The 72,089-nt window shown below is 38.2% G+C and overlaps 2 protein-coding genes and 1 long non-coding RNA gene across 4 annotated transcripts; 2 read left to right on the top strand and 1 right to left on the bottom strand.

Moving 5' to 3' along the window:
* The first annotated feature begins 42,181 nt into the window (after positions 1-42,181).
* Positions 42,182-44,053, top strand: LOC110907561. Its single transcript, XM_022152525.1, has 3 exons — positions 42,182-42,578; positions 42,673-43,890; positions 43,968-44,053. The coding sequence occupies exons 1-3, from the start codon at positions 42,182-42,184 to the stop codon at positions 44,051-44,053; spliced, it is 1,701 nt and encodes a 566-aa protein (XP_022008217.1).
* A 458-nt stretch (positions 44,054-44,511) lies between these two features.
* LOC110907560 (ATP-dependent DNA helicase PIF1-like) lies at positions 44,512-47,751 on the top strand. Its single transcript, XM_022152524.1, has 5 exons — positions 44,512-44,914; positions 44,958-45,626; positions 47,024-47,082; positions 47,573-47,605; positions 47,668-47,751. Exons 1-5 carry the CDS (start codon positions 44,512-44,514, stop codon positions 47,749-47,751), a joined length of 1,248 nt encoding a protein of 415 aa, XP_022008216.1.
* Positions 47,752-55,332: 7,581 nt separating this feature from the next.
* Positions 55,333-66,240, bottom strand: LOC110904243. Of its 2 annotated transcripts, none has more exons than XR_002572440.2 (5): positions 65,947-66,240; positions 65,830-65,866; positions 65,611-65,683; positions 55,710-55,757; positions 55,333-55,613 (listed from the first exon to the last, which is right to left on the bottom strand). It is a non-coding gene; the product is annotated as an uncharacterized LOC110904243 (long non-coding RNA). The 2 variants fall into 2 exon arrangements; XR_002572441.2 differs by having other exon boundaries at positions 55,710-55,743.
* Between the last annotated feature and the right edge of the window lie 5,849 nt (positions 66,241-72,089).

Below are 72,089 nucleotides of genomic sequence, written 5' to 3'. Positions count from 1 at the left end.
TACATAAAGTTTGGTTGCATTATCTTTAAGTGATTTTTGACCAAAACAGTTTGGCGCCCACCGTGGGGCAATTGGTGCTTCATTCATAAGAAAACTTTTCTGTTGGTGATCATTCCAGAAGTGTAGCATGGCTTCATCGTTGAAGAATACTTCCACAGCGATGTCTGCAGTCAATTCATCTAATGGCATTCCACCTTTGCCTCCACCACCAGCTGGATCTCAGAAAAATGCTGAGAAGAGACCAACTCCTATCTCCTCTAAACCATCATCTTCTGCTCTAACTTCTTCTGTTCCCAGTACTAGTGATATATTTACTTTGATTTTGCAGATGAGGGATCGTATGCAGCAGCAGGATGAAACTAATGACAGGATCCTCAGAGAAATCGGAGATCTCAAAAGGCAAAAGAAAACGGCAGAGGCTCATTCCCCACTGATGCCCAAATCTTTGAATTTTGATACTCCAATGATTACTTCTCAGCCATCAGAGGTCCCAGGCATTCAACATATGGGTGGATCAAGAGGAGTGCATTTCGGCCCAGCAGCAATGACTCAGGCACCAGGATCATATTTCCAACCGGCAGGATCCTACACTCAGCATATGGGATCCCTCATGAGCTTAGGATCCTCCTTTGTTACAGGATCATCCCAGGTTCAAGGATCCTCCTTTGTTCCAGGATCATCCCAGGTTCAAGGATCCTCCTTCGTTCCAGGACCATCCCAGGTTCAAGGATCCCTTCAGATACCAGGATCCTTGAAGAATTTGCAAACAGGAAGTCTAGATGTCCATCAAGGAGATTTTATTCCAATGCAAACTGTTAGGGCTGGATTTTATTGTAGGTGATCCTTACACATGATCCTAACCAGTGATCCTTGTTTCTTTGGCAGACAGTGATCCTCAGCAGAACTTCAGGATCAGGATCATGGGACATTATGGTGATCCTCATACTAACGGCTATTTCCACTCAATACAATATTGTTTTGCAGGAACATCTAGCAGGATATGCTCTAGACATCATGATCCAGGAACGCGTCTTCACAAATATGGCAAGAGCTTAATCAAAGAAAGACGTTGCACAGGATATGGAAACTAGGCTTGATTTATGGGCAACAATTTAGGCTAGATTGTCTTTATTTCTAAAGGGGTAATGAGCTGATAATTAGTCATTTTACCTAAAATAGGTCACCTACACATGTATAAATACCACTCTTCTCCATTCGGAAGAAGACACACGACATACGACACAACTCTCAAACACTTAGACACTCAGTGATCCTTGTACTCAGCTCATTATCATCCAAAGTTGTAATCATATTTTTGTTATATTGAAGTTGGTGATCGGTAGTTGCCATCACCCGAGGTTTTTTATGCCGGAGATCATTCATTGATCAAGGGCTTTTTCCTCGTATAAATCATCGTGTCTTTGCATCTTTATCACAGAAGTGATCCTTTACTTTCATAGTTAACCAAGCATCATACCCCGTTTTCATAAAGTTTGGTTACATTATCCTTGTGTGATTTTTGACCAAAACAGTTTGGCGCCCACCGTGGGGCAATTGGTGCTTCATTCATAAGAAAATCTTTTGTTCGAAATCATTTCAAAGAGTTACATGGCTTCATCATTGAAGAACACGTCCACGGCGATGTCTGCGGTCACTTCATCACAGATCACCTTGCCTCCTCCACCGGCAGGATCTCAGAAAAATACTGAGAAGAGATCAACTCCCACTTTCTCTAAACCTCTATCTTCTTCTGCTATGAATTCTTCTATTCCCAGTACTAGTGATGTATTTGCTTTGATTTTGCAGATGAAGGATCGTATGCAGCGGCAAGATGAAACTAACGAAAGGATCCTCAGGGAAATTGGAGATCTCAAAAGACAAAAGAAAGCGGCAGAAGATCATTCTCCACTGATGCCCAAATCCTTGAGCTTTGACACTCCAATAATCACTTCCCAGCCATCAGGAATCCCGGACGTGCAAATCATAGGGGAGTCAAGAGGATCACATCTCAACTCGGCAGCAATGACTCAGACATCAGACTCACATTTTCAGCCTGTAGGATCCTATCCTCAATACATGGGATCCTTCATGAATCCGGGAGCCTATCCGGGGGCACAGCAGTTTCGAGGATCCTACTTTGTTCCAGGATCATTCCAGAGCCAAGGATCCTCCTTTGTTCCAGGATCATCCCAGGTTCACGGATCCTCCTTCGTACCAGGATCATCCCAGATACCAGGATCCTTACAGATGCCAGGATCCCTAAAAAGTTTGCAAACAGGAAGTCTAGATGTCCATCAAGGGGACTTCATTCCAATGCAGACCATTGCTTCCACTGGCCCCTCCGTTGTTCCAGAATCCCAGCAATATGGATTCCCTAACTTGAACCCAATGGGAGGTAACACTTTAAATAATTATCCTACTACTAACCCTGGATTCATGCAGGATACAGGTACCAATCATGCTATGGCCAGGGAATTACAGAAACTAAAGGACATGATCTCAAGTGTTCCAGGGGTAGTCAAGCCTATCCCAGAGATTGCAGATGGAAGCCACAAGGTATCTCGTTTTGCACCACCAATTTGTGATGCAGAGGTACCCAAAAGGTTCCATATCCCTACCATGAAGCTGTATGATGGCACAACGGATCCAGAGGAGCATATAGCACAATACAGGGAGAGGATGGAGATCAATCCTATCCCAGAAAAATTGAAGGAAGCATGCCTATGTAAAGGATTTGGATCCACTCTTACTGGATCAGCTCTTAAGTGGCTGCTAAGTCTTCCCCCTTACTCTATTACTTCATTTGCCAATTTAGTTAATTTATTCAATAACCAATTCTCTTGTAGTAGAAAATTTGAAAAATTAACTAGTGATTTGTACAGGATAACTCAAAATAATAATGAATCATTAAGGGATTATATAACTAAATTTAGTAAAGAATCCTTGGACATTCCCAACTTGGACATGGCTACAGCTGTTGAAGCCTTCAAAATGGGACTGCTTAAGGATTCATTATTCTATGATGATCTTGTTATGACACCATGCAGGAATTTAGATGAAGTAAGAACTCGAGCACTCAGGTTTATCCGGCTAGAGGATGACAAGAGGATCCAGGAAAGACAAGTAGGATCCTCAAAACAAGATAAGCAAGGATCCTCCTTCAAAAGCAACAAGTTCAAATCTTACCATAGAAACGAGAACAAGAATGTGCATGCTGTTGACCAAGAAGAGGATGATGAAGAATATCCTCCAATCTCAGAATATTGTTTTTCCGTTGATAATCATGAACTAATCCTTGCAATGCAGAATCTAGGTGAAAAGGCTAGGTGGCCCAGGAAGAATGATAAACCATCCGGGACTAAAGACAAGTCCAAATGGTGTGCATACCATGAGGATTTCGGGCATCTAACTGAAGATTGCATAGCCTTAAGAAAAGAAATTGGATACCTGCTAAGCAAGGGGCATCTAAAAGAATTGTTGGGGAGAAAAAAGCAAAGGACCCAGGATCCTGAAAGGATCCCTGAAAAGGCTCCAGCACCTCCGGCAAACGCACAAGTGATTAACTTCATATCCGGAGGATCAGACATTTGTGGTACATCCTTTTCAGCGGCCAAAAGACATGCAAAAGAATCAAAAATGGATAATGGAGAAAGGCCTATTAGAACCTCAAGTGTCTCAGAAGGGAAGATGATAACATTTGATGAGGATGATCGCATTAACATTCAGGATCCTCACCATGATAGCTTAGTTATCACTCTCTTTATCTCTAATCATTTTGTCCGCAGGATCCTTATTGACGGAGGGAGCTCAGTGAACATTATCCAGCTTGATGTCTTGAAGAAGATGGGAATCCCAGAATCAGACATCATACCAAGATCCTCCGTGCTTGTTGGATTCAGTGGGGAAACGAAGAAAACTCTGGGGGACATCAAACTCCCAATCTACGTGGAAGGATTACATAATTACCAAAAATTTTGTGTTATTGACTGTTTATCTTGTTGCAACGTTATCCTTGGCAGGCCTTGGATACATGATATGAAAGCAGTCCCATCTACCTACCATCAATGTGTGAAGCTCCCTAGCCCATGGGGGATAATCAAGATCGACAGTGATCAGCAAGAGGCTAAGGATTGTTATACCTCATCTATGAAGCCAACCTCGAAGCCAAGGGAGCAATAGCAATTACAGTATCCTCCAAGGAATGTCTTGGAGGCAAGGGAACAAGATGTAGATGAAATCCTCTTGGATCCTAGTGATCCTGAATCAAAAATCTATATCGGATCAGGGATCCCTGGCAAGATGAAAGAAGACATGATATCCTTCCTCAAAAGAAGAAAATCTACCTTTGCATGGAAACATGAAGATATGACAGGTATATCTAAGGATATTATTACTCACAAACTTGGCATTAACAGGTCTATCAAGCCAATCCATCAAAAAAGGAGGAAGTTTGCACCAGAAAGGAATGCCATTATCCAAGAAGAAGTAGAGAGACTACTTCGAGCAGGTATGATCAGAGAGGTAAAGTATCCAAAATGGTTAGCCAATGTGGTTGTTGTCCAAAAGAAAAACGGAAAGTGGAGGGTATGTGTCGATTTCACTGATTTGAATAAGGCATGTCCCAAGGATCCTTTCCCGTTACCCCACATTGACTCTATGGTGGATGCAACAGCGGGGCATGAACTGTTAACCTTTATGGATGCATCATCTGGATTTCAACAAATCCAAATGGAACCATCTGACCAAGAGGATACAGCCTTTATGACCCCAACCGGTTTATATTGTTATATTGCCATGCCTTTTGGACTAAGAAATGCAGGTGCAACATATCAAAGGCTGGTAAATATGATGTTCAAGGATCAAATTGGAAAAACTATGGAGGTGTACATAGATGATATGGTGGTCAAGTCAAAGAAAGCTGAGGATCACCTAAAGGACTTAGAAGAAGCATTCGATATCCTTGATCATTACAACATGAAACTTAATCCTTCAAAATGCCATTTTGGTGTTAAGGCAGGAAAGTTCTTAGGATACATGGTAACCCAGAGGGGCATTGAAGCAAGCCCGGAACAAATCAAAGCATTAATAAGTATCAAATCTCCTGCCAATGCCAAGGATGTTCAAAGACTGACAGGCAGGATAGCAGCTTTGAACAGGTTCATATCGAAATCCTCAGAAAAGTGCAAAGAATTCTACGATATCCTAAGGAAGAATAAGAAGTTCGAATGGACTGAGAAGCATGAGAATGCTTTACAAGCCCTAAAAGAGTATATGTCCTCAGCACCAGCATTAGCAAAACCGGAAAAAGGAGATGTGTTATCCTTATATCTGGCGGTATCCTCAACCGCTGTAAGTGCTGTCCTTGTTAAGGATCACGAAGGTACACAATATCCTATCTACTATGTAAGTAAAAGTCTACTTGATGCCGAATCCAGAATGTCCTCAGGAAACCGGACATGTCAGGAAGAATGGCTAAGTGGGCAGTAAAGCTTAGTGCCCATGATATAAGATACGAACCAAGAACAGCCATTAAATCTCAAGCACTAGCTGACTTTGTGGCTGATTTCAGTAGTGATCTACAAAAGGAAGCAGAATTGGAGGTCCAGCAGCTGGATGAGACCAAGGATCCTTGGATCCTGCACACTGACGGATCCTCAAATATCAAAGGCACAGGGCTAGGGATCCTACTAAAATCGCCACAGGGGGACATAATACCCCACTCCATAGCCTGTGAGTTCCAAGCAACTAACAATGAGGTTGAGTATGAAGCCCTAATTGCTGGCTTACAAATCGCTAAGGATATGGGGGTAAAGTATCTTAACGTATATGTAGATTCATTATTGATCACTAATCACTTTAACGGATCCTATGCTGTTAAAGGTGAAAAACTAACCAAATATTTAGAGATAGTCAAAGAATTGGCACTCTCTTTTGTTTCTTTTAGCTTGACACAGGTACCAAGGGAGGAGAACACAGGGGCTGATGCATTGGCCAACCTAGGATCATCCTTGAAGATTCCAGAAGATATAAGTATCCCTATCATCCATATCCTGGCTCCTGCTATTGAAAATCAGGTGGCCATGGAAATAGTAGAGGATACTGCAATGATCCCTAGTGAAGAAGCCCAATCTTATTCAGGATCATGGATCTCACCAATCTTGAGATACTTGCAACATGGGGAGATTCCGACGGGAGAAAATCCTAGAGCTTTCAGGATTAAGGTATCTCAATTTACAACTTTGAATAATGTATTATATAAGCGATCTCTTGCAGGACCATATTTGAGATGTATCGAGGATCCTGAAATTGAGGAAGTGTTGAAAGATTTCCATGAAGGAGATTGCGGAAACCACACTGGGGGCAGGGCATTATTCTCAAGGATCCTTAGAACAGGATACTACTGGCCAACCATGAAGAGGGACGCTATACAGTATGCTAAGAAGTGTGATCCTTGCCAAAGACATAGCAACATCCTCCATCAGCCAGCTGAATTTTTACACCCAATACCATCCTCTTGGCCATTCATGAGATGGGGCATGGATATAGTTGGCAAGCTCCCTAAAGCACCTGGTGGAAAAGTATTTATGCTTGCCATGACTGACTATTTTTCCAAGTGGATAGAAGCTGAAGCCTTCGCTCAAGTCAGAGAAAAGGAAGTCATATCCTTCATTAAAAGAAACATTATAACTAGATTTGGCATTCCCTCTGAAATTGTATGTGATAATGGCTCCCAATTCATTGGAAGCAGAACCACTAACTTTTGTGACAGTTGGGGAATCAAGATGATCACATCAACACCAGTTCACCCACAAGCCAATGGTCAAGCAGAATCATCCAACAAGATCATCATCAACAATCTGAAGAAGAAGCTAGGATCCAAGAAAGGGAAATGGGCAGAAGAGTTACCTTATGTGCTATGGGCTGATAGGACAACTCCCAAGAATGCCACCGGTCAAACACCCTTCTCTTTAGTATTTGGGGCAGAAGCAGTGATCCCAACAGAGATGGTGATCCCAACTGCTAGAACAATTGCTCGTGATCCTGAAGAAAATACTGCAATCCTAGCTCAGGATTTGGATACTATTGAGGAAATCAGGGATCTAGCTAGAATAAGGATGGCAAGCTACCAACAAAGAATGGCTAGTGCCTACAACAAAAATGTCAGGATAAGGAAGTTCCAAGTCGGAGATATGGTGTTGAGAAAAGCATTTCAAAATACTATCAATCCTGCTGACGGGAAGCTAGCACCAAAGTGGGAAGGTCCCTACTTGATTGAAGCTGAAGCAGGAAAGGGGGCATACAGGTTGCTAACCATGGAAGGAAACTTGTTACCAAGAGCCTGGAATGCTGTTCACTTAAAGAAATATTTCATGTGAACATGATCCTTCCTGCATGTGATCCTTACAATGAAGTATCCTTGAAGGATCCTGGAGATATCGGTGATCCTTACTCTGGTAATATGCTTATCCTAAAACTATTGCATTTTCTTACTTTTTGCCTAAGGATAAGGATCATGTATCCTTCATCCTCTACTCACAAACCATTTGAGTTATGATAGTTCAGGTATCTTCAGCAAATCGTCAAAGATCTCCAAAAGCACCACAGATCCTTGGGTACAACCCCAGTTATCCTTGGGATTATCCCCAGTTTCCGCCAGCAGCGCACGATGATCCTGGTATAGTTCACGTCTTTGGGACCAGTACCCACTTTCGGGGCTGACAACCTCATCGTACTGGCTATATTTAGGATCCTACGTATAATGGTGGACGCACCATACATCCGTTCCTAAGGTTTCTAACGTTTTCACGTTAGCTAAGGTTTTGACATTTTCATGTCACTAAGTTTGGATAGTTGCCAGAAAGGGCCATACTCCAGTTTACATACGATCCTTTGGGCTTGTCCCCAGTTATCCTTCGGGCTTGTCCCCAGTTATCCTTTGGGCTTGTCCCCAGTGATCCTATGGGATCATTCTCAGTTATCCTTTGGGCATGACCCCAGTTACTAATTTACTTCTTACATTGGCTTAGTCCCAAGTTGTGCTTCGTTTTTCAGGTTTGTCAAAGGTAAAACACATAAGGATCCTTAATTCTTATTATCCATCAAAGTCTTATCTATGATTGTCTTGATTGAAGGATAGGATCCTAACGTGGATCCTCAGGTATGATCCTTGACTATTTTTGATTATACTCTTTATCCTAACCAACCCTTATACTTTGACAACCGAACCTATGATCTTTGAACTAAAACACTTTGAGAATTTTCAATATGAGGATATTTGATCCAGGATCATATCCTAAGTTTATTAAACACTTTGTCAACGCCTGTTATTTTAACAAATATAGCAATTGAGAAATAAGAGGGTTATTGAAGGATAACAACACAAGATAAGCCAGAAAAGTTAAGTTATATTATTAAACAAAAGGATCATTAACCCTTTCAAAAAGTTGTCAAAATTGCCAACCCACATTTCTACCAGCAAAACGTGGCCCGTCCACATGGGTTGGCAAAGGGTGTCCATTGTCTATGCGGTCTTAGCATTTTGCAGGAAATTAAAAGCGGCAGGATCACAAAGGCTTCATCCCCCAAACAGAGGATCCCTCCACCTTTTGTAATCCTACCTATTGTTCAAAGGATCCAGGATCCTTAACCCTAAGAAACTATTGTTCAGAGATTACAGACTATAATTGTCTCAAACCATCAACAACCACGAAAAACACTACCAAACCTAAAAAATTGGGCTCCGGCCTAGTCAACAATATCCATCATCGCCCAATCACGCAGCCTACACCTTCGCTGCTTCATCACCACCAGCATCTCTACCTTGATCCTTCTCAGCATCACCACCTTCCAGCATGGGGATCTCCTCAGCCTCATCCTCGTCCTCCAGGTCTGCCAGCCTTGCCTTCCAACCTTCAACATCCCACGAGCTTTTGTCAAAGGTAGGATCCTGAGCCTCCTCGGCCATCTGAAGTTGTATCTTATACATAGCAATTGCCGCGGAGACCTTAGCATCTTGGGTGATCTCCTGCTTCTCGTTATCCATATCAATCAACCTCTGAGCAGCCTCAGCCTTCATGACCCGGAGTTCCTTCTCAAGATCTCCTATCTTGAGATCCTTAAGCACGCCCATTTGTTGAAGGTCAGCAATCTGGCTCTCTTGGTCCTCAACATGGCCAAGATAGGTCTCAATCTCGGCAAGTTTCTGCAACAGGAGAAGAAAAAGATAAGCATAGGATCAGATGATCCTCAAGAAAAGCAGGATATGCTAGGCGGATAACCTACAGGGGCAGTGATCCTTACCTCATTCACATAGTCAAGGAATTGCTGACGAAGGAGGGGAAATCCTTGTAGATCTTCAGTAGTCTTCCTCTTCTTCCCCTTGCCCCGGATAGACGCTTTGGGAGCTGATGCTGAAGGACTGGCAGCAGGAGCCTTCTTCTTTGAAGACGTAACATTGGCAAGATCACTTAACCCAAATTTAGAAGCTGATTTGACAGACCTGGCAGACTTTCCGGCACCTACACAATCAAAAAACAAGATAAGTTGCTTTATTAATCAAACAATCCTACATATAATTTATTTTCTGTAAGGATACTTACTTGACATAGTGGCAGATGCAGAGGATACTTCTTGAGAATCTTGGACGATGACCTGGAAACTTCTGACTTCAGGATTAAGCTTTTTAAAAGCTAGAACTCTCTCTTTTGCAGCAGGGCTTAATTTCAGATGAGCAATGGATATAGCTGCACAAGAAATAAAAAGAGATATTAGTGATCCTCATCATATGGGACAAGGCTGACAATGATCCTTAGAGGATCCTCTATCCTACCATGAGTGGCCCATTCTTTGGGCAGATCCTTCCCATCCGGGATGGAATCCCTTCTAACAAAGAAAAAACGACGCTTCCAGTTAGGATCATTCTTGGTGACCTTGAAGACAGGGTGATCCTCCCCGGCTTTCCGTTTCAGCAGATACCGGTAAGAGCCAAAAGTGGTAAGATCGTAAAACTCGGCCAACTCCGTCATCCCCAGATCAATCCCTCTCTGCTCAATGATCCTTTCGAAGGTATACAGAACCCTCCAGATCATCGGCATAGCTTGGATATAAGAGATGCCGGTTAAAGAAAAGAAGGATTGGGTGAAGGATGGAAAAGGATATGAATACCCTATGGTGAATGGAGTAGCAGGAAAAGCCACCCAAGTATCCGAAACAGAATCACTCAGAGCGGTAGGTGTGAAGGACTTGAAAACCGCATTCGCCGGAAAACAATGACGAATTCTGTCTGTGTGAACATCAGTAAAACAACACCTCTCCGTAGGAGAATCCTTGATAATCCCCTGGCTTTTTAAAGGACTATCCTTCTTAGAATCCTTGTGTGGAGAATTCCGGAGCAACATGTTTACGACAAGACGGAAACAGAGTAGAAGCAAAAAAACAGAGCAAAGGGAAGGAAGAAGGGAAATAGAGAAGAAGAGAATACCTGATCAAGTCTTCGGTTGTGATTATAAAGGGAAGATACCTCGAATTTAAATACCGAATGATCCTAACCCTATCTCCTATTTATAATGATGATTTGCAGGGATTGTCACATCTGTGACGTAATTATCACAACGGCTAGTCCATGTGTAACGGCTAGTTATCCGGAATCGCCCGTTAGAGATAAGATCAAAACAAAATATAACTCGTCTATTTACAATTAACTCCTTATATTTTGGGGGCAATTGTTAGGGCTGGATTTTATTGTAGGTGATCCTTACACATGATCCTAACCAGTGATCCTTGTTTCTTTGGCAGACAGTGATCCTCAGCAGAACTTCAGGATCAGGATCATGGGACATTATGGTGATCCTCATACTAACGGCTATTTCCACTCAATACAATATTGTTTTGCAGGAACATCTAGCAGGATATGCTCTAGACATCATGATCCAGGAACGCGTCTTCACAAATATGGCAAGAGCTTAATCAAAGAAAGACGTTGCACAGGATATGGAAACTAGGCTTGATTTATGGGCAGCAATTTAGGCTAGATTGTCTTTATTTCTAAAGGGGTAATGAGCTGATAATTAGTCATTTTACCTAAAATAGGTCACCTACACATGTATAAATACCACTCTTCTCCATTCGGAAGAAGACACACGACATACGACACAACTCTCAAACACTTAGACACTCAGTGATCCTTGTACTCAGCTCATTATCATCCAAAGTTGTAATCATATTTTTGTTATATTGAAGTTGGTGATCGGTAGTTGCCATCACCCGAGGTTTTTTATGCCGGAGATCATTCATTGATCAAGGGCTTTTTCCTCGTATAAATCATCGTGTCTTTGCATCTTTATCACAGAAGTGATCCTTTACTTTCATAGTTAACCAAGCATCATACCCCGTTTTCATAAAGTTTGGTTACATTATCCTTGTGTGATTTTTGACCAAAACACAAACCATTGCTTCCACTGGTCCCTCCATCATCCCAGAATCCCAGCAACATGGATTCACATCCAATGTTCCTAACTTGAACCCGATGGGAGGTAACACTTTTAATAATTCTTATACCACTAACCATGGATTCATGCAGGATATAGGTATCAATCATGCTATGGCCAGAGAACTACAAAAACTGAAGGATATGATATCAAGTGTCCCAGGGGTAGTCAAACCTATCCCGGAGATTGCAGATGGAAGCCATAAGGTATCTCGTTTTGCACCACCAATCTGTGATGCTGAGATACCCAAAAGGTTCCACATCCCTACTATGAAGCTGTATGATGGTACAACGGATCCTGAGGAACACATAGCACAATACAGGGAAAGGATGGAGATCAATCCAATTCCAGAAAAGCTAAAGGAAGCATGCCTATGCAAAGGATTTGGATCCACTCTTACTGGATCAGCTCTTAAATGGCTGCTAAGTCTTCCCCCTTATTCTATTACTTCGTTTGCTAACTTAGTTAACTTATTCAATAACCAATTTTCTTATAGTAGAAAATTTGAACGATTAACTAGTGATTTATATAGGGTAACTCAGGGTCATAATGAATCATTAAGGGATTATATAACCAAATTCAGTAAAGAATCCTTGGACATTCCCAACTTGGATATGGCCACAGCTGTTGAGGCCTTCAAAATGGGATTGCTTAGGGATTCACTGTTCTATGATGATCTTGTTATGACACCATGCAGGAACCTAGATGAAGTAAGAACTCGTGCACTCAGGTTCATCGGCTAGAGGATGACAAAAGGATCCAGGAAAGACAAGTAGGATCCTCAAAACAAGAAAAGCAAGGATCCTCTTTCAAAAGCAACAGATTCAAATCCTACAATAGGAATGACAACCAGAACGTGCATGCCGTTGACCAAGAAGAAGATGATGAGGATTATCCTCCGATTTCTGAATATTGTTTTTCCGTTGATAATCATGAACTAATCCTTGCAATGCAGAATCTAGGAGAAAAAGCCAGATGGCCCAGAAAAAACGACAAACCAACTGGAACTAAAGACAAATCGAAGTGGTGTGCATACCACGAGGATTTTGGGTATTTAACCGAAGAATGCATCGCGTTAAGAAAGGAAATTGGATATCTGCTAAGCAAGTGGCATCTAAAAGAGTTGTTGGGAAGAAAAAAACAAAGGACTCAGGATCCTGAGAGGATCCCTGAGAAAGCTCCAGCTCCTCCGGCAGATGCACAAGTAATCAACTTTATTTCTGGAGGATCAGACATATGTGGTACATCCTTCTCGGCAGCTAAAAGGCATGCAAAGGAAGCTAAAATGGATAACGGAGAAAGACCTATTCGAACATCAAGTGTCTCGGAAGGAAAAGTTATAACCTTCGATGAGGATGATAGAATTAACATCCAGGATCCTCATCATGATAGTCTAGTCATCACTCTCTTTATCTCTAACCATTTTGTCCGCAGGATCCTTATCGACGGAGGAAGCTCAGTAAACATTATCCAGCTTGATGTTCTGAAGAAGATGAGTATCCCTGAATCAGATATCACACCAAGATCCTCCGTACTTTTGGGATTCAGTGGCGAAACTAAGAAAACCCTGGGGGACATCAAACTCCCAATTTATGTGGAAGGATTACATAATTATCAAAAATTTTGTGTTATTGACTGTTTGTCTTGTTGTAATGTCATCCTTGGCAGGCCCTGGATACACGATATGAAGGCAGTCCCATCCACCTACCATCAATGTGTGAAGCTCCCTAGCCCATGGGGAATAATCAAGATCGATAGTGATCAGCAGGAGGCTAAGGATTGTTACACCTCGTCAATGAAACCAGCCTCGAAGCCAAGGGAGCAATAGCAATTACAGTATCCTCCAAGGAATGTCTTGGAGGCGAGAGAGCAGGATGTGGACGAAATCCTTTTGGATCCTAATGATCCTGAATCAAAAATCTATATCGGATCAGGGATCCTTAGCAAGATGAAAGAAGACATAGTATCCTTCCTCAAAAGAAGAAAGTCTACCTTTGCATGGAAACATGAGGATATGACAGGTATATCTAAGGATATTATAACTCATAAACTTGGCATTGACAGGACAATCAAACCAATCCATCAAAAAAGGAGGAAGTTTGCACCGGAAAGAAATGCCATTATCCAGGAAGAAGTAGAAAGATTACTTCGAGCAGGTATGATTAGAGAGGTAAAATATCCAAAATGGCTAGCCAATGTGGTTGTTGTTCAAAAGAAAAACGGAAAGTGGAGGGTATGTGTCGATTTCACTGATTTAAATAAGGCATGTCCCAAGGATCCTTTCCCATTACCCCACATTGACTCCATGGTGGATGCAACGGCGGGTCATGAACTGTTAACCTTTATGGATGCATCATCTGGATTCCAACAAATTCAGATGGAACCACCTGACCAGGAGGATACGGCTTTTATGACCCCAACCGGTTTATATTGTTATATTGCTATGCCTTTTGGATTAAGAAATGCAGGTGCAACATATCAAAGGCTGGTGAATATGATGTTCAAAGATCAAATTGGACAAACTATGGAAGTATACATAGACGATATGGTCAAAGAAAGCTGAGGATCACCTAAGGGACTTGGAGGAAGCATTTGATATCCTTGATAATTATAACATGAAGCTTAACCCTTCAAAATGTCACTTTGGTGTTAAAGCAGGTAAATTCTTAGGATATATGGTAACCCAGAGGGGCATTGAAGCAAGCCCTGAACAAATCAAAGCATTGGTGAATATCAAATCCCCTGCCAACGCTAAGGATGTGCAAAGGCTAACAGGCAGGATAGCAGCTCTAAACAAATTCATATCCAAATCCTCAGAAAGGTGTAAAGAATTCTAAGATATCCTAAGAAAAAACAAGAAATTCGAGTGGACTGAAAAGCAAGAGAATGCTTTACAAGCCCTCAAAGAATACATGTCCTCAGCTCCAGCATTGATGAAACCAGAAAAAGGAGATGTGTTATCCTTATACCTTGCGGTATCCTCAAAAGCAGTAAGTGCGGTCCTTGTTAAGGATCATGAAGGTACACAATATCCTGTCTATTATGTAAGTAAGAGTTTACTTGATGCTGAATCCAGGTATTCACACCTTGAAAAACTTATCCTTGCATTAATTATGGCATCTACTAAACTAAGACATTATTTTGAAACCCATGTTATTGTTGTTAGAACTAATTTTCCAATTAAGAATGTCCTCAGGAAACCAGAGATGTCCGGAAGAATGGCTAAGTGGGCAGTAAAGCTTAGTGCCCATGATATAAGATATGAGCCTAGAACAGCCATTAAATCTCAAGCACTAGCAGACTTTGTGGCTGATTTCAGTAGTGATCTACAAAAGGAAGCAGAATTGGAGGTCCAGCAGCTAGATGAGACCAAGGATCCTTGGATACTACATACTGACGGATCCTCAAATGTCAAAAGCACGGGGCTTGGTATACTACTAAAATCACCACAGGGGGGCATAATACCCCATTCCATAGCTTGTGAATTCCAAGCCACTAATAATGAGGCTGAATATGAAGCCTTAATCGCTGGCTTACAAATTGCTAAGCATATGGGGATCAGGTATCTTGAGGTATACGTGGATTCATTGTTAATCACTAATCACTTTAATGGATCCTATGCTGTGAAAGGTGAAAAACTAACCAAATATTTAGAGATAGTCAAAGAATTGGCACTCTCCTTTGTTTCTTTCAGTTTGTCACAGGTACCAAGGGAGGAAAATACAGAAGCTGATGCATTGGCCAATCTAGGATCATCTTTGAAGATCCCAGAGCATATAAGTATCCCCATCATCCATATCCTGGCTCCTGCTATTGAAAAACAGGTGGCCATGGAAATAGAAGAGGATACTGCAATGATCCCTAGTGAGGATACTCAATCTTATTCAGGATCATGGATCTCACCAATCATGAGATACTTACAACACGGGGAGATTCCTATGGGAGAAAATCCTAGGGCTTTCAGGATTAAGGTATCTCAATTCACAATCTTGAATAATGTGCTATATAAGCGATCTCTTGCAGGACCGTATTTAAGATGTATCGAGGATCCTGAAATTCAAGAAGTGTTAAAAGACTTCCATGAAGGAGATTGTGGAAACCACACTGGGGGCAGGGCATTGTTCTCAAGGATCCTTAAGACAGGATACTACTGGCCAACTATGAAAAGGGATGTTGTGGAGTATGCTAAGAAGTGTGATCCTTGTCAAAGACACAGCAATATCCTTCATCAGCCGGCTGAATTTCTACATCCTATACCATCCTCTTGGCCATTCATGAGATGGGGGATGGATATAGTTGGCAAGCTCCCTAAGGCACCTGGTGGAAAAGTATTCATGCTTGCCATGACTGACTATTTCTCCAAGTGGATAGAGGCCGAAGCCTTTGCCCAAGTCAGAGAAAAGGAAGTGATATCCTTTATTAAAAGAAACATTATAACTAGATTTGGCATTCCTTCTGAAATTGTATGTGATAATGGTTCCCAATTTATTGGGAGCAGGACTACTAACTTTTGTGACAGTTGGGGGATTAAGATGATAACATCAACACCAGTCCACCCACAAGCCAATGGCCAAGCAGAATCATCCAACAAGATCATCATCAACAATCTGAAAAAGAAACTTGGATCCAAGAAGGGGAAATGGGCAGAGGAATTGCCTTATGTGCTTTGGGCTGATAGGACAACTCCCAAGAATGCTACTGGTCAAACACCCTTCTCTTTGGTGTTTGGGGCAGAAGCAGTGATCCCAACAGAAATGGTGGTTCCAACTGCTAGAACAAGTACTCGTGATCCTGAAGAGAATGCTGCAAACTTGGCTCAGGACTTGGATACTATTGAGGAAATCAGGGATCTGGCTAGGATAAGGATGGCAAGCTACCAACAAAGAATGGCTGGTACTTACAACAAAAATGTCAGGATAAGGAAATTTCAAGTCGAGGATATGGTGTTGAGGAAAGCATTCAAAAACACCATCAATCCTGCTGATGGGAAATTAGCACCAAAATGGGAAGGCCCTTACTTGATTGAAGCCGAAGCAGGAAAGGGGGCATATAGATTGCTAACCATGGAAGGAAATTTGTTACCAAGAGCCTGGAACGCTGTTCACTTAAAGAAATATTTCATGTGAACAGGATCCTCCTGGCACATATGATCCTTACATTGAAAGCATCCTCGAAGGATCCCAGTGATGTCAATGATCCTTACTCTGGTAAAATCCTAATCCTAAACTATTCCATTTTCTTATTTTTACCTAAGGATAAGGATCATGTATCCTTCATCCTCCTCTCACGAGAATTTGAGTTCTGATAGTCCAGGTACCCTCAGCATATTATTAATAGTCTTCAAAAGCATCTCAGATCCTTGGGTTCAACCCCAGTTATCCTTGGGCTTGTCCCCAGTTTTCGCCTGTAGGGCACGATGATCCTGGTATAGTTCATGTCTTTCGGACCAGTACCCACTCCAGGGGCTGATAACCTCATCGTACTGGCTATACCCAGGATCCTACGTATAATGGTAGACGTACCATACATCCATTCCTAAGGTTTCTAACGTTTTCACGTTAGCTAAGGTTTTGGCATTTTCATGTCACTAAGTTTGGATAGTCGCCAGTGAGGGCCATACTCCAGTTTACATACGATCCTTGGGCTTGTCCCCAGTTATCCTTCGGGCTTGTCCCCAGTTATCCTTCGGGCTTGTCCCCAGTGATCCTTTGGGCTTGTCCCCAGTTATCCTTTGGGCATGTCCCCAGTTACTAACTTATCTTTTATATTGGCTTAGTCCCAAGTTATATCCCATTTTTTCAGGTTTTCAAAGTTAAACAATTAAGGATCCTTAATCCTTACTATCCATTAAAGTTTTACTTATGGTTATCCTGATTAAAGGTTAGGATCCTAACTTGGACCCTCAGGTATGATCCTTAACTATTTTTAATTTCATTCATTATTCATTTGAATAACCCTTAGACCTTGACAACTGAACCTATGATCCTTAAAATAAACTACTTTGAAAATTTTCGATTATAGGATATTTGATCCAGGATCATATCCTAAATTTCTTAAATATAATTTGCTTAACTTTTCTTGCTCAAACAAACATGTATCAAAACAATTGAAAATTAAAAGGATAACAATACGAGATGAGCCAAAAAGATTAGAGTTATTTTATTAACAAAGGTTTAAAACCCTTTAAAGTTGTCAAAATTGCCAACCCACGTTTCTACCAGCAAAACGTGGCCCGTCCACATGGGTTGGCAAAGGGTGTCCATTGTTTGTGCGGTCATAGCATGCAGGTAAATAAAAGGCGGCAGGATCACAATGGCTTCATCCCCCAAACAGAGGATCCCTCCACCATTTGCAATCCTACCTATTGTCTGAAGGATCCTGGATCCTTAATCCTAAAACTATTGTTCAAAGTTACAGACCATAATTGTTTAAAAACACCAACAAACACAAAAAAAAATGGGCTCCGGCTATGTCTAGAAGTTTCCTTCATCGCCCAATTCTGCAGCTCAAACCTTCGCTGCACCATCACCACCAGCTCCACTTGCTTCTCCACCCTGATCCTTGCCAGCATCACCACCTTCAAGCATCGGGATCTCCTCAGCCTCTTCATCATCCTCCAACTCTGCCAGCCTCGCCTTCCAGCCCTCAACGTCCCATGTGCTCTTATCAAAGGCAGGATCCTGAGCCTCCGCAGCCATCTGCAGCTGGATCTTATACATGGTTATCGCAGCAGAGACCTTGGCATCCTGGGTGATATCATGCTTCTCATAATCAAAGTTGATCAGCATTTTGGCAGCTTCATCCTTGGTAGCCCGGAGCTCCTTCTCAAGATCAGCAATCTTGAGATCCTTCAGCACACCCATCTGTTGGAGGTCAGCAATTTGGCGATCTTGATCCTCGACGTGGCCAACATAAGTCTCTATTTCAGCAAATTTCTGCAAGGAAAACAAGGCATAACGTCAGAAATAAGTGATCCTCAAAACTGTCAGGATAACAAACAGGGACAGTGATCCTTACCTCGTTGAAGTAGTCCAGAAACTGTTGGCGGAGCAGGGGCAGGCCTTGTAAATCCTCAGAGGCCTTTCTCTTCTTTCCTTTACCCCTAATAGGTGCTTTAGGGGCTGAAGCAGTTGGGCTAGCAGCAGGAGCCTTCTTCCTTGCAGATTTGACATTAGCAAGATCATCAATGCCAAACTTTGAGGCAGATTTAAAAGATTTTCCAGCACCTACACAACCAAAATAAGATAAGTATTCTAATTAAACTTGAAAATCCTACATAGAATTACTTTCTAAATGAGGATACTTACTTGACATTGTGACAGAGGCAGAGGATACTTCTTGGGAATCTTGGGTAGCAACTTGGAAAGTTCTTGTCTCCGGATCAAGCTTCTTGAAGGCCAAAAGTCTCTCTTTTGCAGCAGGTGTCAACTTCAGACGAGAGATGGAGATAGCTGCACAATAAACAAAAAAAAATATATCAGTGATCCTCATCCTAAGGAACAGGTCTTATGATGATCCTTCCAGGATCCTCTATCCTACCATGAGTAGCCCACTCTTTGGGCAGATCCTCCCCATCAGGGACGGTATCTCTCCTAACAAAAAAGAACCGTCACTTCCAGTTCGTGTCATTCTTGGTAACTTTGAAGACAGTGTGATCCTCCCCAGTTTTTCGCTTAAACAAATAGCGATGGGATCTGAAAGTGGTAAGATCATACATCTCAGCCAGCTCCGCCATACCAAGGTCTATCCCCTCTTGTTCAATGATCCTCTCAAGGGTATATAACACCCTCCAGATCATGGGCATGGCTTGGATATAGCAGATGCCGGTGAGAGAGAAGAAGGATTGAGTGAACTGTGGGAAAGGATACGAATATCCTATCAAGAACGGAGTAACAGGAAAAGCTACCCAAGTATCAGAAATAAAATCACTCAAAGCAGTAGGAGTGAAAGATTTGAAAAGGGTGTTCGCCGGAAAGCAATGACGAATTTTGTCGATCTGAGAGTCGGTAAAACAACACCTCTCAGTGGGAGAATCCTTGATGATCCCTTGACCCTTCAAGGGACTGTTCTTCTTAGGATCCTTGTGCGGGGAGTTCCGGAGCAACATCTTTGCAGAATGATGGAAAGAGATAGAAAAACAGAGTAAGAGAAGGAAGAAAGAGGAAAAGAGATACCTGATTGATCTTCGGACGAGAATATAAAGGGAGTCTCTCTTGAATTTAAATGCAAATTGATCCTATCTCTAACTCCTATTTATAATGATGATTTGCAGGGCTGTCACTTCTGTGACGTAAGGTTTGCAACGGCTAGTCCGTCTGTAACACCCTAGTTATATTATATGTAAATACCAATAATTAGATGTGTAGTTAAGACTACACATGCTATATATTTACGGGTTTATTAAAAAATTTTACAAATCATCCGTTATTCTACAAAACGTGATCGAATTCGTTGATTAAAATCTACAACGTTGTAATGTGCGGAAGCGTGTATCTTTATCGTGTTCGGTTCTTCGCTGAGCTTGATCGTCTTCCGGCATCCCAGAAAGCACCTACATTTCATAAACATGAAATGCTTCAGTCATACGGTATTTGAAACGTATCTAAACGAGTCCGGAAAACAAAACTGATCAAAAATACATTTTTGCACAAGGTCCACCGTAAATTACGGTGGACACCGTAATTTACGGTAGTCCTTGTTTTGATTTGTTTCCACCGTAAATCAGGAGTGTTTCACCGTAAACCATTTCAGGTCCACCGTAAATTACGGTGGCACCGTAATTTACGGTGGCACCTGCATCCCACCTTTTTCACAGCAGGTTTCTTCAGCTGTTGCTGTACATTTCTGGCTCAACTCGATTTCACGGAAACGGCCATAACTTCTTCGTTATTGATCCGTTTTACGCGATTCTTTTTCCTACGCATTTGTAATTAAATCCTCCATCTTATGGAGTTAAAACCCAACATCCAACTTAATAAAATTTCAGACTTTTAATCCTCGGCTTATTACCCTTTATTCCGACTTTTAACCCGGTTATGCATTTTATCAAACAAACGTATTTATTTGATTCCTATATTTCATACACCTCCTCAAATAATTGTGATATACCATATTAGGTTCTAATCATAGGTTTATTACACAAATTAAACCCGTTTTCACTAGTATGCTTATTTTGACCCGTTAAGGATATTTTAAGCACTTTTAAGCTCAATTTCGCTTTCAATCTAATCTAGCGTTGTAATCTATATCTCTTATCTAGTACTCTTCCATCACAACTAAATATGTGTTGGATTTAAAGTAGATATCTATGTGTTCCGAATTTATACCTCTTGAAGTATTATTTTACGGCAAAGACTCATATGGAGTCTTTTGGCCCAAAAATTTCATCTTTCACTATACGTATTCGTGCTAAACCTTTGTTTAATCATAAGACTCCTTTCCAAACAACCTCTAAGAGTTGTTTGTTCAATTTAGCCTACAAGGGCGTTTTGGTCGATTTTGGTCCTTCTTTTACATTGAAGGGCTATCACCAATCATTCGACTAAATTAGCACTTTTACATACATCATAAATAAGCGTACCTTGCTCGGATCAACTAATAGACCCGATTTTAATACCTTGCTTTATATTCGCTAATTAAGAACGATGCGAATATCCACTGGATATCTATTCCTGTAAGCATATGACTCGACAAAAGAATCATTAGTGTATATAGTCAAAAGGTGTTGTCTACACCTTTTGACCCGTTTGGTCGAATTGACCATTTATCTTTGCGAAATGATATTTATTATCATCTCCTTTACATGACTCTTCCCGTTTAACACCGTACGGAAATTTTAAATATAAACCGTGTATTTCTTTCGACATAATATGACCAATTTATCGATTTACTTCTTTTTAACCATTATTATGGTTTCTATCATCTTTGATTTTCTTGTTCCGTTCGACTACACGACGGAGCATCATATTTCAATTGTTTAGATATTTCATTCATAATTTATACGACAAGAAAACATTTCACAATTTAAGACTAGTGTAAGCTATACTTACCTTGCATCCGAATTATGCTTTTCCGCCATTCTTGCTTCGTTTGACCCGCTTCCTTTCCAAGCCTCCACCTAGCTTGTCAAGCGTCAAACTACCATCATAATTCGTAAGACGGTTATATTAGTCATCATTAATTATGACTATTCCATCTTACATATTTTCTATCACAATCACCATTTGATCTTATTAATGGTCGGTTTGACTATTTAAAAGTCAAATCACCAATTAACACATATGATTGCACTATCAAGTTCACAAGACTCAATTAGGCACATTATCAATACTTAGTTCTCATTTAGGCATTTTAACAAACACCTCATGTGCATGACTTTTACATATTTACTAACTAGTTCCTAACTAGTCATCTTCACCAAGATTTACATCAACACATTCAAACCTCTAAGTCTAGTGTTCATGAACTACATCAAGAACTTATATCATCATCTCAATATTCATCAATCTTACATTCTAACATGAGTGTTCATCATATTAACATAAAACCCACTTATCACAATATAGGGTAATTACCAATTCCCTAGTTTTGACAACAATTCATCCAATTTTCTACTAGGGTTTGTTTCTACACCAAGATATAATCACAATAACACTCATAGATTCAGGATTCATTCCAGAATTTCGATTATGATTGTTCATCATAATCTCAAGGTATCACCAAATCATATATTTCAACATACCTTGTAATCCCCATGATTAGGTGATCACGGATTTGTGTTCATGCAGTGATTTGGCTCTTGATTTGGGCTTCAATTTGATCAAGTTGTGGAAGTTAGGGTTTGAGCTCCCTGAGCTTTCTCCTGGTCGACCTCACACACGCACACACTAGGTGTGGTGTGTTTTTATTTTTTTTTGTTTTTAGTAAATAAACCTTATTTCCAATTATCCAACTTTGGTCCTTCATGTTTCGTTAGTTATTAAGTTGATTATAATCTACTTATTTACAATCCATATTCCCTTTTATTAACCGGGTCAAGCATTCCTAGTTAGCTTAGCGGGTTCGGGAATATTTATGACTAAGTTTAATTTAGGTCCCGTTAACTCGGGCCTTCTAAGCTTTTATTTCCTAAAAGCTTTTATTGACTTTTTGTTTAATATTAGGATTAATTATTTAAATGCTAATATTTACCGGTTAAATTTTACCACTGACGGTACTTCTACCCGTCTTTTAGTATTAACGAAGTTTGATTACCAAACTCGTTTTCAGGGTGTTACAAGTCTACCCCCCTTAAAGAGGTTTCGTCCTCGAAACCTGTTCTCACTTAATTCATTGAGTTCCAACTCAATGTATTTGATCCGAGAAATCTTTTGAACATCTCTTATACTTTTAACCAATTGTTAGTATTACCAGAAAAGTATGGTAACATCTTTTTGGTTACTAATTGTCTACGTATCTCATACGACATAGTGCAACTTGAAATAACGTAATCTCGTTATTTCCACTAGTTTAGTTAATTTAGCGATATTCATCGCCTTCATATACTATCGGATTCTTTATGAATCCGTTACTTTGACCCGTTTAAAGGTCTTTAGTGAAATCTTTCACTTTTAGCAACAAATTCTTTTGTTTTCAAATTTATTTATTCAGTTTAGTTATACCGAATCCACCGCTTACAAGCAAACCAAATTTCTTGATTTGAATTGCTGACCTTAACTGGTCTCACTAACTAGACTTATTAGTCCAGTTACTTTTTACCGCTCGCTTGGTTATAATGTGATTCTACTTCACATTGCATTTCTTGACCGAGATTGTGTCACATCATGTTTAATTTATGTTCACCTTTCATTTTCGAAAACATCACTTTTCGAATATATATCGTCTTGCGCCTATCAGTGTCAAGACTCATATCTTTCAGGCTTACTATTTAAGTTCCTATCAGAAATTATATTTGTAAAAACATTATTTCTTACTAAAACTGTATTTTAGTTGAACGTTTTATCTTTAATTTATGTCAAGAAATTTTGGTGACTTGACATTTATTCTTTTGCAGTCTTTGTTTTATGCGAGGATTCTCAACTGATTCCCTTGCTTCGTCTAATTAACCCGTAGGTTTTATCACTTAGTCTTACGGGCTATTTTATCAGACTTTTACCTCTTTTAGGCGAGGTAATCATAACCCATTTCTTTTTAGTCATGACCCGTAGGTCGTTTTAGTCTCGTAGACCTTTTCATTGTTTATAACCCCAAAGGTTATGTTGATCTCGTAGTTCATTCTTTTTACTCGTGTCTTACTAAAATATATGTTTGGTGTCAAAGCACTCTTTTTACGTTTGAAATTCATTTGTCTCAAGCTTACCGTTATCCGGCTTGCGCTTACTTACGCCTTCAAGCATTATACTTTATTCAACCCATTCAATCTCATATAGTTGGATATAATGATCAGAATTTCTGTTTACGAAATTTTTATGGTCTCATAGTCATAACTCATAATCCGAGTCTTTTGACTTTAAATTCATGTTCTCGTTTCTCGGTTTGCGCATGTGTTAATTCTTACCCATCAACCGGGTGTTTTACCAAAGTCGTTATTATTGTAGTCCTCCCGGTATGCATTAAGACCTCGCTTCATTTTTGCATTCTGACTTTGTCTTTAAGTTTGACGTTTTACAAAAACGACCCGTTAAGGGACATATTTGCATTTTCCGGGTTCGAGTGCAAGTACACTCCCTCCCATTGCTTGTTTAAATCACTTTACATGCTTGTGTTTTCTGGGTTTGAGTGTAAGTACACTCCTTCCCAATACTTGTCTAAATCATTTTACATGCTTGGTGTTTCCTGGGTTCGAGTGTAAGTACACTCCTTCCCAATACTTGTCTAAATCGTTTTACATGCTTGGTGTTTCCTGGGTTCGAGTGTAAGTACACTCCTTCCCAATACTTGTCTAAATCATTTTACATGCTTGGTGTTTCCAGGGTTCGAGTGTAAGTACACTCCTTCCCAATACTTGTCTAAATCGTTTTACATGCTTGGTGTTTCCTGGGTTCGAGTGTAAGTACACTCCTTCCCATTGCTTGTCTAAATCATTTTACATGCTTGTTTGTCCCTTCACTCGGGCTCATTGTCCTAATGTAATACGCTCCCGTCACTTGATTGTGCGTTTACATTATTATCAAATATTTTGCTTATCTGATTCATTTGGGTACTTTTTAATTAGTCCCATTCACCCTGCCCTTACTACATCGGATGTAAACGTGTCCGCCATAAGAAGCTCATGGTATCATAAGCCACTACTTACTTGGCCAGAGTAAGCGATTAACATATGACACACATGACCTTTTTATAGTTTTCACATCACGCCCCATGTAAGTAATGCCTCTATTTGTTTCTCTTGGAAACAATATCCCGAATACATTTTCTATTCGGGTTTTTCCAAGTTTTTAATCTACATATGCAATCCTTCAATTTTTTACTTATTGGTTGCATATTACTATTCGTGCGATTATTTAAAATGTGCACCTGGTAATGTTTGCCCCGACGGGCGTTCCTTGCCATTAACCTTGTTCGCGGTCGTTACGCGATTTAGTCCTCGGTGAGCATGCTCCTCTTGTCATGCTTCGGACCCTTCCATTATCGTATCCACAATTCCTTTGACTCTCGTCGTCTTCAAACGCGAGTGTCCTTCAATTAAGACATTCACAAAAGTTAGTAACGTCAACCTCAATAATCGCCCGTATTATAATACAAGGCTTTTTCTACTATACGCGTCAACGCGCGTATTTTCGTCAACTATTTCAATCATTTTAATTGGGGTAACGTGTATCACACGATAGCCCTATGTGTTGTTTACAACACTTTAGCATGCTAAACTATCAACATACATGTACTTACCGGATTTGCGATCAAGCCTCGAACCGAACACCAATCTTTATTAAGAGCATAAGGTTTAAGTCCAAGCATAGTTTTCCCACCATACTTGAATCTCTTAAACCAAGGCTCTGATACCAACTTGTAACACCCTAGTTATATTATATGTAAATACCAATAATTAGATGTGTAGTTAAGACTACACATGCTATATATTTACGGGTTTATTAAAAACTTTTACAAATCATCCGTTATTCTACAAAACATGATCGAATTCGTTGATTAAAATCTACAACGTTGCAATCTGCGGAAGCGTGTATCTTTATCGTGTTCGGTTCTTCGCTGAGCTTGATCGTCTTCCGACATCCCAGAAAGCACCTACATTTCATAAACATGAAATTCTTTAGTCATACGGTATTTGAAACGCATCTAAACGAGTCCGGAAAACAAAACTGATCAAAAATACATTTTTGCACAAGGTCCACCGTAAATTACGGTGGACACCGTAATTTACGGTAGTCCTTGTTTTGATTTGTTTCCACCGTAAATCAGGAGTGTTTCACCGTAAACCATTTCAGGTCCACCGTAAATTACGGTGGCACCGTAATTTACGGTGGCACCTGCATCCCACCTTTTTCACAGCAGGTTTCTTCAGCTGTTGCTGTACATTTCCGGCTCAACTCGATTTCACGGAAACGGCCATAACTTCTTCGTTATTTATCCGTTTTACGCGATTCTTTTTCCTACGCATCCGTAATTAAATCCTCCATCTTATGGAGTTAAAACCCAACATCCAACTTAATAAAATTTCAGACTTTTAATCCTCGGCTTATTACCCTTTATTCCGACTTTTAACCCGGTTATGCATTTTATCAAACAAACGTATTTATTTGATTCCTATATTTCATACACCTCCTCAAATAATTGTGATATACCATATTAGGTTCTAATCATAGGTTTATTACACAAATTAAACCCGTTTTCACTAGTATGCTTATTTTGACCCGTTAAGGATATTTTAAGCACTTTTAAGCTCAATTTCGCTTTCAATCTAATCTAGCGTTGTAATCTATATCTCTTATCTAGTACTCTTCCATCACAACTAAATGTGTGTTGGATTTAAAGTAGATATCTATGTGTTCCGAATTTATACCTCTTGAAGTATTATTTTACGGCAAAGACTCATATGGAGTCTTTTGGCCCAAAAATTTCATCTTTCACTATACGTATTCGTGCTAAACCTTTGTTTAATCATAAGACTCCTTTCCAAACAACCTCTAAGAGTTGTTTGTTCAATTTAGCGTACAAGGGCGTTTTGGTCGATTTTGGTCCTTCTTTTACATTGAAGGGCTATCACCAATCATTCGACCAAATTAGCACTTTTACATACATCATAAATAAGTGTACCTGGCTCGGATCAACTAATAGACCCGATTTTAATACCTTGCTTTATATTCGCTAATTAAGAACGATGCGAATATCCACTGGATATCTATTCCTGTAAGCATATGACTCGACAAAAGAATCATTAGTCTATATAGTCAAAAGGTGTTGTCTACACCTTTTGACCCGTTTGGTCGAATTGACCATTTATCTTTGCGAAATGATATTTATTATCATCTCCTTTACATGACTCTTCCCGTTTAACACCGTACGGAAATTTTAAATATAAACCGTGTATTTCTTTCGACATAATATGACCAATTTATCGATTTACTTCTTTTTAACCATTATTATGGTTTCTATCATCTTTGATTTTCTTGTTCCGTTCGACTACACGACGGAGCATCATATTTCAATTGTTTAGGTATTTCATTCATAATTTATACGACAAGAAAACATTTCACAATTTAAGACTAGTTTAAGCTATACTTACCTTGCATCCGAATTATGCTTTTCCACCATTCTTGCTTCGTTTGACCCGCTTCCTTTCCAAGCCTCCACCTAGCTTGTCAAGCGTCAAACTACCATCATAATTCGTAAGACGGTTATATTAGTCATCATTAATTATGACTATTCCATCTTACATATTTTCTATCACAATCACCATTTGATCTTATTAATGGTCGGTTTGACTATTTAAAAGTCAAATCACCAATTAACACATATGATTGCACTATCAAGTTCACAAGACTCAATTAGGCACATTATCAATACTTAGTTCTCATTTAGGCATTTTAACAAACACCTCATGTGCATGACTTTTACATATTTACTAACTAGTTCCTAACTAGTCATCTTCACCAAGATTTACATCAACACACTCAAACCTCTAAGTCTAGTGTTCATGAACTACATCAAGAACTTATATCATCATCTCAATATTCATCAACCTTACATTCTAACATGAGTGTTCATCATATTAACATAAAACCCACTTATCACAATATAGGGTAATTACCAATTCCCTAGTTTTGACAACAATTCATCCAATTTTCTACTAGGGTTTGTTTCTACACCAAGATATAATCACAATAACACTCATAGATTCAAGATTCATTCCAGAATTTCGATTATGATTGTTCATCATAATCTCAAGGTATCACCAAATCATATATTTCAACATACCTTGTAATCCCCATGATTAGGTGATCACGAATTTGTGTTCATGCAGTGATTTGGCTCTTGATTTGGGCTTCAATTTGATCAAGTTGTGGAAGTCAGGGTTTGAGCTCCCTGAGCTTTCTCCTGGTCGACCTCACACACGCACACACTAGGTGTGGTGTGTTTTTATTTTTTTTTTGTTTTTAGTAAATAAACCTTATTTCCAATTATCCAACTTTGGTCCTTCATGTTTCGTTAGTTATTAAGTTGATTATAATCTACTTATTTACAATCCATATTCCCTTTTATTAACCGGGTCAAGCATTCCTAGTTAGCTTAGCGGGTTCGGGAATATTTATGACTAAGTTTAATTTAGGTCCCGTTAACTCGGGCCTTCTAAGCTTTTATTTCCTAAAAGCTTTTATTGACTTTTTGTTTAATATTAGGATTAATTATTTAAATCCTAATATTTACCGGTTAAATTTTACCACTGACGGTACTTCTACCCGTCTTTTAGTATTAACGAAGTTTGATTACCAAACTCGTTTTCGGGGTGTTACACCGTCTCCAACGGCTAGTTATCCGTTAACTTGTTGCGGATAAGATCAAACAAAATACAACGCGTTTATTTACAATATTACTCCTTATATTTTGGGGGCAATTGTTAGGACTGGATTTTTATGACTTATGATCCTTACATGTGATCCTAACCAGTGATCCTAACCAGTGATCCTTGTTTCTTTGGCAGATAGTGATCCTCAGAAGAGTTCCAGGATCAGGATCACGGAGTATCCTAGGGATCCTCATACTAACGGTTGTTCTCTTTGGATTTAATGTTGTCTCGCAGGAATTTCGAGTAGGATCCGCTCTTCAGAACGTTAACAAGGAACCTGTCACGCTACTTTGGCATGTGCATAATCAAAGATGGACGTTGTGGACGATATGGAAACTCAGCATAATTTAAGGGCGATAATTTAGGCTAGATTTACTTCTATTCCTAAAGGGGTAACGAGCTAATAGTTAGGTTATTTACCTAAAATACGAACATTTACACTTGTATAAGTAGCACTCTTCCACATTCGGAAGACACAACACACTTCCCACACGCTTTGACACACGATACTATAGTGATCCTTGTACTTAGCTCGTTACCATCCGAAGTTGTAACCTTTATTTGTTATATTGAAGTTTGGTGATCGGTAGTTTCCATCACCCGAGGTTTTTTTATGCCGGAGATCATTCATTGATCAAGGGCTTTTTCCTCGTATAAATCCTTGTGTCACTTGTGCATTTTACATTTAAGTGATCCTTCACTTTGTTCATCATACCAAGCATCATTCCCCGTTTACATAAAGTTTGGTTGCATTATCTTTAAGTGATTTTTGACCAAAACAGTATGCACACCACTTTGATTTGTCTTTAGTTGCAGCTGGTTTGTCATTTTTTCTGGGCCATCTGGCTTTTTCTCCTAGATTCTGCATCGCAAGGATCAGTTCATGGTTATCAACGGAAAAAACAGTATTCAGAAATCGGAGGATAATTCTCATCATCCTCTTCTTGGTCAACAGCATGCACGTTCTGGTTGTCAGTTCTGTTATAAGATTTGAATTTGTTGTTCTTGAAAGAGGATCCTTGCTTTTCTTGTTTTGAGGATCCTGCTTGTCTTTCCTGGATCCTCTTGTCATCCTCTAGGCGGATGAACCTGAGGGCCCGAGTCCTTACTTCGTCTAGGTTCCTGCATGGTGTCATAACAAGATCATCATAGAACAATGAATCCCTAAGCAACCCCATTTTGAAGGCCTCAACAGCCGTGGCTACATCCAAGTTGGGAATGTCCAAGGATTCTTTACTAAATTTGGTTATTGTTAGGGCTGGATTTTATTGTAGGTGATCCTTACACATGATCCTAACCAGTGATCCTTGTTTCTTTGGCAGACGGTGATCCTCAGCAGAACTTCAGGATCAGGATCATGGGACATTATGGTGATCCTCATACTAACGGCTATTTCCACTCAATACAATATTGTTTTGCAGGAACATCTAGCAGGATATGCTCTAGACATCATGATCCAGGAACGCGTCTTCACAAATATGGCAAGAGCTTAATCGGAGAAAGACGTTGCACAGGATATGGAAACTAGGCTTGATTTATGGGCAGCAATTTAGGCTAGATTGTCTTTATTTCTAAAGGGGTAATGAGCTGATAATTAGTCATTTTACCTAAAATAGGTCACCTATACACGTATAAGTACCACCCTTCTTCATTCGGAAGAACACACACGATATACGACACAACTCTCAAACACTTAGACACTCAGTGATCCTTGTACTCAGCTCATTATCATCCAAAGTTGTAATCATATTTTTGTTATATTGAAGTTGGTGATCGGTAGTTGCCATCACCCGAGGTTTTTTATGCCGGAGATCATTCATTGATCAAGGGCTTTTTCCTCGTATAAATCATCGTGTCTTTGCATCTTTATCATAGAAGTGATCCTTTACTTTCATAGTTAACCAAGCATCATACCCCGTTTTCATAAAGTTTGGTTACATTATCCTTGTGTGATTTTTGACCAAAACAGTTTGGCGCCCACCGTGGGGCAATTGGTGCTTCATTCATAAGAAAATCTTTTGTTCGAAATCATTTCAGAGAATTACATGGCTTCATCATTGAAGAACACGTCCACGGCGATGTCTGCGGTCACTTCATCACAGATCACCTTGCCTCCTCCACCGGCAGGATCTCAGAAAAATACTGAGAAGAGATCAACTCCCACCTTCTCTAAACCTCTATCTTCTTCTGCTATGAATTCTTCTATTCCCAGTACTAGTGATGTATTTGCTTTAATTTTGCAGATGAAGGATCGTATGCAGCGGCAAGATGAAACTAACGAAAGGATCCTCAGGGAAATTGGAGATCTCAAAAGACAAAAGAAAGCGGCAGAGGATCATTCTCCACTGATGCCCAAATCCTTGAGCTTTGATACTCCAATGATCACTTCCCAGCCATCAGGGATCCCGGACGTGCAAATCATAGGGGAGTCAAGAGGATCACATCTCAACTCGGCAGCAATGACCCAGACATCAGACTCACATTTTCAGCCTGTAGGATCCTATCCTCATTACATGGGATCCTTTACGAATCCGGGAGCCTATCCAGGGGCACAGCAGTTTCAAGGATCCTACTTTGTTCCAGGATCATCCCAGGTTCAAGGATCCTCCTTTGTTCCAGGATCATCCCAGGTTCAAGGATCCTCCTTTGTTCCAGGATCATCCCAGGTTCACGGATCCTCCTTCGTTCCAGGATCATCCCAGATACCAGGATCCTTACAGATGCCAGGATCCCTAAAAAGTTTGCAAACAGGAAGTCTAGATGTCCATCAAGGGGACTTCATTCCAATGCAGACCATTGCTTCCACTGGTCCCTCTGTTATTCCAGAAACCCAGCAATATGGATTCCCTAACTTGAACCCAATGGGAGGTAACATTTTAAATAATTATCCTACCACTAACCATGGATTCATGCAGGATACAGGTACCAATCATGCTATGGCCATGGAATTACAGAAACTAAAGGACATGATCTCAAGTGTTCCAGGGGTAGTCAAGCCTATCCCAGAGATTGCAGATGGAAGCCACAAGGTATCTCGTTTTGCACCACCAATTTGTGATGCAGAGGTACCCAAAAGGTTCCATATCCCTACCATGAAGTTGTATGATGGCACAACGGATCTAGAGGAGCATATAGCACAATACAGGGAGAGGATGGAGATCAATCCTATCCCAGAAAAATTGAAGGAAGCATGCCTATGTAAAGGATTTGGATCCACTCTTACTGGATCAGCTCTTAAGTGGCTGCTAAGTCTTCCCCCTTACTCTATTACTTCATTTGCCAATTTAGTTAATTTATTCAATAACCAATTCTCTTGTAGTAGAAAATTTGAAAAATTAACTAGTGATTTGTACAGGATAACTCAAAATCATAACGAATCATTAAGGGATTATATAACTAAATTTAGTAAAGAATCCTTGGACATTCCCAACTTGGATATGGCTACGGCTGTTGAAGCCTTCAAAATGGGACTGCTTAAGGATTCATTATTCTATGATGATCTTGTTATGACACCATGCAGGAATTTAGATGAAGTAAGAACTCGAGCACTCAGGTTTATCCGGCTAGAGGACGACAAGAGGATCCAGGAAAGACAAGTAGGATCCTCAAAACAAGATAAGCAAGGATCCTCCTTCAAAAGCAACAAGTTCAAATCCTACCATAGAAACGAGAACAAGAATGTGCATGCTGTTGACCAAGAAGAGGATGATGAAGAATATCCTCCAATCTCAGAATATTGTTTTTCCGTTGATAATCATGAACTGATCCTTGCAATGCAGGATCTAGGTGAAAAAGCCAGATAGCCCAGGAAGAATGATAAACCGTCCGGGACTAAGGATAAGTCCAAATGGTGTGCATACCATGAGGATTTCGGGCATCTAACTGAAGATTGCATAGCCTTAAGAAAAGAAATTGGATACCTGCTAAGCAAGGGGCATCTAAAAGAATTGTTGGGGAGAAAAAAACAAAGGACCCAGGATCCTGAAAGGATCCCTGAAAAGGCTCCAGCACCTCCGGCAAACGCACAAGTAATTAACTTCATATCCGGAGGATCAGACATTTGTGGTACATCCTTTTCAGCGGCCAAAAGACATGCAAAAGAATCAAAAATGGATAATGGAGAAAGGCCTATTAGAACCTCAAGTGTCTCAGAAGGGAAGATGATAACATTTGATGAGGCTGATCGCATTAACATTCAGGATCCTCACCATGATAGCTTAGTTATCACTCTCTTTATCTCTAATCATTTTGTCCGCAGGATCCTTATTGACGGAGGGAGCTCAGTGAACATTATCCAGCTTGATGTCTTGAAGAAGATGGGAATCCCAGAATCAGACATCATACCAAGATCCTCCGTGCTTGTTGGATTCAGTGGGGAAACGAAGAAAACTCTGGGGGACATCAAACTCCCAATCTACGTGGAAGGATTACATAATTACCAAAAATTTTGTGTTATTGACTGTTTATCTTGTTGCAACGTTATCCTTGGCAGGCCTTGGATACATGACATGAAAGCAGTCCCATCTACTTACCATCAATGTGTGAAGCTCCCTAGCCCATGGGGAATAATCAAGATCGATAGTGACCAGCAGGAGGCTAAGGATTGTTACACCTCATCTATGAAGCCAACCTCGAAGCCAAGGGAGCAATAGCAATTACAGTATCCTCCAAGGAATGTCTTGGAGGCAAGGGAACAAGATGTAGATGAAATCCTCTTGGATCCTAGTGATCCTGAATCAAAAATCTATATCGGATCAGGGATCCTTGGCAAGATGAAAGAAGACATGATATCCTTCCTCAAAAGAAGAAAATCTACCTTTGCATGGAAACATGAAGATATGACAGGTATATCTAAGGATATTATTACTCACAAACTTGGCATTGACAGGTCTATCAAGCCAATCCATCAAAAAAGGAGGAAGTTTGCACCAGAAAGGAATGCCATTATCCAAGAAGAAGTAGAGAGACTACTTCGAGCAGGTATGATCAGAGAGGTAAAGTATCCAAAATGGTTAGCCAATGTGGTTGTTGTCCAAAAGAAAAACGGAAAGTGGAGGGTATGTGTCGATTTCACTGATTTGAATAAGGCATGTCCCAAGGATCCTTTCCCGTTACCCCACATTGACTCTATGGTGGATGCAACAGCGGGGCATGAACTGTTAACCTTTATGGATGCATCATCTGGATTTCAACAAATCCAGATGGAACCATCTGACCAAGAGGATACAGCCTTTATGACCCCAACCGGTTTATATTGTTATATCGCCATGCCTTTTGGACTAAGAAATGCAGGTGCAACATATCAAAGGCTGGTAAATATGATGTTCAAAGATCAAATTGGAAAAACTATGGAGGTGTACATAGATGATATGGTGGTCAAGTCAAAGAAAGCTGAGGATCACCTAAGGGACTTAGAAGAAGCATTCGATATCCTTGATCATTACAACATGAAACTTAATCCTTCAAAATGCCATTTTGGTGTTAAGGCAGGAAAGTTCTTAGGATACATGGTAACCCAGAGGGGCATTGAAGCAAGCCCGGAACAAATCAAAGCATTAATAAATATCAAATCTCCTGCCAATGCCAAGGATGTTCAAAGACTGACAGGCAGGATAGCAGCTTTGAACAGGTTCATATCGAAATCCTCAGAAAAATGCAAAGAATTCTACGATATCCTAAGGAAGAATAAGAAGTTCGAATGGACTGAGAAGCATGAGAATGCTTTACAAGCCCTAAAAGAGTATATGTCCTCAGCACCAGCATTAGCAAAACCGGAAAAAGGAGATGTGTTATCCTTATATCTGGCGGTATCCTCAACCGCTGTAAGTGCTGTCCTTGTTAAGGATCACGAAGGTACACAATATCCTATCTACTATGTAAGTAAAAGTCTACTTGATGCCGAATCCAGGTACTCACACCTCGAAAAACTTATCCTTGCATTAATCATGGCATCGACTAAGTTAAGACACTATTTTGAAACCCATACTATTGTTGTTAGAACTAATTTTCCAATTAAGAATGTCCTCAGGAAACCAGATATGTCAGGGAGAATGGCTAAATGGGCAGTAAAGCTTAGTGCCCATGATATAAGATACGAGCCAAGAACAGCTATTAAATCTCAAGCACTAGCTGACTTTGTGGCTGATTTCAGTAGTGATCTACAAAAAGAAGCAGAATTGGAGGTTCAGCAGCTGGATGAGACCAAGGATCCTTGGATACTACACACTGACGGATCCGCAAATATCAAAGGCACAGGGCTAGGGATCCTACTAAAATCGCCACAGGGGGACATAATACCCCACTCCATAGCTTGTGAGTTCCAAGCAACTAACAATGAGGCTGAATATGAAGCCTTAATTGCTGGCTTACAAATTGCTAAAGATATGGGGGTGAAGTATCTTAAAGTATATGTAGATTCATTATTGATCACTAATCACTTCAATGGATCCTATGCTGTTAAAGGTGAAAAACTAACCAAATATTTAGAGATAGTCAAAGAATTGGCACTCTCTTTTGTTGCTTTCAGCTTGACACAGGTACCAAGGGAGGAGAACACAGGGGCTGATGCATTGGCCAACCTAGGATCATCCTTGAAGATTCCAGAAGATATAAGTATCCCTATCATCCATATCCTGGCTCCTGCTATTGAAAATCAGGTGGCCATGGAAATAGTAGAGGATACTGCAATGATCCCTAGTGAAGAAGCCCAATCTTATTCAGGATCATGGATCTCACCAATCTTGAGATACTTGCAACATGGGGAGATTCCGACGGGAGAAAATCCTAGAGCTTTCAGGATTAAGGTATCTCAATTTACAACTTTGAATAATGTATTATATAAGCGATCTCTTGCAGGACCATATTTGAGATGTATCGAGGATCCTGAAATTGAGGAAGTGTTGAAAGATTTCCATGAAGGAGATTGCGGAAACCACACTGGGGGCAGGGCATTATTCTCAAGGATCCTTAGAACAGGATACTACTGGCCAACCATGAAGAGGGACGCTATACAGTATGCTAAGAAGTGTGATCCTTGCCAAAGACATAGCAACATCCTCCATCAGCCAGCTGAATTTTTACACCCAATACCATCCTCTTGGCCATTCATGAGATGGGGCATGGATATAGTTGGCAAGCTCCCTAAAGCACCTGGTGGAAAAGTATTTATGCTTGCCATGACTGACTATTTTTCCAAGTGGATAGAAGCTGAAGCCTTCGCTCAAGTCAGAGAAAAGGAAGTCATATCCTTCATTAAAAGAAACATTATAACTAGATTTGGCATTCCCTCTGAAATTGTATGTGATAATGGCTCCCAATTCATTGGAAGCAGAACCACTAACTTTTGTGACAGTTGGGGAATCAAGATGATCACATCAACACCAGTTCACCCACAAGCCAATGGTCAAGCAGAATCATCCAACAAGATCATCATCAACAATCTGAAGAAGAAGCTAGGATCCAAGAAAGGGAAATGGGCAGAAGAGTTACCTTATGTGCTATGGGCTGATAGGACAACTCCCAAGAATGCCACCGGTCAAACACCCTTCTCTTTAGTATTTGGGGCAGAAGCAGTGATCCCAACAGAGATGGTGATCCCAACTGCTAGAACAAGTGCTCGTGATCCTGAAGAAAATACTGCAATCCTAGCTCAGGATTTGGATACTATTGAGGAAATCCGGGATCTAGCTAGAATAAGGATGGCAAGCTACCAACAAAGAATGGCTGGTGCCTACAACAAAAATGTCAGGATAAGGAAGTTCCAAGTCGGAGATATGGTGTTGAGAAAAGCATTTCAAAATACTATCAATCCTGCTGACGGGAAGCTAGCACCAAAGTGGGAAGGTCCCTACTTGATTGAAGCTGAAGCAGGAAAGGGGGCATACAGGTTGCTAACCATGGAAGGAAACTTGTTACCAAGAGCCTGGAATGCTGTTCACTTAAAGAAATATTTCATGTGAACATGATCCTTCCTGCATATGATCCTTACAATGAAGTATCCTTGAAGGATCCTGGAGATATCGGTGATCCTTACTCTGGTAATATGCTTATCCTAAAACTATTGCATTTTCTTACTTTTTGCCTAAGGATAAGGATCATGTATCCTTCATCCTCTACTCACAAACCATTTGAGTTATGATAGTTCAGGTATCTTCAACAAATCGTCAAAGATCTCCAAAAGCACCACAGATCCTTGGGTACAACCCCAGTTATCCTTGGGATTATCCCCAGTTTCCGCCAGCAGCGCACGATGATCCTGGTATAGTTCACGTCTTTGGGACCAGTACCCACTTTCGGGGCTGACAACCTCATCGTACTGGCTATATTTAGGATCCTACGTATAATGGTGGACGCACCATACATCCGTTCCTAAGGTTTCTAACGTTTTCACGTTAGCTAAGGTTTTGACATTTTCATGTCACTAAGTTTGGATAGTTGCCAGAAAGGGCCATACTCCAGTTTACATACGATCCTTTGGGCTTGTCCCCAGTTATCCTTCGGGCTTGTCCCCAGTTATCCTTTGGGCTTGTCCCCAGTGATCCTATGGGATCATTCTCAGTTATCCTTTGGGCATGACCCCAGTTACTAATTTACTTCTTACATTGGCTTAGTCCCAAGTTGTGCTTCGTTTTTCAGGTTTGTCAAAGGAAAAACACATAAGGATCCTTAATTCTTATTATCCATCAAAGTCTTATCCACGATTGTCTCGAGTGAAGGATAGGATCCTGACTTGGATCCTCAGGTATGATCCTTAACTATTTTTGATTATACTCATTATCCTAACCGACCCTTATACTTTGACAACCAAACCTATGATCCTTGAACTAAAGTATTTTGAAAACTTTCAATATCAGGATATTTGATCTAGGATCATATCCTAAATTTATTAAACATATTTTCAACAGCCGCAAATATATTACAAAGACAACTAAGAAACAAGAAGATAAGGATAACAACACGAGATAAGCCAGAATAGTTAAGTTATATTATTAAACAAAAGGATCATTAACCCTTTCAAAAAGTTGTCAAAATTGCCAACCCACATTTCTACCAGCAAAACGTGGCCCGTCCACATGGGTTGGCAAAGGGTGTCCATTGTCTATGCGGTCTTAGCATTTTGCAGGAAATTAAAAGCGGCAGGATCACAAAGGCTTCATCCCCCAAACAGAGGATCCCTCCACCTTTTGTAATCCTACCTATTGTTCAAAGGATCCAGGATCCTTAACCCTAAGAAACTATTGTTCAGAGATTACAGACCATAATTGTTTCAAACATCAACAACCACAAAAAACCACTACCAATCCTAAAAAATTGGGCTCCGGCCTAGTCTCGAAATATCCATCATCGCCCAATCATGCAGCCTACACCTTCGTTGCTTCATCACCACCAGCTTCTCCACCCTGATCCTTCTCTGCATCCCCACCTTCAAGCATAGGGATATCCTCAACATCATCGTCATCCTCCAACTCTGCTAGCCTTGCCTTCCAACCTTCAACATCCCACGAGCTTTTGTCAAAGGTAGGATCCTGAGCCTCCTCGGCCATCTGAAGTTGTATCTTATACATAGCAATTGCCGCGGAGACCTTAGCATCTTGGGTGATCTCCTGCTTCTCGTTATCCATATCGATCAACCTCTGAGCAGCCTCAGCCTTCATGACCCGGAGTTCCTTCTCAAGATCTCCTATCTTGAGATCCTTAAGCACGCCCATTTGTTGGAGGTCAGCAATCTGGCTCTCTTGATCCTCAACATGGCCAAGATAGGTCTCGATCTCGGCAAGTTTCTGCAAAGAGGGAAATAAGGTAAGATCAGAACCGGATGATCCTCGAAGAAACAGGATACACAAACAGGATATGCGAGACGGATAGCCAACAGGGGCGGTGATCCTTACCTCATTCACGTAGTCAAGGAATTGCTGACGGAGGAGGGGAAATCCTTGGAGATCTTCAGAGGTTTTCCTCTTTTTTCCCTTGCCCCGGATAGACATTTTGGGAGCTGATGCTGAAGGACTGGCAGCAGGGGCCTTCTTCTTTGAAGACGTGACATTGGCAAGATCACTTATCCCAAATTTGGAGGCAGATTTAACAGACCTGGCAGATTTTCCAGCACCTACACAATTCAAAAACAAGATAAGTTCCCTTGTTAAATTAAATACTTTTACATAAAACTTACTTTCTATGAGGATACTTACTTGACATTGTGGCAGATGCAGAGGATATCTCTTGAGAATCTTGGATAGTGATTTGGAAGCTTCTAACTTCAGGATCAAGCTTTTTAAAAGCTAACACTCTCTCTTTTGCAGCGGGGGTTAATTTCAGACGAGCAATGGAAATAGCTGCATAAAAGACAAAGGAAAAAAGACATCAGTGATCCTCACCCTATCTCCTATTTATAATCATGATCTGCAGGATTGTCACATCTCTGACGTAATGATCACAACGGCTAGTCCGAGCATAACGGCTAGTTTCTTGGAGTCGCCCGTTAGAGATAAGATCGAAACAAAATATAACTCGTCTATTTACAATTAACTCCTTATATTTTGGGGGCAATTGTTAGGGCTGGATTTTATTGTAGGTGATCCTTACACATGATCCTAACCAGTGATCCTTGTTTCTTTGGCAGACGGTGATCCTCAGCAGAACTTCAGGATCAGGATCATGGGACATTATGGTGATCCTCATACTAACGGCTATTTCCACTCAATACAATATTGTTTTGCAGGAACATCTAGCAGGATATGCTCTAGACATCATGATCCAGGAACGCGTCTTCACAAATATGGCAAGAGCTTAATCGGAGAAAGACGTTGCACAGGATATGGAAACTAGGCTTGATTTATGGGCAGCAATTTAGGCTAGATTGTCTTTATTTCTAAAGGGGTAATGAGCTGATAATTAGTCATTTTACCTAAAATAGGTCACCTATACACGTATAAGTACCACCCTTCTTCATTCGGAAGAACACACACGATATACGACACAACTCTCAAACACTTAGACACTCAGTGATCCTTGTACTCAGCTCATTATCATCCAAAGTTGTAATCATATTTTTGTTATATTGAAGTTGGTGATCGGTAGTTGCCATCACCCGAGGTTTTTTATGCCGGAGATCATTCATTGATCAAGGGCTTTTTCCTCGTATAAATCATCGTGTCTTTGCATCTTTATCATAGAAGTGATCCTTTACTTTCATAGTTAACCAAGCATCATACCCCGTTTTCATAAAGTTTGGTTACATTATCCTTGTGTGATTTTTGACCAAAACAGTTATGTAATCCCTTAATGATTCATTATGACCCTGAGTTATCCTATATAAATCACTAGTCAATCGTTCAAATTTTCTGCTACAAGAAAATTGGTTATTGAATAAGTTAACTAAATTAGCAAATGAAGTAATAGAGTAAGGGGGAAGACTTAGCAGCCATTTGAGAGCTGATCCAGTAAGAGTGGATCCAAATCCCTTGCATAGGCACGCTTCCTTTAACCTTTCTGGAATTGGATTGATCTCCGTCCTTTCCATGTATTGTGCTATGTGTTCCTCAGGATCCGTTGAACCATCATACAGCTTCATAGTTGGAATATGGAATCTTTTGGGTATCTCAGCATCACAAATCAGTGGTGCAAAACGAGATACCTTATGGCTTCCATCTGCAATCTCCGGGATAGGTTTGACCACCCCTGGAACACTTGATATCATATCCTTCAGTTTCTCCAGTTCTTTGGCCATAGCGTGGTTGATACATGCATCCTGCATGAATCCATGGTTAGTGGTAAGAGAATTATTAAAGTGTTACCTCCCATTGGGTTCAAGTTAGGAATACTGCATGTGAATCCATATTGTTGGGACTCTGGGATGATGGAGGGACCAGTGGAAGCAATGGTCTGCATTGGAATAAAATCTCCTTGATGGACATCTGAACTTCCTGTTTGCAAACTCTTCAAGGATCCTGGCATCTGGAGGATCCCTGAAACTGGGATGATCCTGGAACGAAGGAGGATCCTTGAACCTGGGATGATCCTGGAACAAAGGAGGATCCTTGAACCTGGGATGATCCTGGAACAAAGGAGGATCCTTGAACCTGGGATGATCCTGGAACAAAGGAGGATCCTAGAACCTGCTGCGCTCCTGAGTAGGCTCCTGAATTCACGAAGGATCCCATATGCCGAGGATAGGATCCTGCTGGCTGGAAATATGAACCTGATGCCTGAGTCACTATTGCTGAGCCGAAATGCCCTCCTCTTGGTCCACCCACATGTTGAATGTCTGGGATCTCTGATGGCTGAGAAGTAATCATCGGAGTGTCAAAATTCAAAGATTTGGGCATCAGTGGAGAATGATCCTCTGCCGTTTTCTTTTGTCTCTTGAGATCTCCGATTTCCTTGAGGATCCTGTCATTGGTTTCATCCTGCCGCTGAATACGATCCCTCATCTGCAAAATCAAAGTAAACATATCACTAGTACTGGGAGCAGAAGAAGTTGGAGCAGAAGAAGATGGGGGTTTAGAGAAAATGGGAGTAGGTCTCTTCTCAGCATTTTTCTGAGATCCAGCAGGTGGTGGAGGCAAAGGTGGAATGCCCTGAGATGAATTGACTGCAGACATCGCTGTAGAGGTATTCTTCAACGATGAAGCCATGTATGCAACGATCCGGAACGATCACCAACGGGAAACTTTCTTATGAATGAAGCACCAATTGCCCAACGGTGGGCGCCAAACTGTTTTGGTCAAAAATCACACAAGGATAATGCAACCAAACTCTCTGTTAACGAGGAATGATGCTTGTAATGATGGATAAAGAAAAGGATCACTTAAATGTAAATTGCACAAGTGACACAAAGATTTATACGAGGAAAAAGCCCTTGATCAATGAATGATCTCCGGCATAAAAAACCTCGGGTGATGGAAACTACCGATCACCAAACTCCAATATAATAAACAATGTTTACAACTTCGGATGGTAACGAGCTAGGTACAAGGATCACTATGGTGTAGTATGCTAGAGTGTGTAAGAAATGTGTTGTGTCCTCCGAATGCTTGAGAGTGCCCTTTATATAAGTGTGTGTGGTTGAATTTAGGTAAGTCACCTAACTACTAGCTCGTTACCCCTTTAGAAACAGAAGTAAATTTAGCCTAACTAATTGCCCGTAATTTGTGCTAAGTTTCCATATTCTCCACAACGTCTATTTCTGGTTATGCATGTGCGAAATTAGCGTTAAAGATTCCTTAATAACGCTGCCAAGACCAGGTCCAACTCGTAATTCCTGCAAAACAACATTAAATTCAAGGAGAACAACAGTTTTTGGTTGATGCGTTATCCATTATCCTGATCCTGAAGTTCTTCTGAGGATCAACATTAAATCCAACTCGTAATTCCTCAGGATGATCCATTATCCTGATCCTGAAGTTCTTCTGAGGATCACTATCTGCCACAGAAACAAGGATCATTATTAGGATATTAGGTAAGGATCACAGGTCATTAAAAATCCTGCCCTAACAGTGATGATGGTTATAGAGTTGATATTCCTCATAGAGATTTTATGTCCACACAAAAGATAATAAAACCAAAGTGCACAATGAGAGAATTTTTTTCATATAGGATCCAAGATAGAACTTATGGCTTTTCCTTAATTTTAAATGGGTGAAGGTTGTTACAACAGTTTTTGGTTGATGCGTACACAATGATTGAGAGCGAAAGACTAAAGTACATCCGTAGCCAACAAGCGAACCTTCGCTCTGAAACATTTGAGAATCTTCAAAAGTATAAATCTAAAGGTAAGGAAGTTTTAACAGATACTAGAAAGCCTGTTATACTTCCTTCTTCATTTACTGGTGGTGCAAGATTCATGCAACAAAATTACCTCGATGCAATGGTCTTATATAAGTGGTATGGGTACCCTGATTTCTTCATAACTATAACGTGTAATCCTAAGTGGCCTGAAGTAAATAGATTTCTAAAAGATTCAACCATCAAAGCCGAAGACAGGCCTGACATATTGTGTCGATTGTTTAAAATGAAGCTTGATTCCTTACTCAAAGATTTGAAGGATTCTAAGTATTTTGGTGAGATTAACGCTGGTATGTTATTTTGTTTTCACATCTTATCCTCTAATGTATATTTTGTAATCAAGGTTATTAACTAATAAATCTATTTATTTTTCCTTTTATTTAGTTGTTTATACAGTAGAATTTCAAAAGTGTGGTCTTCTTCATGCACATATATGCTTATTCATGAAGGTCGATCACAAACTTCCAACCATAGATCACATAGATCCATTTATTTCTGCTGAGATTCCCGATAAAAAAGAAGATCCTGAACTTTATTCTCTTGTGACTAATTATATGATTCATGGTCCGTGTGGGAATGCTAATTTGAATTGTCCTTGCATGGTTGATAAAAGATGTTCAAAAAACTTTCTGAAGAAATTCACACCACATACAACTATTGATTCAAGTGGTTTTCCTGTATACAGAAGAAGAGATTCTGGTCATACAGTTATAAAATCTGGTGTTAGATTAGACAACAGAAATGTTGTTCATTATAACAAAAGGCTTTTGAAAAGATATCAAGCACACATTAATGTTGAATGGTGTAATCAAGCCGGTTCAGTGAAATATTTGTTCAAGTACAATAACAAAGGTCCTGATATGGCTACTGCGGTAGTTTCTGGTGATACAAGTTCAACCATCAAAGAAAAGCCAAAAGACGAGATCAAGGAGTATTATGATTGTAGATATATTTCAGCTTGTGAGGCATCCTGGAGAATATTCTCTAATGAGGTTCATTATAGGTATCCTGCTGTTATGAGGCTTCCCTTTCATTTGCCGGGCCAACAGAATGTTGTGTATGGTGCGGATGACGATATTGATAATGTTTTAAGCAAGCCTTCTGTTGCTTCTTCAATATTTGTGCAATGGATGAAGTTGAATGAGACAAATGAAGATGCTAGAAAGCTGACTTATGTTGAGTTTCCTTCCAAATTTGTTTGGATACTTAATGATAGATGTTGGCAGATACGTAAGTCGTACCAGTGCGTTGGCCGGATTCATTCTGTATCTCATGCATTGGGCGAACCTTATTTTTTGAGGATACTACTCAAAAAAGTTAAAGGGCATAGATCATTTGAGGAGATACGTACAGTTAACGGTCAATTATTCCCGACTTTTAGAGATACTTGCTATGCGATGGGACTCTTAGATGATGACAATGAATACGTTGAGGCCATTAAAGAAGCAAGTTTTGAAGGACATGCTGGGTATCTTCGAGCGTTATTTGCTACCCTGCTTTTGTCAAATACTCTATCTCCGCCAGAATTTGTTTGGGAGAATACGTGGAAATACTTAGCTGATGATATTGTTTATAGACGTCAAAAAGAAACAAATATTTCAGGTTCTGATCTATCTTTTTTATTTCACATACTACATTTTGATTTTTTATTTAATAATGTTAATTTTTTGATTTGCTAGGTTTAGTGCTTCCTGAATATCAGATTAAGAACCTTACTTTGTTGAAAATTGAAAATTATTTAATTTCCAATGGTTCATCATTATGAAGGTTTGTCACTATGCCGTACCCTGATAACGATTCCTTACGTGATGCTTCTAATCGTCTGATCAATGAAGAGCTGTCACATGACCTAGATGAAGTACACGCTGAGTTTAACAGGTTGCATCAATCTCTTACAGATGAACAACGAGCGGTTTTTGACGAAATAATGGAAGCAGTTGTAGGGCGTAAAGGAGGCCTTTTTTTGTCTATGGTTACGGTGGAACTGGAAAAACCTTTTTATGGAAGACTTTGGCTTCAGCTGTTCGATGTAGAAATGGAATAGTTTTAAATGTGGCTTCAAGTGGTATTGCTTCGTTATTACTTTCCCGTGGAAGGACAGCTCATTCTCGGTTCCATATTCCCATTAATCTAACAGAAGATTCAATGTGCAATATTAAGCCAAACAGTGATATTGCGAGATTATTAAAGGAAACCCAATTAATCATATGGGATGAAGCACCGATGGTACACAAACATGCCTTTGAAGCTTTAGATAGGACGATGACCGACGTATTTTCGGAAGGTAGGAGTATTCGTTCGGATATTCCTTTTGGAGGTAAAGTTATTGTATTTGGTGGTGACTTTAGACAAATACTACCTGTTATTCCCAATGGTACTAGACAAGAAATTGTTAGTGCATCTTTAAGCTCTTCATACATATGGTCAAAATGCAGACTCTTACGGCTGACTAAAAACATCTGTCTAACTATTGGAGCTGAAAGTTCAAATATGGAGTCTATCAGAGAATTTGCAAAATTGCTTATTGATATTGGTGAAGGAAACGTTGGAGATGATAATGATGGTGACACCATTATAGAGACACCAGATGATTTACTAATCACCGATTTTTGTGACCCGATACAAAGTTTAATTGACTTTGTATATCCTTCAATTATTGAACAATTTAGGATTCCTGGAATTTTTTTCTGAGCGAGCAATTCTAGCACCCAAAAATGAGGTAGTTCATGAAATTAATGATCGATTGCTTTCGTTATTTCCTGGTGATGCGAAAGAGTATCTGAGTTCTGATAGTATATGTCAAACTGAACAAATTCTTGATTCTTTTCAAGAAAGCTTATACTCAATAGAAAATTTGAATGCTCTTAAGGTTTCTAGCTTGCCTAATCATAGATTAGTTCTTAAAGTTGGTGTTCCTGTGATGCTTCTTCGAAACATTGATCAACAGAAAGGGTTATGTAACGGTACAAGGCTTCAAATTACTTTTCTTGGTAAACGAGTCATAGAAGCTGAAGTTATATCTGGTGGTAACATTGGCCCAAGAGTTTTTATTCCAAGGATTAATATGATCCAGTCTGACAAAAAAATACCTTTTCAATTTCAACGAAGACAATTTCCTTTATCAGTTTGTTTTGCCATGACAATTAACAAGAGTCAAGGACAATCGTTATCAAAGGTTGGTCTTTATTTGAAAGATCCTGTTTTAACTCATGGTCAGTTGTATGTTGCATTATCAAGGGTCAAGACCAGAGAAGGCGTTAAAATACTAATATTTGACGCTGATGGAAAACCAACAAATAAGACTTCTAATGTTGTTTACAAAGAAGTTTTTCTAGCTTGTAATCATTGTTTTTTCTGAGTTTTAACTTCCACCGTTCTAAGTATAGTTGTATATATATTTTATTAATTACTATTTTGTTTAAATTTTATTTGGTTTAAATTTTATAAACTCTATTGTGTTTTGCATCTCAGAACAATGTGTGATAAATTTATTTATAAGTAATTTACAACGCAAGCAATTCTAAAGATCCCTGTGTTCACTATCAATATGGAAGAAAATTATACATGATTTGGACTCCATAAGAGGCTACGAACTTATCAATTTCAAACCTACACCAGCCAAAAATATGTTTCATCAAAGTCAAACCACTGTTTGACCAAAGTCAAACCACAGTTTGACCAACGTCAAACAACTGTTTGTAAAAATATGATTCTTAGTGGTTTGAAAGTCTGTTTTACCAAAGTTAAAACACTGTTTGAGCAATGTTAAAACGATGTTTGACCAAAGTCAAACTACTTATGTTAAAAGCTAATTATAATAGATAAAACACTGTTTGAGCAATGTTAAAACGCTGTTTGACCAAAGTCAAACTACTTTTGTTAAAAACTACCTGTAATAGAAAAAAACACTGTTTCAGCAATGTTAAAACGCTGTTTGACCAAAGTCTGTTTGACCGAAGTCAAACTACTTATTTTAAAAGGTGCTTATAATAGATAAAACTAGATTTTCACCCGGCATTGCTTCCCGAGCTCATGAAACTTACTTATGTTAAAAGCCAATTATGATTAATACATGATTTAAAGCATTGAAAGAATATGATATGTTAATGGCTTTGCTATAAGAAAAATTATTTTTCTTTGTTAATTTGAATACCAAATCAATTCAACCAATCATCTATTTTACTCTTGTATCTCAATGTAAATGTAAATAACAAATTCAATAAGGGGTGTATGTGTAAATATTTTTCATCCGTTGAAAATATGGGAAGAGAAAAACACAACCGTCATTATTTCTTCATCATCATTACACATCAAACATCTATCATCTTTTCTTTCAAAAATCTCTTCTTCTCAGTCATTTTCTAGGGTTTCAACTTTCTTATTCTCCATCTTCTACACTTCAATCACCTTAGGTTTTCTTATTTTTTCTTCAGCAACTGGTATGTACATTCATATTGTAATGAACTTTATATTGTTTAACCGATCTTTAGTTAAATCCTATCTTGCTACTAATACGATTTAAATGTTTATTGCTATACATTCAAGAAAGGTTTACTTAGGTGTTTGAATCATTTGTTGAGAACATGTTAAAATAGTTATTATTTGCAGAAAAATTTTAACTCATACTCTGTTTCTATGATTAATTTCACTACATACTCTGTTAATACAAAAAGTTAATGTTAATTTTCGAAGCCAACTTTTTAATTACATTCTTTAAACATCTTTACTGATTCAGGTTTTATGATGTATACTACATTTGTCAAGTTTCTTGATAACCCAGAATCTTTGAAACTGGTATGACATGTTTTTACATACATAATTTATTTCTATTGAGATATATATTTAACAGTTCTAATGGTTTATATTTTCTTACACTACTTAAAAATTATATACAGGATGTACCTATATTCTTTGCTAATCAAAAGTGGGGAGATTGTTGACAAAAAATAGGCTGCGAATATATAATGAGTCTGGTAAAAAATGGGTTGTGAGGGTCAGAACAGAAAATTCAACGCCAATAATAACTGACGGTTGGGACAATGTTGTTAAAGATCTCAATTTGTCGAGGGATACTTTGTTGGTTTTCAAACCGTTAGGTGATTTTGGACTTGAACTTTCATGTTTTGTTGATGGCTTATGTGGTGAATCTTGTTTCACCTTTAATCGTTATGCAAGATTTGGTTTTACGATATGAGTATTGATCTTAACTTCAATTCTTTTGCATCTTTAACGTGTCAACACTTATTCTCATAAGTTAGTATTCATTATTTTTAATTTTATGCAGGTAATCGAAGACTGCTTCATTAAACGGTTTTACGTAAACAGCCCCCCAAGTGGCAAATTTCAAATATGTTATAAGGGTTCTTATTGGAATGTTAGGCGTCTAGGGTTGATAACAACTTTGTATTTCCTAGCGGATGGTCGGAAATGTGCAACGATGTTGGGATACTTGTCACACCCTGATATTTCCACATATTACCGGTAGGCCCGGCGGGGAGTATCGTGACGTAGATGATATCATCATTGTCAATACACACAATATAATAGCACAGCGGAAGGCTTGGTGAATAAACTATTACAAACCATAATGTCTAAGTGTCCGAATGAAAGAATATACAGACTGGATTGTAATAAGATCAACAGGCGTATCATAAATAAAATACAAGAAAACAAAATAACAGACTTCAGGTATCTAGGGATTTGCAAGATCCTCTTATACGACACCTAATAGCTCCAATCTATTTACGAGAGGTACCTGTCAATCAGTCTTTAGAAAATACGTCAGTTTACACTGGTAAATACAATTAACTGACTCTTTCGAAAACATTTATGAAAATTGATTTAAGTGCACAAGGCACAAATCGTTTATAACTTGGGACAATTATTTAAAGATAATCTTGTATACAGATTTACATGTTTGTCATACAATTGGGGCCGGTTTGGAAGCCGGTCGTGATTAACCAACTCACCACTTATAGAACCCACAAAGGAGTTATCCCCAACATGTGGGTTTATATTTTAGCATTTGCATCTGTCAGGTGTATGCCTACACCCCGTGCATAGGTCGTGGCCATTTTCAAATGAAATGAGCCGAGGATATCCAGGACACGGTCGTATTAACCCCTAATGTTCATGTTATCAAACAAGACAGATTAAAACGGGTTATGTAAATTTATTAATCACAATCCGATTATTATAATACCATATCCCAAGCCCGGAAAATAAGTTAAAAGTATTTACCTGAGCTAATGTGAAAGATAACTCAGCCGTATAATCCTAAAGCTTTATGATGATAACTTCTACTAGGTGCTACTTAATCTGTATAGAAGGTTTAATAACCTATTAGGATGCTAACAGGTCTTTAGTTAAGTCAGAGACTTAGACCGACTAGCTAGAAAGAAACTTTACGGTTCTAAACGCTAGATTAAGCGGAGACCGGAATAGAATGTGGTTTAGACCCGACAATTTTGGATACTTGTATAATATGGGTAAACTAAACACATTCTAGAATTTGAGGATTTAATGATAAGGTTAAACCCGTTTCGGCTATTTTATGTAAACTAGTTACATAAACCGATCTGAACGCGTAAATGCGTAACGGGTAACCAAATGAATTATATACAGGTCTCAAATGTTATTATGCTTAAAATATGTTAATACATCAGTAGGATGTTAACATATATGCCCAAAAAGTATTTAAAACCAATTTAAGTCCCGTAAGGCATTTTGGTCATTTTAATAATTATAAAAGAGATTTTATAACAAACTGAAGTTCTGGTCTTTTGTAATTAGTAAAAATATTTAATTTATCTCATTGCATCAGTAAGATATTACATATATGTGAGTTTTACCATTTAAGGCCAAACTATGCCCCGAAAGGGCATTGTGGTCATTTCACATAGGCTTTTAAGGACATTTTTGGTAATCTGAGTTCATAACTTACACCTACTGTAATAATATTTAAATTTGTTTAAAAATTCAGCAGGTAACAAGTCTTAGGTGTTAATATGGTTTTAAACCACACTATGCACCTAATTAGTGTAAAACTCGCTAATTGACGATAATCAAGATGTTTATGTAAATCTGAGATTTTGATCAGTTTTAAATGCTCAAAATAATTTATTTAATGTATGAAATCAGTAGGAAAGGTTTGGCATTCAAGTCATTTGTTAATCTCATTTTATGCCTAAAAAGGGTATTATCGTCATTAACCGAATTACACAAGAACTCTATGTTTTAAACAGATTATAATCTGACCAAAAATCTTAAAATTCCTTAAAAATAATATCTTAACAGTAGGTAATGAGTTTTGGTTCAAAATCTAAGTTTAAACATGTATTATGGAAGATATCGCAAATTAATTAATAAAAAGCTTCTAATTACGATATCGAGCATAACTCATATTTGAGACCAAGAACTGATGTCAAATTTTCGGAACAAGCTTATATATCAGTAGCAAAGGTTTTTGTCCACTCACATTTCTAAAAATCTCATTTATATGTAAAAAGGGCATTTACGACATTTATAAGCATATTAACAAACAAGTGCATATAATTCAAACTACTAAGGACCAAGCAATATAACTCCAGAGGGTTATACTACTGAGTAATGTGGTACTAATGGAAGCTTAAAACATGGGAGAATTAAGCTTAAACGGGTCAGAACTGAAAGTCAAAGCAAAAGTCAAGCTTTTGCGACTTTCGGTTATAAACTGACCTTAGACTGATAATTCTCGGGTTAGGCCTGATTAAACATGTTTTAATATTAATTACCAAGTCATTAGAATGCTAAAATATAATTTAGAACATCTGTTTTATTAATTTAAATCATTTTTAAACTTTTTGTCCAGTTTGACTTTTTGTCAAACTAGTTTGACCCGACAATTAACTAGTCAAACGAAATAATTAGGAGGTGCTCTTTTAAGAGTTAATCACCTACCTTAATATGGTTCCATAACCACTTTCTTTTGGTCAGCGGCTGGACCATTTATGATTAAACCGAAAGTCAAAGCTTAATTACAATATGTTTGACTTTTCGGTTTTTAAGCTAATTAAAAGGACTAAGCAGGGATTAAAACTCTTACTAATGGTCCTTGCTATCTTTCCTACACTTGAAAATCTTCTCCTAATGCTTGCAAGCTCCAGAAGTGTGTTTTGAATTGTTGCAAATGAAGTGAGCACATGAACATGTGAACTTAGGACCCTTATATATTAATTTGCCATGCATTTGGATCTTTGCAGCTGTTATGGAGGCATCTAGGATCACTCCAGGTGTCCTAGTGGTTTAATAAGAGCGACATACAGCCCCTAGTATCATTTCTAATGAGTTAAAGTCGATTCTGAACATAAACCCGCAGCTGGCAGTTATTTTCTGAAGGAAAAATTACAAGTTTTGTCCTTTATGTTTATACCATGTTTCAGGCGATGTCCTTTTCAACGAATGTTGACATGTTTTGCCCTTTATAGGGAATTTTGTTGCACGTATTGTCCTTTAGCCCTAACGCAGTTAGATTTTCTTGTTAAATCTGCTTACCCAAGGGTATTTTAGTCTTTTTATTTCTTTTTCTATTCTTTTTTACTTTATTTATATATATATATTTTTTTTGTTATATAAAACCCAATCCATCAAGATTTTTCTCAATCTCATCTCTCTTCAATCTCTGTTTACAACCCCACCACCTCCACCACACACCATTACCACCCACCCCCGCCACCACACACCACCACCACCCACCCCCGCCACCACACGCCACCACCACCCAGTCCACCCCCACATCACAGATCCACCCCCACCAAACACAACCCCTTTCAAACCCTAATTTTTCCCCCAAATTCAAACCAATGCAGAACCCAATCACTCGTAGTTTCAGCAACCTTAGCTGCATCAACAACTGCTGCAACAAGGTCCACTGTAAATCATCAATGGTGGCCATACAGTCTCATACCGATGGTAATTTTTCCAAGAAAGAAAACAATAACCACCAAATAATATAATATCAAACAAGTAAATAACAACCCTGAATTCCTCCTCCTCCGGCGGTGAATCAACGATGGACGAACAATCAAACCCTCAACCACCATCTTCCACCGTAAACAACAACAACGGAATCTTCGACGAAGAACAGAACAGCGAGGAATCTAAGGCCCTGTGGACCACCTTCACCGACAGCTTCCGTGAAGTGCAATCTGTATTGGAACGGAACCGGGTATTGAGCCAGCAGGTTAACGAGAATCACCGATCGAAGAATCATGAAAGTATGGTGTCGAATGTCGCCCTGATTCAAGATGTTTCCAAGATTGTGGTGATGTATGCGGATTTGTCGGTCAATTTCTCGACTGTGTTTCATCAAAGAGGAGACTGATGTGGATGATTTGAGTAAGACTTGATTGATTGGATCTTTATTTTGTTATGTGTTCGTTGTTTTTTATAGATAGATAGATATGGGGTTTGTGATTCACCAGTTGAATGCAATTTCAATTTGGGGCAAACTTTATACGATTTTGGTGGTGATTTCTTGTGTTATGAAAATTAGGGTTATTTGATCAGTTTGTTTGGGTTCTCGAGAATTGGTCTGTTGATTTGGATTATGTTTTATTTCAAACCAGTAAAAAATTAAAAAGACTCTGAAGAGAGATGGTGTTGGTGGTGTGTGGTGGTGGCGTGTGGTGGGGTTGTAAACAGAGATTGAAGAGAGATGAGATTAAGAAAAATCTGGATGGATTGAGTTTTATATAACAAAAATAATATTTTGTTTATTAATAAAAAGAGTAAAATATATACATCTATCAATATTTACAAAAATTGTCCTTTATATGTATAAAGACTAAACTACCCTCATGTGACTTGCATGTGACCAGATTTAACAAAAAAATCTAACTAGGTTAGGGTTAAAGGACAAAACAAGCAACAAAATTCCCTATAAAGGACAAAACCTGTCAACATTCGTTGAAAAGGACACCGTCTGAAATATGGTATAAAGATAAAGGACAAAACTTGTAATTTTTCCTTTTCTGAACTGGTAAGGGTATGGCTACCCGCGACGGCGCGACGGGCAAAGCCTTAGTCCTTCATGGGTCGCCACTGCCTCAAATAAGTTTCCAAAGTTGGCAGTTTTAGTCCTTATGCTCTAAAACTCAATATAACTTTCATTTTTGGCATATAAGGCCCTTGTAGTTAGTTTGTAGAGGTTCAAGGGAGTATAACCAAACTCCGTTAGGCTCGGTTTCGTTAAATATGACTATAAACGCAAGTTTCATCATATTGACTCTTTTCACCCAAAGTCTTGAAAACTTGCTTAACGATCTCGAAACCACGTGAAATTTATACCACTTATTCTTGAGAGTATATTTGAATATTTCGAAGCCTCGGGTTCGTTAGAAGGTCACTCAGAGGTAAGAATTAACATATTGACACGTTTAACCCATGTAGTTTTATAATCTTCTGATTATTTTCACAAACGGCTTCTTATATCCAATTAATCACTCGATTAAGAATATATTCTCCGAGTATGGTCATTCAGAGGCACAAGTTTGGCATGTTGACACTTTTAGTCCCTTCGCATACATATTTTCACCGTTTGTCAAGTTTAGTCCCTCAAACTCAATCTTTCACATATTTAGAGTTTAGGACACGTGTCTTTACATAATTGGACACGTTTTTACGTGGTGTTACAATACTGGAGGATGATTTGCTTGTGTTTAGCAGAATTGATGATGTTGTTTTGAGGTAGTAGTTTATAGAGATGAGACTGAGATTTGCTTTTTGAAGAAACCTGAATCTGACGATGATAGTGTACTTGAGATATCGAAGGCTGATTATGTTGAGATTGCATTCAAGGTACGTAAGTATTTAGCATTAGCAATAAAAGTTTTAATTTTTTAGCATTATATTAATTATTTCGTTAATGTTGACCAGGACATCTATGAGGATGAAGAAGTTGTGTCTGTAGGTGAAGGTACAACCGTTACCCAGGTACTTGCAAAATTATTAAAATTATTTATTTTTAATTTAATGCATATAAGAATTAATGTTTTTACAACTATTAGTAATGCTGTTTACTGATGTTATATTTATCCAATAATGTATTATTTACAAGAACTTACCAACCAATGCCGAATGCACGTCGAAGAGACGCATGTCTTCACGATTGAACAAAACCCAAGATGTAAGTTTACCATCTTAAAGATTGTTATATTACTATTGTTATTAAAGTTACTCTATGACAACCGATTAAGAAGAAAGGTAAAGTTACTTCTGAGAGAAAGGAGATGGTCAATAATAGGACTAAGGGAAATGTTGTCTTACCTGTCGACACAAGTGATCATACTGGATGTTTTTCATCTTTTCATAAAGTTAAGGTATCTATAATTGCCAGTTAATTACTATATGTTATATAAACTGTTTTTTTTTTGTGCATATATTCAACATTCCTTTAATTCACATGTATATGTTTACTTTTTCATCAAGGGGAAGAGAGCCGCCAACGTTCAGAAAAAGCTTAACCGTAGAAATAAGATTGCAAAGACTGCAAAAAAAACATTCTGGACATCTTCTCGACCCTGAGTTCTTTCATTTTGATCACAAAGGAGACTATAGGTTGGTATACCATTTTTTATAACGAACTAATGATTTATGTTTATTTGTCTGACTATTATTTTTTTCCACACAATACATGTAGCGTCTTCATGCTGAAGTTGCCAGACAAGCAGGTCTTTCTCTTGATCTTCATCCTTTGAAAGTTCAAAACATGGTTGGAGTTGTGGAGGTTTATGATGTTAAGTTGGAGTTAAATGGATTGAACCCACGTTATGGGTTGGACGGTTGGCGAAAGTGTATGACTGACAATAACCTGAGGTTTGGTGATATGTTGCACTTCACATACGTGTCTTCGCAACAGAAGATCATATTAAATCAAGTTAAGTCAGTTTAACAAAGACATTTAATTACGTTCTGATATCAGATACTACAACTATGAATTTTTTGATGGTGATGTTGTATGTTTTTTTTTAAATTATTAACTTGATGGTTTGTTGCTATGTATGGCTAAAATGATAAAACACTGTTATTAACACTTTATGTTTTATATATAGATGATATATGAGGTTTCTTTTTGCTAATAGTAACTGCATTTATAGGTTTATGAATTCAGAATAATGGATGGATATATATGGCTGTATTTGGCATGATGATGTTGTGTTTAATGTTGTAAAAAGCAGGGAATTGTGAGATAATAGATTGCTTTGCCCAATTAGATTATGTGTTAAATTATAGTTCTTTAAGTCATTGTTTCATTTTCTTCAATTCTATGTAATTTTGGAAAAAAAATTCAATAACAAACAGTGGTTTGAACATCTGTATGCCTTTTGGTCAATAGTTAATGGAAACACATGTTAGGTTGAACAGTGTTTTGAAGAGGAAAACCGTGTGAGAAGACAATAGATCTTAGTAAATTAAACATCTGTTTAGGCTTAAACAGATGTTTGGCCTTTAACAGATGTTTCGCCTTTTATATTAGAGGTTTAGACTTAAACAGTTGTTTGACCTTAAACAGATGTTTTGCCTTAAACAGATGTTTTGCCTTCTATATCAGATATTTGGACTTAAACAGATGTTTGGCCATAAACAGATGTTTGGCCTTAAACCAAACATCTGTTTAAGCTCAACATCTGTTTGACTATTGGTCAACATCTGTTTGAAATTTGGTCAACATTTTATTTTGTAAAGAAGTACAAAAACAAAGATTTTTACAAAATCCCAAATCACCCTATCATGTAAGTGCATTGAAGTAAAAATGGAAATGATATTATTCATGTGGTCCTGTTGTGCTTTTGTTTGTCCTCTAATATGAGTTCATAATCTAATCCGGTGATTTGAAGACATTGTTGTTGAATCGAATGAGATGGTTGATGTAATGTGTTCGTATTAATAACAAATAGTAATTAATATAACTAAGTTTCCCGAGCCCGGGAAGCAATCCCGGGTAAAAACCTAGTTATCTATAAACTTAACACTTGTTGTAGAAAGATCTAAAGTCCCACAGGTAGCTGGTAAATTATAATTAGTTTCTAGTGGTTTAAAAAATAAAAATTATAATGTATGCAAGTCGGGGCCTATAGATACCTGAATCTCTCTAAACTGTCAAACAACACTGGGCTAGAAAATATCATCTTATGCCACTACAAACTGCAATTAATCACCGCCAAAACAGATCATTAAGTTCCTTCCAACTATTAATCATCGTCGGTTAATAACATTTTTCATTTGAACAACCATCTTAAACCACCAAAAAGATCATTAAGTTTCCTCCCATCAGTTTCATAACCAAACTGAAAAAAAGAATTGAAAAAAGAGTTAAATGCATAAGAAATAAAGATCAGGCTACTTCATACGTATAAATCAATGAATTCAAACTACAATGTTACCTCGAAAACTTTAGCTTCCAAAGCATGTGGCCCACTAATCAACAATAACTGAAAATATTTAGACTACTATATTTAAAAAATTCGAACAGAACATAAATAAAAAGTAAACATTTGTATGTTAGAATTCCTAAGACCACTCGGTGTGGGGCTCGGCAAGGCCCGTCTTTGACTGTCGCCGGGCCTCAACACCATTTCCTTGTTGTCGTCGTCGTCAAAACGTCGTAGCCCAGACGGTGAGGACGCTCGCTAAATGACAAAAGTTTAAAGTCGTTTGACAACGGCTATTAATTAAAAAAAATCAATTCCCTTTTAAATTCAAAACCAACAGTCAAGTTTTTAAAAAATCAAAAAAATTAATAACTTTACCTATAAATACACTCAAAACACCCCATTTTTTTACCCACTTCAACGAATTCTCTCTCTCAACTTTTCTTCTACTTTTTATACAATTCTACTACTTTTTATAAAACTCTTCTACTTTTTATAAAATTCTTCTACTTTTGCCATGGATTCATACAACCCGAACAACCCTATCCCGAACCCAAACCCAAACCCAAACCAAAACGTTTTTAAGGATGGCACACATATAATACTCAACAGCAGGATGACTATGTTCGCCAACTTTAATCTGTTTATAAGAAGGTTAAATAGGCATTTGACCTATGCAGTTAATGCGGGAAAATATCGGTTATCGATCAGGGACTGATATCTGAGATATCGTTTATCGCGGTGAGATATCGGTAGGATATCGGTAATTTATAATATCATGCATATATATAGGATAGGAGTTGGCCAGAAAGTCCAAATTTCCTAAAAAGTGTAAAAAGTCATAAAACACCATAATGTCAACCATAAAACACACCAAAAACCCACAAATAATATGATGAAGATTACTAAAACATCATGTATGTGAGTTTTGTGTTGTGTTTTAGATGTTAAGGCTCTGATTGTGGAATGACAAATATTATTGTGTTTTATGTTGTTTAGCATTGTGTGTTTTATATTCATAGTTCTACGATGGTGTGTTTGAAGTTTTTATGGACTATTAGAGTTTGAATATGGTGTTTTAGTAATATTCATTCTATTATTTGTGAGTTTTAGGTGTGTTTTATGCCTGAAATTATTGTGTTTTATGACTTTTTACACTTTTTAGGAAAAACACACTTTCCGTAGGATCCCCACTCCATATATATATATATATATATATATATATATATATATATATATATATATATATATATATATATATATATATATATATATATATTCATATCTAGAAGTCTAGAACCTATATAATATTAATAGCAAAATATAGTGTTGGTGCACTACATCTGTCGACTTCGTCTTGTATCGAGTCTTACATTGAATTGCATAGATTATGGCACGTTTTATGAGAAAATAGGAAATGTATGTGTATAAGAAGCAGGTTTCGCTCATAGGGACATTTGCTAGGGGTTTCGCTTATGTGGATAGCCTAGGGTTTCGCTTATACGTACATGTTAGGGTTTCGCTCATAAGGACATGTACCTTGGAGCGAAACCATCATCACTATAAATAGGGGTCATATGAGCGAAACCATAGAGAGCATTGCCTTGTATTCCATACCAAAGTGCTGCCGGTGTGAAGATCGAGCTGTAATCATTGTCAAATCAATACAAACAGTAGATTAAGTGAAGAATCAGCTATTTCTACCTTCGTTTCTTGTTATTCCGCACCTGAAACGAAGTTGAACACCTCTGAACGACTCGTTTGGGTCAGAACACGATCCTACAAGTGGTATCAAAGCTCAGGAGGAGTTCTGCAGAGATTAGCTGGATTTCATCATCATTTCTTACTTCTACACCTTCTTTCATCATTTCAGAAAGTTTTATCGGTCAAAATTGGATCAAAATTTCACAGACTGTGTGTAATTGGACATAGACAAATCCCTGAAAGTTTGACATTGAAATAAGGATTAAAAATGGACCAAATTAACCTCCGATTAGGTTTCGCTCATTCGGACATATAGTGATTTCGCTTATTTGTCATCAGGGTTTCGCTTTTGTGACACATAATCTGTAGGGTTTCGCTCCAAATTGCTTAATAATTTCGCTCTTTTGGACATCAGGTTTCGCTCTTGTGTCACAAAATTGAGGAGTTTCGCTCTTGGATAATCAGTAATTTCGCTCCAAAGACCATAAGGGTTTCGCTCTTGTGACATTGTTTGAGGTTTCGCTCTTAAGGTCATCCAGAACACTATTTCGCTTTTACGGACATCTGGGATTTCGCTCTTAGTGCACAGTCACCACCTGATTTCACTTATTTGTCACTGAATTTGAAAATCGTACTAAGTCATCATGGATACCGAGTTCTATAACGCGTTTGCAACACCGTCTGGTCCAGCTGCTATTGCTCAAGCTATGAATTTAGAAAACGAGACAGGAACCACCCAAAAGCCCCCGAAATTGATGAGTATCGAAGAATATTACGGGTGGAAAGGCAGATTCGAAAACTGGGTTCAAGCAAACCATCTTAGATCATGGGAATGCATTCTGAAGAAATACGTCTTGCCTCGAACAGATTTACAGGTTCTTAAAGAGTTATCAGAGTTCACGGATCAAGAACGAGTTATGTACAAAGCTGAAAAAATGATGATCAGTCTGCTTCAGCAAGCAATCAAAGAAGACATATTCATATTGCTTCAGCATGACAAAACTGCGAAGTCAATCTGGGATGCACATAAAGTCAAATTTGAGGGTAGCGAGAATATGATTAAAAGCAAGAAGGTGTTGCTAAAGAAAGAGTTTGATCTGTTCAGTAGCTTACCGGGTGAAGATACAAAGAAGTTGATTGAACGTTACTGCCGCTTAGTGCGATCAATGTCGATGTTGAGTATTACCAAAGATCGTGAAGAATGGGTAGACAAGTTAGCCGATGCGTTACCGCAGAAAGAGTGGGGAACGTATTTGATGATTCTGAAGAATACTGGTGTTTATGATGGGCTAACGATTTCTCAGTTTATCGAAAAGATCGAGAGTCAGGATCTGGAACAGGAGAAGATTGCTAGGATGAACAGTCCGAGTGGTCAACAGGACGTGAAGATGTACTACAAGGGTAGCATTCCAGTTCCAGAATCTGAGAGAAGTCCGAAAATCCAGACTGCGTTTAGTACTGGGGATTCTACAGAAAAGATTGATCAGAGTTCAACTAAAAGCAGCAGTAGATTCTCATCATTTCCGAGTGTCAATCCTAAAGAGTCAAATACAAGCTTTCAGTCTCAAGGCACAAAGACAGGAAATGGTTACGTGATTCAGTGCAACATCGCTCTAAATCTTCCAGAAGGTCAAAATTTTTCTGAGGAAACTGCAAAAGACCACATGGCTCTACTCGGTTCTGTATTGTTATCATATGAGGGTCTTGTAGCTGGTCGGATCGGAAATCCTATGCTCACCAAAGAGGATTACGATCAGATAGACGCCAAAGAAATGGAACTGATGGATATCAAATGGTGTCTAGTAAGTGTTCTTAGACGTGCTGAAAAGTTCAAGACAATTACTGGGAGAAATGACTTTCTTGATGCTCATGTATCTACTTTAGGTTTTGATAAATCTAAAGTTACTTGTTTTGGATGCAGGGAGAAAGGCCATTTCAAACGAGAGTGCAAGAACAGGGAGGCTAGTGGTGCTCAGAATCCGTTCGGAAAAGATGACTACTACCGAAAAGCCATTTATCAGCAGGTTGGTCAATCACAAGACTCACAGACGGCACATGGTAGGAAGATTGAGGATTCGAAGAGCATGTTTGGTGGATTTCAATTGGAGCAACTACATATCTCCTGATAGCAAAGCCTGTTTAGTTGATCAAGATGATGAAAGACTACCTGAAGGCTTCAGCTGGGATATGTTTGTTGATAAAAAGGGAGAGTTCAAAGCTTTCATTGCCAAGATTGTCAGAGAACCAGACATGTTTACCACATGGATGAAGTCTATTGGTGTGACTGTAGAAAGTGTGGAGGAACAGTCTGTTGCATCTGATGAAAGCTCAGAAAGTGCTGATGAAAGTTCACAGAGTTCAGATGAGTGTGTACAGAATGATGTTACTTCAGAAAAAGAAGTTGTATTTGATCAAACACCGTCTGATTCTGGTGTATCAGATGCTGATTCTGGAAAATCTGTACAGTTTGATCAATCACCAGTTGATAGCAGTAGTGATGATGAGGAAGAGAAACATATCAATATTGCTAAAACTCATCTTTCTCCTGAAAGTTTTCATTTCTATTTTGCAGATCGCATGGAAAAACTGAAGGCAAAAAGAAAGAGCAAATGGAAATGAAGACTGAAAGTGTTGCTGAGAAGAGTGTTGAGAATGAGCATGTAAAGGTAGAAGAAAAGATGAAAGAAGCAGAAAAAGTGGTAGAAGTGGTGAAGACAATCGAAATTGAGAAGATTGTTGAAGTTGTAAAGCCTTGCGAGAAGTGTTTGGAAGCATGCAAGGAATGTGCAGCAAAAGCTGATATAATAGCTGAATATGAGAAGAAGAAGGAGCAGTTGCTGTTTAATCTCAACTATGTGAAAGAATCTTATAATGTCTTGAACAAAACAATAACTGGTCTTCAAAAGACAAATTCAGAAAGAGAACAAGCACTAACGATGATGAATGCAGTCATGATGACAAAGCAGAAAGCTATCAACTTCTACATCGAAGAAAGTGCTAAGTGAAAGCAAGAGTTGGAGACCGAAAAGATTGAGAATGAGAGAATTAGACGATTATTGCAAAGTTATTCTAGTTCTGATTATCTCATTGATCGTATTTACCCAACTGTTGCAGGTATGGAAGCTTTTCAAAATCGAGAAGCCGAAGAAAAAGAAAGATAGTGGTAAGAAACCGACTGTTAGCTATAACAAGTGTCCCCCTCCAATTTGGGAAGGATATTCACCTAGAAAACCAAACGAGGAGCAACTTGAAAAAGCAGTCAATATAAAGCTAAAAACTGACACAACTAATGAATTACCAGAAAACATTGACGTCACATTTACCTCGTCTGACACTGATCATGAGTCTGAGTTAATTAAAAAGGTGGTCGATCAGGTGTTGGATACTGATGAGGAGTCCGAGTCAAAGTCTGAGTCTGGAGGGTCAAATTCATCAGTCAACAGTCCAAAATCGTCGGTCAAACGGTCTTACAGTAAAGAGTTTTTATTATCAAAGGCAAATTTGGATGATGAAACATTTGAAGTCGCATACACTTTAAATGATTCTGACAAATTATACTCTGACAAAGAGTTTCCAATAAGAAGTGTCAGATTTGAATTGATCAAAAAGGTTTTCAAAATGACAGAAATCAATATTTCTGAAATAAAAGATTTAAATCTTACTGGAAAACCTAAAAAATACACTTCAAGAGTTCAACAACGTCTAAACAAGAAAAAGGGTTACAATTCTGGTTCGGGTTCTCAAAAGAAACCAAACCAAAATCGTAGCTACAAAAAGAAAGGTCTTGGTTTTATTCAACTAGAAAATCATAAAAATGTGAAAAATTCTAAAACAAAAACAGAATTTGTGTCAGGAGGAAGTTCAGAGAGGAACAGAAGAAACCATTCTGGAGACAGTCAAACCAGGAGTTTTTTGCTGAAAAGAAGAAGAATGGAATTGATGTGTCATATCCAAAAGAAACTCGTACCTGTTACAGATGCAATGAAGTTGGTCACATTGCATGGAACTGTCAGAAAAACGCCAAAACAAAACAGGGAGTTTCTCAGAAATTGAAAGAAAAGAATGTTGATGTTGAACCACCAACCGACAGACTTAAAATTTTTGAAAAATCAACTTATGAGGTTGGTGAGTGTTCTACAAAGAATTTTTATAAAAAGAAAGAGAATGACAACCAAGTGTGGGTTGTTAAGAAGGTTGATGTGAATGTCGGCGATGAATCTGGTTCCACAAAGCCAGAGGAGCCACAAGGTGAGGTGAAAATTTCAGTGAATGATGAAGAATTTCCATCACTGAAGTTTGAAGAAGTTAAAAAGAAAGTTGGTAAAATTGAAATCTCGAATCAGTTTTACAAAGAGAAAAATGAATTTGATGTCGAGAAAACATTCAACGGGAGTGTTAAAAAGATTTTTGGAAAAATGCTAAATGGGAAAGTGAAGGGGGTTAAAGATTTTTATGCGACTAAAAAGGCAACATACAACCCCACTGCGCAAGAATTGAAAACCATCAAGTCTGAAAAGACTTGGATGGAAGTTTGTTTCCCTTAAAGTCTTAGGACTTTGCCGGAGATCCAAAGTTTATATCGTGGATCAGGAATCGGCATCATTCATGTTTTTGATGAATTTATATGTAAGTTTGTTGAAAATGTTTGAAATGTTACAGGATGAAGGACTACGCCGGAGCTTCCAGGAATCGGAATCCTGATTGGTAAATGTAGACGTAACATTCCTACAGTGGGTAATTGTTCAGATATACCTACAAGTGGTATTGATTGTGATTTTACAAGTGGTTATTCATTTACAAGTGGTAAAAAGGTTGCTTAATTGCAAAACGGTAAATCAGGGACATTAAATTGTACTTGATTTACTAACATAATAACTGACAAAATGATGAACCATATCCCCGTAATTTACAAGTGGTAAATCTTCAAAAGGTTAACACAAATTCATTTTCCGGAAAAATCATTTTGATTAAAACAAACTTAAGTGTTTTGAGATCTAAATGAGAAAATGGTTTGTGAAAGGGGGAGTTCTGATTGTTTAAGCCTAGTGGATGGCGAATTGATGCGATTCGATGTCAGTTGTCAAAGTTTCTGTACAGTTTGTTTTGTTTTGTTTTGTTTTGTTTTGTGTTTAAGTGGGTCAAGAGCTTAGTTTGTTTTCAAATTTTTTCTTTAATGTGTTTGCATTTTAGGGGGAGTAGAAAATTTCAGAAAATCCAAAAACATTCGAAAATTTGAAAAATACAAAAACATGATAAAATCCAAAAACAAGTTTTGTTGTGAAAAGAGGAAATGATAGTACATCAGTGGACTGTCACAACATGCTAAAGATTTGTAAAGATAAAATGTGATAAACAATCTTGCTGAGGATGTGTCAGTAGGTTTTATACACTTAGTAAATTGTGACGAGATATAAACATAAAAATTTCAAACTTGCTTGTTCTGTGGGTTAACAACTTCTTAGATATATAGGTAACCCCTGAAATCTTGTTTGAAAGGTCCCTTATCTGGAGTATTATCCCGGGACTTCTGCTGAATAGAAGTTCTGACCTAGTCCCCGGATAATGCTTTCCGCAAATGCTTGAAACATAGCATCGCCCTCAGCAAGCTGATGAAACAATAAAATTGATAGTCGCTGCTGTTGTAATCAAAAGATCCTCTAAAGGGGACACACCAAAAGTCGAAGCCGTCATCTCTTTGCGTATACGGAAATATCGACCTGAGCTCTCACGGACCTCGCATCAAACCCCTGAACAGATATCATCTGTGGTATACTCACCTGTAAGACTGAATATTGGGATCTGGATACGGGAGTATATTCAAGTAGTAGGACACACGAATAAGTTTAAGTGCTTAAAACATTAATTCGTATCTCGAAGCAGTTGAAATTTGTGTGAAAACTTAAGTGGACAAACATACTGACAATCTAGGTGAATTGTTTAGAACTTAAAATGTAATCAGCTTAACGGTGTTAGTAACATGTCTCATAATTTGATATGATCCTCTTACGCAAACTCACAAAAATATTGTTTGTAAATATTTCAATTCTGCATTTTGTTGTTTTTACAATTGATGTCAGTTTTTGTGTTTACAAGTGGTGTCATTTACTTTCTTTCAGAAAATCCAAAAAGATTTTGTGTGTGTTTTAGCATAAACTTTTGAAAAAGTCAAAAAGATTTTCGACAACTGATGTAGGAAAGCTGATTTTCAAAATTCCGAGTGCTAAACATGATGACATTGTTGTGAGGGGGAGTATGTCTTAAATGTCAAAATATGTTTTCTAAATCAACAAGTGGTTCATCATGTGTGTGTGATCTGAGAGAGAGTGATTGTTGGTGTATGTTTATGAGAGGGAGTCGTCTGATTATTTCAGAGAGTTAGTGCATATGTTTATACTTAAATTGTTACAATCTTATTTCTGGGTTAAGAATGTGCAGGTTTAGCCAAGTTTCGATCCTGGAAGATGAAAACTCTGCATATAGAGCTGGAGCCAGGTTTCGATCTTGGAACATGAAGAGCCAGACAATGATCCTGATGCAGATATTGCTGAAGAACAAAGAAATGCCAGCAAATCGAGAGGGGGAGTCTGAAGATATTCAAGCAGATATTGTTAAAAAGGAGTCTGTTGATGAAGATAAAGAGAGAGAGAAAAGCCCAGAGGCTGATCAAGACTGAAGATGTGAAGACACAGCATTGTCCTGACTCGATAGTCAACTCGTCAACATCTGAGGGGGAGTCTGTTGGTGCACTACATCTGTTGACTTCGTCTTGTATCGAGTCTTACATTGAATTGTATAGATTAGGGCACGTTTTACGAGAAAATAGGAAATGTATGTGTATAAGAAGCAGGTTTCGCTCATAGGGACATTTGCTAGGGGTTTCGCTTATGTGGATAGCCTAGGGTTTCGCTTATACGTACATGTTAGGGTTTCGCTCATAAGGACATGTACCTTGGAGCGAAACCATCATCACTATAAATAGGGGTCACATGAGCGAAACCATAGAGAGCATTGCCTTGTATTCCATACCGAAGTGCTGCCGGTGTGAAGATCGAGCTGTAATCATTGTCAAATCAATACAAACAGTAGATTAAGTGAAGAATCAGCTATTTCTACCTCCGTTTCTTGTTATTCCGCACCTAAGAAGAAGTTGAACACCTCTGAACGACTCGTTTGGGTCAGAACACGATCCTACATATAAAAGTGTTCATCAAGATCAACCAAGGCACCCGATTCTTCATTTGTTTATCATAACTTAAAACACTAAAATCCGATTGAAGCACAGGAGCTTGGGAGGGACGATTAGGGTTCAGCAGACATCATCAGTTGTCGTGTTAAGTGTTCGAAGTGTGATAAAGGTTATAATATATGGGCCAAAAAAGCATAAAAGAACTGGGCTTTGTATTTTGTTGGCAGCCCATAAAGAAAAACATAAAAATCTGGCCTACCGATTTTCTTACCGATATGACCGAGATAAGAATATCAAAATATCGGCGATATCCCGGTAAATATCGCCAATATTCTCGCCACCGAGATTTCTACCGATATTCTGAACCGATATTATGTGCCAAGACCGATAACCGATATAGCACCGCTATATCACCGAGATAGCGCCGATATTAACTGCCCAGCATTTGACAACATATTCCACTTGCTAGTATACCACAAATTACTAAATGGAGACGGTGTATTTAATAGGCTATTCAAGATTTAAATTTTAAGGATGGCATACATGTAATATTCAATAGCAGAACATATATTACCAATATCACTAAAAATGACTATCAAACTATAGTACTAAAAAAGTTCTGAACTTAGCAGGCCATATAGTCTATGTATGCTTAAATATTTCTTAGTTAAACTAATTTAAAAACACGATAAAATATTTGCAGCTTTATTCCAAATAATATATCCCTTACATCTACATTATTATTAATTTATCATAAAAGGGAAATGATCATGAAACAATGTAAACATAAAGAAAGATCCCATTGAGACATTTCATCAAACATGTAGAATGCATGACTGAATCTGGCCAAGGAATTAAACTTATATAGGTCAGTTCAGCCACAAAGTCGCAAATACCAAACCGGACTCATGATGTGTAATCCAATTCTAAATCAAAAGTATAAAGAAATCACCTACACGCATCATAATTTCAAGAAACGTCCAAATTTGGGTAAAGTTGATGATTGACAATGAAAATTATTACCTGAGTTTATGGATTAGCATTTTGTTTCACTCTGAATTGTCTTCAAGATTGGCACCTCAAGCATTACATGTATCTGCACAGATAACAAAGCCAAAAGGCCATTGACTGTAACAAACTAAAAACCAATAAATCATAAATAACAACATAAAAACATAGTAAGAACTAAAAATTAACATGATGTTTCAAAAACTCATAAATAACAAGGATGAGTAGCAATACCTAGGATTGCAAGCCCTGCTATCAAAACCAACTGTAACTACAACCGCAAATAAAGTATGAGGCGTGGATTTTTCATCTGCGAAAAAACATAATGAGAAAGCAAAAAGGAAAAATTACCTTCTATAATCCAAAGTGGTGGTGAAATGAACGATAGAGTAGCACTGGTGCAATGGAGGGTGAAGGTAGGGCAAAACAAATCGAGAATCACAGTGGTTGAAACTCTATCGACTAGCAGTGGAGCTATGACCACCATCGTGGCATCCGCCATCACATCTTTGTCCATCGAGGTTATACAGAAGCAAGAAAGTAGAATCGATTTACCCGTTAGGGCTAAAAGGGATGAATGAAGGAAATCAATGAATGATGATCGTAAATTTGAGCGGTTAATTTTGGGGAGATGGAAATCAATTTGGGGAAAACTACGGAGGGGGAAACGGGGAAAATAGGAGGGAAAGTAAAAAAGTTAAAAAATTGTAAGGAAAGATTAACTTTTAAAGAATTAGAATAAAATAAATTATTTATAATTTTTTGTATAAATTAATATATATGTTCTAACAAAATATATATAAGATTAAAGCTAAAATGTTATAAATGAAATAAAAATCATGAAACGTAATTCTTTTAAATAGTTTATATAGTTTATATTTAAATATAATGATGAGTAACTTGCCAAAATTGTCCCTAAAGTTTGGTCACTTTTGCCACTTTAGTTCAAAACTTAAACGTTTTGAACATGGGTCCCTATGATTTCAATTTTATTGTCATTTTCAACAAAAAGCAAAATCTAGTCAGTTTTTTTGTCCTTTTCCTCCCTTTTAATAAAGGGCAAAATGGTCTTTTAACGTTTTATTATAACAAATTAGAAAAGTCTAACCATTTTACCCTTCATTAAAAGAGAGGAAAAAGCAAAAAAAAAAAATGGATGTTAACTGAAATATATGACCAAATTTTGCGTTTGGATGAAAATGGCAACAAAATTAAAACCATATGGACCCAGATTCAAAAGGTTTGAGTTTTGAACTAAATTGGCAAAAGTGATCAAACCTTAGGGACCATTTTGGCAGTTTACTCTATAATGAAGATCAATATCGGTACCAATTTTGTTTTGTGATTTCAAGTTTGTTATGGTATCGGTATGGTACGAACACAAAAAAAAAACAAATTCGATGAAAATTGAAATATTATTGAACCTCGAAACCATAAAAAATGAATATCGGTAACGATATTGAAGGTTCTTCAGATAGTCTTGATTAATGGTATTCAATATTCTCGCTGCATTTGATGTGGACACCTTTACAAGAAGAGAACCGCCACATGAGCACCTTAGCTTGGTCGAGGTAGAGGATCAAAGTTGCGTCCTCGGCATCAAAGGTTTCGTTGAATTGACCCGCCACTACCATTGAATCCATATAAGCCTCTAAATAGCGGGCACCTAGCTTGTCGGTGATGCGCAACCCTGCCAGAAAGAGCCTCATATTCTACTTCGTTTAAGCCGAGTGGTGCGAGTTAGTTTTCCAACTTTCGTTTCCATTCGATCAGCCGAGTGGTGTGAGTTAGTTTTCCAACTTTCGTTTCGTGTGTTAAGCGTTGCGTTGCGTTTAAGCGAGTTGCGAGTAAGCGTTGCACGTTGCGTTGCGTTGTGATAACCACATAACATTAAACAAGTAATCACACAAATAACACATAACACACACAACAACTAGAATGCATAAAAGTAAATCCGTGTTTCGAGTTTGCGTCTGTGTTGAGTTTGCGTTTAGTCTAAACAAGCGATGTAAATGCGATAAAATGCGTTAAACAGTAAGCGTTATAAACTGCGTTAAATGCGATAACTGCATTTTGAATAAGCGTTGTAATCATGCGTTTAAAATGCGTGTTGAAAACATAGTTTAACCCTTTAGCGTTAATCGAAGAGTACAAGCAATTAAGCAAGAAATGACATATACAAGTAATGACCCGGAAAGTCGGGTTGTTACAATGCCCTTGAAAACATAGTTTAACCCTTTAGCGTTAATCGAAAATCTCGAGAGTACAAGCAATTAAGCAAGAAATGACATATACAAGTAATGACCCGGAAAGTCGGGTTGTTACAATGCCCCTTAATGGTGGGTTTGGGCTTGTAATACAATGTGTGTTCGTCTGACTCTATGGCCCATTTGACCAATCATCCGTAAAGTTCTGGCTTTTTCCAGAGAACTTTGTGGATGTTGTAGTCGGTGAGGACATTAATGGGATGCTCTAGGAAGTACCGACAGAGCCCCTTGACAAATGGACTAGCGCGAAGACATATGGACAACCGTGTGGATTCTGGAGTCACTTATGTCTTGTATCCTTTGTCTCCATCGTGATGGCATATATCCACACGACGAGTGGGTTCTGCTGGTGACTTGTCAAAGCCAATCGCTCATTTTGTAGGTCGGTTATGGGTTTTTCCCTGACTAAACGGTGGTCCGGGACCATATCTCTTCATAAAGTAATAAAATAACAAAAATAAATAATAAATATATTAAAAACAGTGATAAAGTTTGTAATATTTTGTAAACATACTCTTTTTAACCCGAACTCATTCTAACAAACGTACATTTTTACAAGAATCAAACACTTATCTTTTTTTAAATGGTATGTTATGACCTTCACCCGATTTGACCAGTTCTTTGGTTGACCCGACCCCTTGTTATGCCTAGTGTATATAACACTCTTAATTTATAATATTTAAAATATAAATATACTTTTATATAAGGTTTTTAGTTTATATAGTATAATTTATAGGCCTACAAAAGGGATGTTGGGGAATAGTGCGAGGCAGCTCCTTGACACTTCCCCCTTTACCCTGTAAAATTACGTTTTTGTCACCAGTTTAAAATTACACTCTTGCCTAGGAAGCTTTACTCATTGGCCCTGACAAATTACGATTCTTCCTCCAGTTAAAAAATAACAGTTTTGCCATCATTTTAGTTTTTTAGCAAAACTATAGTAGTGTTTTGTTTTAATTGGTTGAATAGATTTAATTTTTATTCTTGTAGGCAGTTGTCTAGCACCCACACATTAGTTCTGACAAATTACAATTTTACTCCAATTCAAAATTAAAGTCTTGCCATCGGTTAGTTTTTTTTAGCAAAACTGTGGTAGTGTTTTGTTTTAAGTTCAAAATTACAGTCTTGTCATCGCTTAATTTTTTTAGCAAAACTGTGGTGGTGTTTTGTTTTAATCGGTTGACTTGATTTAATTTGTATTGAGATCATATTATGAGTAGTATGTACAAATAACTAAAACACATGTGTACATGTTATGGAGCTAAGAAATATGCGGCTTAACACCCAGCAACACGGGTAGGGCATAAAACTAATTTTATATAAATGACATATTTTAATTGCTAAAAAGTAAAAACTAAATCACTTTTATTGATCTCTATATGAAATCAGTTAATCGATTTCCCTCCAAAAATTCATCAATATTCCCTCCACAAGTTTACTTTCCTATATTCTCTCCCAAGTAGGGATGGCAAAAAAGCCCAAGCTCGACGGGTATACCCGAAACCCGAAACATACGGGCCGGGTATACCCGAAGTCCGATGGGTATGGGCCGAGTATGGGATTAAAAATATAAAAATATTCGGGTACGGGTAAGGGTATGGGATTTAGCGATACCCACCCGATACCCGGCCCGTTTACCCGAATAATACCCGAAAAGCATATTAGTTTAAGGGGCAATTACATATATCCCCCTACAAACTTCATTAATTACATATATACCCAGTGTTGTAAAAATCGCTTGGCGCTAGTCGGGCGGTGGGGTATCGACTAGCGATTAATCGGGATTAATAGGTATTAATCGGAATTCATCGGATCGAGATATTTATATGTAATTTTTAGTTATATATATAGACACACATTTTTATATGTAGTTTTCTAAAACAGATATTTTTTAACCACTCATTGACACATTTATTTAAGTAATTGGAAGGAATTTATAAGGTTTGGTCGAAATTTGGCCGGTGTGTAGCCAAAATTTGGCCATAATAGGACCGCCATTGACCGCCTAGTGTTTAGTCGGCCATTAATCGGTGAACCACCGATTAGTGATTAATTGGCGATTAATCGGAGACTAGTCGGGATTTTTACAACCATGTATATACCCAACCTAAAAATTAAATTACATATATCTCCTTCCTTAGAACTAGAAATATCAAATTTAGCCATTTTAGATTATTTTATTAAAAATAGTTTATATAATAACTGATTTACCCTTCTTTCACCAACACTCACAGATTTACACATTACAAATTTACCCATTTCAAAATCTGATAAAATATCTCATGAAGCAATAATTCACTTTTTGATCAAAAGAAAGAAAACACGACAACTAACATTATCTGATGATTCAAGCATTCCGTAAGATTGTAAGAAAGTTCTTTAGACACAAGGGCTCCAAAATCAAATATTACATATGCACGATTTAACATCACCTCATTAATGCATATAATTAAGCAATTTAACAAAGGAGATTGAACAATATTATACGTAAGCAATTTATAACAGTGTGATATTTTTAACAAATTAATGGGTATACCCGTTACCAGCTGGTATACCTGATACCCGATGGGTAAATACCTGACAAATACCCGACGGGTAACGAGCCGGGTACGGGCCAAAGAATTACAACCGGGTACGGGCTTGGGATTACTAATACCCGACCCAAACCCGACCCATTACCATTCCTACTCCCAAGTAATTTATATTGACGCCAACTCCCTTAGATCAATAAGGGCGAACACACTAATGTAAGTTTACCAAGAGAAGTTCTAGCACATCCACAATATTTATCAAGCCACTTTGTAGGCCCCATTGATGCAACTTGGTTATTATATTATCGTGCACATTGGTAGGCCCCATTAACAAATAAGTAATTATATTATAGAGCACATCTTGATGCAACTTTTAAAATAACTAGTTATAAAAATCGTCGTCGCGTTGCGACAATTTTTTTTTTTTTGTTATTTGGTCTTTGTTTATATATATTTGAAATCACTACGAGCGCGTTGTACACGAAATCGCTGACAAGAATAAAAAGAAAATGTAGAAAAAAAACACTAAAAAATAACCGAAAGAAAATCAACTAAAAAAGTTGTATGGTAATGATGTTGTTCGGTAAAAGCCCGTAGTCAGAGATGTGCAAATAGTAATGGGTAACGGTACCGAATTTCCTGAACTGTTCGGTACTGACGTTTGGCGTTCCTGGTACCGGTTCGTTATCGGTTTTTACCTTCATATACCGATATCGTAACCGGTATTTTCGGTACCAATACCGATTCGGTATCAGTTGGCACCGAGCTCATCCCTACCCCTGAAACTAAAAAAAGTTGTACGATACCGTTGGTGTTCGTACGTTACCCGTGATCAGGGATGAGCAAATGGTACTTGGTTGCAGTACCAAATTTCTCGAACTAAAAGATTATCAAATTCAATCCGGTACCGACTTTTGGCGTTTTATGTACCAGGCTGTTGCTGGTTTTTACCTTCATGTACCCATGACGAACCAGTATTTACGATACAAGTACCGGTTAACACCAAGCTTATCAGACTTAAAAAATACAGGAGATAATAACAATTATAATTATAATATTAAGATAATAAAACTGAAAAAAACTATATATACTATTTTATTATATTATTCGTGTACTGTTCGTTTCCTTCTCTTATTAATATATAGGAGAATGAGTTAAATGTCATTTTAGTCTCTGTGGTTTGAGCCATTTTGTCAGTTTAATTCAAAAGTTTCATTTTTCACATGTGGATTTAAAAAGGTTTCACTGTTGCCACTTTAGTCCACTAGGTTAACTTCATCCATTCTTTCTGTTAATGATAAGGGCAATTCGGTCATTTTATATATAATTCTGTTAACTAGAAGGGAAATTCGGCCATATAAAATGACCGAATTGCCCTTCTCGTTAACATAAAAAATGGATGAAATTAACTCAGTGGACTAAAATGGCAATAGTGAAACCTTTTTGGACCTACAGGCGAAAAATAAAACCTTTGAACTAAACTGGCAAAATGATCCAAACCACAGAAACTAAAATGGCATTTAACTCTAAAATAATAGTTGCATCTAATGTCTAACAAAACAACCCTTTAAATAAATGTTGCATTTAAATTTACATCATGCAACTATTCTAACTAAGGTTACAAACTCAAATAAAATTTGCAACCTTTTAAGAAAAAGGTTATAGTTTCTAGTAAAATTCATAATTTTTTCCAAAA

Source organism: Helianthus annuus, chromosome 14 (assembly GCF_002127325.2).
Source record: "Helianthus annuus cultivar XRQ/B chromosome 14, HanXRQr2.0-SUNRISE, whole genome shotgun sequence".
NCBI lineage: Eukaryota > Viridiplantae > Streptophyta > Magnoliopsida > Asterales > Asteraceae > Helianthus > Helianthus annuus.
The sequence above is the reverse complement of the archived record's forward strand: the minus strand, read 5'-3'. Positions and strand labels throughout refer to the sequence as shown.

Coding starts and splice junctions, on each gene's coding strand:
- LOC110907560 (XM_022152524.1), top strand. CDS start 44,512: ATGGTACACAAACATGCCTTTGAAGCTTTAGATAGGACGATGACCGAC. Junction 44,915..44,957: donor TTTTTGTGACCCGATACAAA/GTTTAATTGACT, acceptor TGAACAATTTAG/GATTCCTGGAATTTTTTTCT. Junction 47,083..47,572: donor ACCCAGAATCTTTGAAACTG/GTATGACATGTT, acceptor AATTTTATGCAG/GTAATCGAAGACTGCTTCAT.
- LOC110907561 (XM_022152525.1), top strand. CDS start 42,182: ATGATTGAGAGCGAAAGACTAAAGTACATCCGTAGCCAACAAGCGAAC. Junction 42,579..42,672: donor TTTTGGTGAGATTAACGCTG/GTATGTTATTTT, acceptor CCTTTTATTTAG/TTGTTTATACAGTAGAATTT. Junction 43,891..43,967: donor AAAAGAAACAAATATTTCAG/GTTCTGATCTAT, acceptor TTGATTTGCTAG/GTTTAGTGCTTCCTGAATAT.